Source organism: Pristis pectinata, chromosome 21 (assembly GCF_009764475.1).
Source record: "Pristis pectinata isolate sPriPec2 chromosome 21, sPriPec2.1.pri, whole genome shotgun sequence".
NCBI classification, from domain to species: Eukaryota; Metazoa; Chordata; class Chondrichthyes; order Rhinopristiformes; family Pristidae; genus Pristis; species Pristis pectinata.
In genome coordinates this window covers 18,229,736-18,301,824 of record NC_067425.1, presented here as the reverse complement: position 1 = coordinate 18,301,824, position 72,089 = coordinate 18,229,736, and positions in this window count along the sequence as shown.

Genomic DNA, 72,089 nt, shown 5'->3' with positions numbered 1-72,089 from the left:
ATTCATAAAATCAAACAAAATTGTGGGTGTATTGGCATGAGGATATTGATTATAGGGCAGCATGTCAGTGCAGCGGTTAGCACTGCGGCTTCAGAGCTCCGCAGATCTGGATTCAATCCTGACCTCAGGTGTTGTCTGTGTGCAGTTTGCATGTTCTCTCTGTGACTCTGAGAATGTGTTCCACTTACCTCCTGCATCGCAAGGACTTGCTGGTAGCTTAATTGGCTACTGTAAGCTGCCTCTCAGTGCAGTCATGTGATAGAAGAATCAGAGGGGATGTTGGTGGGTGTATGGGAAAGCATAAATTGGAGGGATAAGGGAGAAATAAAACAGGTGGGAACTGGGCTAATGGGATTTCTCTGCTGGGATTACAATAAGTATGTTAGATATCTTCTTCATTATATTCTTCAGTGCCACCCCCTCCATGGGCTTAGAACATGCATCTCCCCCTTCAATGAGCATTTTCTGTCTCTGATTGTCCCAGAAAGAAGGTAGCATGTCAGGAACTGTTACGCAATGTGCTTGAGTGAAGTGTCTGCCATGATTTAATGGCTGGGAGTGTAACCTCTGAGATGTGGATAATGTGGGTGTGGCAGAAACAATTGTGTGACTGTGAGATGACACACATGGAAGTTTAATATGGTGCTGGCCGACAGATTATTGATAGCTGACTTCAGTGGAATGAATTGAGACAGAATACAATGCACTGATACTGCTATAGTGCAATAGACCACGAATGAATTTCCAGACAGGGAATCTAACCAGCCCTCGAGTGCTAAACCTGCAGGATTTAGCACCTCCAGGCAAAAGCAGATTATGGTGCTCGGTAATTAGAAGGGAACTTGTTTGCTAAAACTAGTCTTTCAGACAGATGAGTCTTAGGAGCACAGGGCCTGTTTACTGCTCGCTATCATCCTTTCCCCAAAATAACTGCCAACTTTTTCTTTTAATTAAATTCTGAAAACATCTTCAGTGAAGTTAGGAGGAGTGTTCTCCTGAGTCCCCAGTCATCACAATCGGTCACCACTAATTCAAACTAGTAGAGGAAAGGTGTGGAATTGTAAATTAATGAAAGATTAGCTTGAGATGGAATTTCAAGGAACATGGCACATCCACCTCTGCCTAGAGACTCAGGGCTCAAGCTGATTGGATATTTAATGTACTGGATTGAAATAAATTGAAACCTGGAAATATTATATTAGGAAACATTGGTTCACTAATTAGTAAGGCAATTGCATGGCTAAATTAGATGAACATTTACTTAATTGGGTTTTGCTTACAGTAAATCAATTATGCAAATATAAATCACACTTCCACAGTGTAATTATAATTTATATTATTTGATAGTTCGGAAACCTAAATACATGCAGGACTTGGTAATGGAAGCTTATCTTATTCGTTTATGTTGGAGGCTTAGTTTCACATTTAATGTCAAATGCTCTCTACTCAACAATATTTAACCCTCTAAATCCCAATGTAAATGCAATTTTTAAATATTGTTCCAATATTCAAAAAACCTCAGTATACTCTGGATATTATACAAGGAATAACATGATTTGGTAGATGACCCAGCCCATAATTACTGAACTCCCTCTCTCAACTCATTCCATTTTTGGATATTGAAACTATGTAACTTATAACTTTCTTCTGTTACTATTTTCAGACAACTTAAATGATGTTGTATCCTGCTTATCATCACATTGTTACTCTTTCATTCGTCTCATTTATTTTATTCTGGTTTTCCCAGTAAAAAGTGCATCTCATGTTGATGGTCTGAGAAAGTTCTTGCTGATGTCCAGTCATGGTTGAATGTATTGGAAGATTACCCAATACATCACTACATCACAGGGAAATTAAATTAACAATCATAAATGACATTCATTTTATTCATTTGCGGATTGATGACCGCTGGCATGCATCTACTGGTTTTACCAGTATTACTTAGAAATTCTGTGTAAATATATAGTCATCCTGCAGGAAAAAAATGAAAAAAAAAGCCTCTGCTAATTGAAAATAATAGGTTTCTGCTGTATTTAAAAGGTAATTAATTTGAAGGGACAATAAACATTGAGATATTCAGGGTTAGTTTTGTGGCTTGAAGGCACTGAATATTTTTACAATTTTCATGGAATAAAACACAAATGTATTCACTAGAGTGATAATGAAGTATGTCATACTGAATTTTCAGTGGTTCAAAATTTTAGCAAAGCAATGAAGGTTGACCTAACTGTACTGCAGGAATGCCTTCACCATATGGACTGCAGCATTTTAGGAAGGCAGCTTGCCACCGTCTTCTCAAGGACAATTAGTGATGGGTAATAAATGCTGGCCTTGCCAGGGATGCCTACGTCCAATGAATTGATATAACAACAGAAGAGGAATGAATTTAATTAACTGACCAATCTGCTACAAACAAGTAATTTTGCCTCTAATTCTGCATCTATGGAATTCCATTGATTCTGATTACATTCCAAGCGGAAAACACAGGAATTCACAATAGGTCACTTGGGATATGAAATTTATGGTGTGACCATTCATTAAGTTGAGGACAGGGTGAAGAACTACTGTATAACAAAGAGCACTATTTTCTAAAGGAGACAACTCCACCTTTCACTATTTTTACCAATACAAGTGATGAGTAGAAATGATTTATTGAGTGGAAGTTAGCAAATGGAGATGAAACAACCCCAGAATAAGTTACAGAATAAGATGGTAAATTGAAATGAACCACAATAGAGCACTTCACAGGGAAATTAAACTAACAATCATAAGTGACATTCATTTTATTCATTCGCGGATTAATGACCAGTGGCATGTATCTACTGGTTTTACCAGTATTACTTAGAAATTCTGCATAAATATAGGAAAAAAAATGAGAAAAATCCTCTGCTAATTGAAAATAATATCAGAAAAGAATGTCAGCAAAACAAAAGAGCTGGTCATTGACTTCAGGAAGAGGGGTGTTGCACATACATCAATGGTGCTGAGGTTGAGAGGGTTGAGAACTTCACATTTCTAGGAGTGAACATCACCAATAGCCTGTCCTGGTCAAACCACATAAATGCCATGGCCAAGAGAGCTCACCAGCACATCTACTTCCTCGGAAGGCTAAAGAAATTTGGCATGTCCCCCTTGACACTCACCATCTTTTATCGTTACACCATAGAAAGCACCCTATCCGAATGCATCACAGTTTGGTATGGCAATTGCTCTGCCCAGGTCCGCAAGAAACTGCAGAGAGTCGTGGACACAGTTCAGCACATCATGGAAACCAGCTTCCCCTCCATGGACTCTATCTAAACTTCTCGCTGCCTCGGTAAAGCAGCCAGCATACCTCGGACATTCTCTCTTTTCCTCTTTCCCATCAGGCAGAGGATACAAAAGCCTGAAAGCATGTACCACCAGGCTCAAGGACAGCTTCTGTTCCACTGTTATAAGACTATTGAATGGTTCCCTAGTACAATAAGATGGACTCATGTCCTCACAATCTACCTCGTTATGACTTGCACCTTATTGTCCACCTCCACTACACTTTCTCTGTAGCTGTGACACTTTACTCTGCATTCTGTATTGTTTTACCTTGTACCACCTCAATGCACAGTGTAATGAATTGATCTGTACAAATGGTAGGCAAGACAAGTTTTTCACTGTACCATTCTCACCACATGAGAGAGTAAACTTACTTCAGAGCATGCAAGATAGAGTATGCATAAAGGCAAAAGTGACAATAATAAACCGACTCTAATAATAAACCAATTCCAATTCAGTTAACTTGTATTTTCCTATCAAGCACTGACTGCGGTCACAAACATGCAGTCCTTTCAACTTCAAGAAGAAATATTCACAATCTAATACGTAAAGTTTTTTCTATATAACACATTTTGCCTTGTATAATTCCTATGATAAATTCTAAATCGATAACAACTCTTACCAAAGTAACTAATGGCATCCTATGTGACTGAAACAAAGATAAATTACTCCTGTTTATCTTTATTAACTGGACTGCAGATTTGGCATGGATGACAGGAACAGTCTCCTCCAATGCCTCTCAAACATTGTTCAACTCAATGGACACACTTGCCTGGTTCCATTCTTATCTACGCTAACATAGGTGGAGAGTCACTTGCATTGGATTTTGCCTACACTGTAACCACATCTATCACCGGCCTCTCCAATTTCTCATCTATATGCCGCCATTTAGCAACTTCATCTAAAATCAGATCATCAGTCTGTGTACCGAGGCTAAGGGCATTCAGTAATTTGTCACCACCACATTTCTTAGCCCCTCCATTGTCTCCAAATTTTAGGCCTAGCTGTCTGACACTCAATATTTATTGAGCAGAAATTTCCTCCAACAAATGTAGCAGCACATTGGCGCAGCTGGTAGAGCTCCAGTGACCAATGCTGTTCTGCAATGCTGCCCGCGTTGAGTTCTCCTTGTGATGGTATTTTCTCCAAATGCTCCCATTTCTTCCCATAAAATTGGCTCTTAAATGCATCTGCTCTGTTTGCCACTTTTCTGCTCGCACCATTTTCCTCCCATCCAGAGCAAGGATAGGGTTCACCTTCCACCCCAGCAGCCTCTTCTTGTCTCCTCCCCTTTCAGAATTCCAAAGGGGCCATTTCTTCCACTACTCCCTGGTTTGAACTTCCATCTCCACAACCATGCCCATTCTCACAGTGCTTTCCCGTACAAACCACAGGAGTTGCAACATCTTCCCTTTTACCTCTTCCTTTCCCACCATCCAGAGACCCAGACTGTTCTTCCAGGTGAAGTACTTGTATTTCTTCTATTGCATCCAATGCTCACAATGTGGTTTCCTCTGCATTAGGGAAGTTAAAGGGCTCGACATTGGATGACCACTTTGGTGGATGAAATAGAAGGGAAAACACCCTCTATACCTGGTCTTCATGAAACCACCTTAGTCAAAAATGAGTTGTTAGTGTGGCAGGAATGAAGCTCCCAAGGGATGAATACAGTGCCAGAAAAAATTTAGTAATCTGACACATGTGATCAAGATTAGTGCAGACATCAAAAACGGAACACTGGAATAAATCAGTGGGCAAAGCAGAATCTGTGGAAGCAAAAGGTGTAAGTTTATGTTTTGGGTCAAGTTTTGCATCAGGACTGAGAGAAAAGTGGAAAGATTGCCATATGTAGCAATGGGGAGTGGAAGGGTGTGACAGAGGCTGAGAAGTGACAGGTGGGACTAGATGGGGAGGGGATGATGGGCAGATAGAACCAGGTGGGAGAGAGGGAGGGGATGAAAAAAGTGAACATTAAGTCTCATCTCCCAATAACTGCAACATTGGACTTTCACACAGTCCTTTCAATACATCTCTATTTAATGCCAATTTATTCATCACTCTACACCTGTCAGGGGATTGAAATTGATGGTGAGATACTAAAACTCTTTGAAAAGAATTGGGTGAGCCAGTTAACCTCTAGGTTTGTTGAATACTACATAAAAATTTATGATTGTACTGTTTAAGATTTGTGAGCTATTTACTATCTTTGACCATATGAGCACAGAGTAAAGTTTTAATAATTCCTGTAAAAATTTATTTTTACAGTTGTGTCCTTCTTTCACCATTTCTATAAATTAGCCCACGAGGTGTAGGATTGGTCTAAAAAAGGAATATTGCTCTATTCCTTCTGAAGGCAAAGAGAATTTGGTGGAAACATAAGGTGCAGCCTTTATCTGAAATAATTTAACAAAATGGTGCATGGAAATTATATCTATTGCCTTATACGGTTTCTTCTTTTTCATCATAGCTCTTTAGAAGAGAAGGATCCCAGGTCCTTCTCTTCTGAAGAGAAGAGTTCTCCTTGGAGATCCGATCTCTGGATATCCCTGCGAAAGACAGCTGTTTCTTCACACAGCCAATCCCCACAGATGGTTCAAAGAATTAGGTGCATTCATTTCTGTGATTCTTTAGTTGAATTGGGTTTATATTCATAACAACAGTTACCAGCTCATATGCTTAATATAGGTAATATTGGGCTTGATTAACTGATTACCAATCCAGAGGAAAATGATTTTAGAGTCATGAGTTCAATGACTGTTAGTGAAGCTAAATATTTAAATTCAATATTTCAAAAAGATATCTGGAAATTAAAAAAAGTGTCAGTAAAAGTCATCCTGAAGTTGTTGCTAATATCCTTAAGGGAAGATAAATGGCTGTTCTTACCCAGACTGACCTATACTTAACTCCTGTCTCACATGGATGTGGTTGATGCTCAACTGTCCTCCAGAGTTTCTTAGTAAGATGGTCAATGTAACTAAATCACCACAAAGAATTCAAGGCAACTGAAGATGAATAGTCAACTCCAGCTGTCAGGTGCACCTCTTGATCCTGTATTTGAATAGGAATTCTTACAGCCCTGATTGAATCAGGGATTTATCTGAAAGTTATCCCAAATAGTCATTATTTTCCATGTAATTTATTGATATGTCAAGACCAACATTAATGAAATTGTGCAATATCGTGGCTAGTTCAAAGATATCCTATTAAAATATGCATGGATATGGATTAGGAAACTGAAAAATTCAAATTGTAGAATGCAATGGAATAGGTAAGGTCAACAGTTCACAACTTTTCAAAAGGATCCTACCCAACCCCATCTTCTTCCCTCATCTCTCCTGAGAATACTGCATCAAGCTCAGCCATGATCAAAGCAGCACCACACTGACAGCAATCCTGTACACAGAACATTACACACATAATTCTAAAAAAAAAGTAGATGCTAGAAATCTGAAATAAGAACAAAATTATGGGAAACATTCAGCGGATCAGGTAGAATCAGTAGAAAGAGGGACAGAGTTAATATTTCAGGTCAACGTCTCTTTATCAGAACTCCATGCAACACAAGGTACTCAATATGAATCCAAATTGACACCATTGTGAATTAATGTCAAATGTATAAAACTAGCAGTCAAATATCCACAAACACACACTCCAAGATTAATAGTTTTTATCTTACAGATTGCCAGCTGAATATTTGATCTTCAACTATTCTATTATTAAAATTGTTCAGCAATATTAAAGCATACTAAATGTAGTTTTAGAAAGAAGCATATACAAGTACTTTGTGATCACCAGATCATTCGTTATTTAATGTCTTGAGAAAAGGCATCATGAATCCATCAGTCTTGAAAATTGCTTTACAATGTCTTAGTCAGGCATTTGGCAGGGCAAACAAAGGAGCTGAAGATCACTCCTTTCAGTCTTTGGTCAAATGTACATTCAGTCCAACATCTTCAGCTCATTGTGCAGAATGTTGACTACATATTCAACCATGAAATGATTGCCCCCTCAACATCTTCAAAGCATAAATCAGTGGCCTTCAGAGGAATAGTGTTCAGGCGGTCACATTTATTACATCCAAAAAATAGAACTGTAAAAAGAATCCATTTATATACAGCATTTGTATCATCCCAAAGCAGTGTATTGCCAACGAACCCCAGTCCCTGTTCTAATGCAGGAAAGGCAGCAGACAATTTGCACACAGCAAACTCCTACAAACAGCAATGTGACAATGACAGTATAATCTATCTTCTGGTGATGTTGATTGAGGGATGACTATCAGCAAGTAGACCAGAGATAATGCCATTGCTCTTGTTCAAAATAGTGCCACAGGGTCTTTTGCAGCTACTTTAGGGAGCAGATAGGGTCTGGATTTAATGTTTCATCTAAGAGACAGCTTCTCCAATAACTCAATATGCCCCCAGCATTGTAACAGATTGTCAGTCTAGATTTTTGTGTTCATATCTCCAGAATGGGAATTCTGATGCAGAGGCAAGAGTTGTTTAGCACAAATTTCTTGTGCCGTGCTTTGGGACACTAACCCACAACTATTCCCACTAACTACTCTCTGTTCATAGCATTCTGTCAACTGACTTGTCTTTTTAATAATACAATGCCTCAACTAAACCCTGTTGCAAAGCATTCCACATTCTAACAATTCTAAGTAACAAAATTTCTCCCCTGCCTTTTCCGTTGACTTCATAGTTACAATTTTTATTAGAAGAACACTTCACTTACTAACCAGGTGAATTAGTATTTCACCACTCACTCTGCCAACACCCTTCATTATATTAATAACTCTGATAAAACCTCTGCATAACATTCTCCTAAAGAAAGATACCCAATGCCTTATATCTGCCTTTACTACAGCATTTTTTAAAATTTCTGGTACCACATGGCTGTAGTTACACTGTTTGCTATTCTTTATTTTATTGTCAAATCAGAGCTCCAAAACCACACAATACTCTCTCTATGGTTCTTCTGTTGCGTTTTATAAATTTATTATTATTTCTGAGCTTTTGCTTTCTATGGCTGCCTATTCAAGATATGAAATACAAAAGGAAACTCTTGTAAAACAATGCCCATGACTGAGGAGGCACAAGTTAGAGGAGAGACACAATCTGCTCGCTCGAGGGTTCAGGAAAAGCTCTTTCAAATACTAAAATCCAGAAACATGCACCTTAAAAGCCCCAAGTACAAACGTTTAGTTAGTTTAGGATTAATGGCTCATGTCATCCTTTGAGAATGTGGTCTTGCAACATTCAGCCACTCATGGAGCAGTCAGCAACTTCTGTTTACACCAATATGGCTATCTGGCCAATCTGTTTACTCCCATTATACCCAAGCCATTTTAAGTCCCTTCAGCCTAGATTTCCAAGCCTTGGTATAGATTCCAGTATAAGTACTGGGCACCTTGAACATCCATTCACTCAGCAAGAATCACCATCCTGTAGGATCAGGCAGAAGCAGTCATAACCTACTCTGCCAACCCATAACCTTGTTGCTCTCACAGAATGGTTGCACTCAGATCTCTGGCCATTCTGAGGAAGAGCTCAGCAGCCAGGTAGTAACAGGATCTTGCATGGATAATAGACATAACTCTTTGATGATGGAACATTTATAACTTTCACTCATTTGACTCAAATGATTGTAAATGTTTGTCAGGATTGCAGGCAAAACTAGCAACATTTATCATCATCAAGCAAATTACATTGTACTAGTCTGTACAATGAGGGACTATCCATAAAGTCTGAAGTTAATGGTTGTATGTAATCCCCCAAAGTAAAGGTGAAATGAAATAAACCTGTAAAAAAAAGAAACAGGAACTGCCTGCTTCTGGCTTTAATTGAAGTGGGACTAATGACATCCAACCAATCTACTCACAGGAAGTGGGTTAGTTATTTAAATATTATAATAGTGCTGACTATCCTCACTTTAACAGTCATTCTATTTTTAATCACAGAGGTCACACAAAACCCTGCAGTTGAAAGCAGGCAAGAATGGCTTAAACCATACAGTTAAGAGACTTACAGCACTGCCTGCAAGCCTTGAAGTCAATGCAGTGTAGATTCACTGGAATCACAAGACTGAATATTGGGATGAGGGGTTTGTCCTGTGAGGAGAGATTAAAATTGGCTTATACTTAATTAACTTTAAAAGAATGAGATGTAATTATATGGAAATATAAAAGGGTCTGAGAAAGATTGATACAGAGTAGGTGCAGAGAGGCTTGCTCTGGCTGCAAGATTAGAACGAGGCATGAAGGACTCAGGATAACAGTTTGGCCATTTAGAATTGAGATAAGGAGAAATTTCTTTACACAGGGTTGTAAACCTTTGGAAATTTCAACCTTGGGATGTTCTGTCTTTGAATATATTTAAGGCTGACATCAATAGATTTTTTGGATGCTGAGTGAATCAGACGACATGGGTTCAATCAGTAAACAGCTATTCAACTAAAAGTCACAGTGACAGCAACTGACTATAATGAAGTAACAATAAATGACTATAATGACTATAATATAATCCCAATGAAGTGCAGTGAAGTCTAAGAGAGCCATAGTCACTCCCACTAAAAAGAAACTTTAAAATGGACAGCAAACAGAGCAGCAACTGGTCAGTCCCCCTTATGACAAAGCTCACCAATATATCAGAAGAGATTTCTGATAGAATGCCAATGCATGCAAATTCGCAGACCATTTCTGGCTCTACAAGGACAGGTAAGGGACCCTGTTAATTTAAGTCTAACCAAAGGCTTGAAAGAACCAAGCATTTGATGAGCAAGTAGAGTCTCAAAGCCACAAATATACCAACAACAACAACTTGCACCCCTGTAGCAGCACCTTAATATAGAAGAAAAAACATGCAAGACACCACGGACAGAGTACCAGATCCAAGTTTATTATTGTGCATTCTGCATCTTGAGCACGGAACAAAACTCAGCACCCTGCAATGTACGTCCTGGGTTCCATGCATTGCATCATTATCCTGTGACATATGAATAAACATCAGTGAAATGGTAATTCAGATGAGAGCAGTACGTTTTAAAATTCAGAAATGTCTGGTTGAACTGACAATTAGAGACAGACTATTGATCTATAACAGTTATGTATCAACAGTTGAACTAGCAAAGGTGATTTAGATAGTGACATCTTTACCAACATTACACAAACAATGCTGCTACCTATTAGCTCCGTAGTAGTCTTCACTCTGCACCATTGATAGAATAGGTCTTCTTTCATTTTGGAGTATTTAGTTAGAGTTCATTTCTGAGGGCTGGATTGTGAAGCCGTAATTATTTGAGGAGTGACTTTGTATGTAGTAAGTACCAAGTCTATCCTTATCAACCCAATGAATTTTTGACAACTTATATATGCATATTATCAAGATAATGAATATATACAATTCACTTCGATTAAAAACAAGACATTGTTGATCTTGTGTCTGTAAATACAGTTTATTACAGATATTCGTGAGACTTCTCAAGATGCCACACAATAAAAAGAATAATAGAATAATGTAAATTTATGATATTGAAGAAAAGGCAATGTCGACTGATAGAGTGTGATAGTTGTTACACAAAACCAGGGTAGACACAAAGTTGCTGAACTAATATTGGACACTTCAGATCAAAACAGAAGGCAATAATTGCTCAGTATATTTGTATTGCATATTACTCTGTAACACTATACTGTATATAAAAGCAGAAGTCTTTCTAGTGTACATAGGATACACAGCATATGAATAGAGAAGCTTAGTTACTTTTTCATTCTGTCAAAAGTAAGCAAGCATTTCTAATGAGATGTAGAATTCCTAAAATCCTATGGGATATAAGGTAGGATGGAGTGCTTGTTTGTGGGTTGAATGCCAAAGATAATTTAAACACACCAGTTGGGGCACCTAGCCAAAAAAGTAATTATTTTTTGACAGCAGCTGTGATATGCCTCTTCTACATAAACTCTAAATAAGAAAGCTAAACCATTAACTCCAGACGATGCTAATGCTTTAGAATAATTATCTGAGTAAAATTCTATATTCCACCTCCACAGCATCACATAAACTAATTCTACTCATTACAATGACTTCTGTGCAAATAAGATGCACTTCTGGTCTCCATCCAACTTAAAGAAATAAAGTTTTCAAGGAATTTCATGAGTTTTTATTCTAATTGGCATTTATGGAAGTTTAATAATGTAAATTACTCTGCTGCCCTTGCAAGTGACTCCTAACTTCCTGAAACTTTCCTGGGAACGAGATAGAAGCATGCCCACTAATGTTTATGTGTGCTGTGAAATGTTCACCGCATATCTGTGAATTGCTGCTTTAAATGAGAGAGACTGTAAAGTGCTGGAAAAACATACCAATACTGCTGGTTTATTTCTTGCATCCATTTCCTTAAACCCACAGCAACATTTGAGTCTTCATCTTCTGAGGGAATACTTGGTTTTATAACTTAAATTAAAAAGTTATCTGGACAGATTATCTTCCTAATTTCTTGGTCAGTTTGTTGATGTCTAACCATAAATAAGGGACATGGTAGTTGTCAAGAATAAGAATGCAGCTTGAAAGTTTCCAGTAAAATCAGTTGATCTTGTCCTTCACTTTCTGTGAGCTCTCTGGATATTAGTTCATACTGAATGAAGATAACATTTATTCGTATTCACCTTATGTCCCTCGCAGACCTCGTCAACGAATCTGCAATTGACATTTGACTGATCTTCGGAATACTGTCAAAAGTCACATACTTCCTAATATAAATTTAAAACAAAGCAATCACTTTTAATAAGTAGCCAGTATCTGGAAAACATATAGAAGATGCTCAGAAAGTAGAACTTGTATATTAAAGTCACGATTTAAATGAAGGTTATTTCTGTAACTACAATGAGAAAATTTCAAGATATCTCAGTATGCTGCTCATGATTGGCCTATATGGAATAGAATGCTCCCAGCAGCTAATGTTTTACACTCCAGGGACACATCCATAAAGTTTACCCTTAAATCCATTAATATTGCCTTTACAAAAGGTATGGCTGCTGGGGATGTATGTCAGTTAAATTGTGTTTTTAATGCGGAGGATCTTAAACTGGCCTGAAGAAAACTTATGTGTTTGATTCCCTGACCATTCCAATTACATCAATAAGGCTTTTACCCTAAACGCATTTCAATTCAGTGGAATCAAGCCTTCTTGCTTCATGTTTCTGGCAATTTATTAGAATAATTTTCACAATGACCCATATATAAAATGCCTTTTTAGTGGCTCATATGTTTGGAACTAATAGAGTTATAAATTTCAGGCAGTGCCCAATTTTATTTATCAGTCCCAGATCAATTCTTAATCAGCCTCAGATCAATGGCTGATGCAAGAGCAATGTCTTGCATCTTTATTGTGCTTTAGGAAACAGTTTGTGAGATGAAACTCACGTAGGCAGACATTTGGGCATGTGTCTAATGCTTTGGTCGAGGTTTCAAGAAACAAATTAAAAAGGATGAGCGAGAAATAGAGAATGTGGAGAGGTTTAGGGAAAGCTGGGGCTTTAGGGAAACATTGCACCAATGTTGAACCCATGAAAATCACAGATATAGTAAGATAGGTCAGAATGACACAGGGGCCTTTGCTGGTACAAGAGTTGAATCAGGAACACCATAATATAGGGTATAGAATCTCCAAATAAACTCTATAGTCCTTTCCTGAAATGTTCTAGCAGGTGGACAGCAATAAATGGATTTTAATCTTGCTCTCTACTTGGGCAAAATCTTGCTGGCTGAAGTTGGTGGTTCTGAATCGAGCTGTTGGTGTGTGCAACTTGCTAGACCTTTGCACATGCCGAGAACAGAATTCTGAGACTTGGTCGAATCCATTGGCGGATCCATGTTTCTGTGATCTCCCATTTACAAGGGATTAGGACAGATCTGGCTACGTAAACTGGAATCAGGCTAAACTGTAATAAACAATGGGGACCTCTCAGGAGGAGACACATTGGCTTGTAATCTAAGTACATTCCAATGAAGTAAGAGGGTAGGGATGTCCAACAAGAGTAAAATAAAGCAGAATAAAGAGTATATTGCAGGATGTCAGGTTCTTAACGCAAGTGAGAACCCATGTGATTAAAAAAAATCAAAAGGGAATTAAGAAGGGAACTAAGAGAAGGAAAGAGAGGGCATAAAGAACAAAACTGGCAAGCAAAATATAAAAGTAAATTCAAAAATATTCTCTAGGTATGTGAATAGGAAAGAGGGTTGTAAAAGAAGAGCTGGGGGTAATCTGTAAATGAGTACTTTACATCAAGTTTTGTCAAGGAAGAAGAAGCTACAGGAGTCTTGGCAAAGGAAGATGTAGCTGAGGTTCCAGATGGACTAAAAATTGTTTAAGAGGAGGATACTAGAAAGGCTAGTTGCAATTAAAGTGGATAAATACCCTGGTCCAGATGGAGGCAGCTTTGGTTGCTTGGTGAAAATATGGGACAAAATTGACAATAATCTTCCAAAACATCTATGAATTCAGGTGTAGTGGTGCTTTAAAAATCATCAAATTCTGCAATTCTTATTGAAAATAGATAAACTTAGTCACTATAGAACAGTTGGTTGAACATCAGTGGTGATGGAAACAATGTTCAAGTAACATAATTAGTCGCCATTTGAACATGTGTAATTGATCCAAGAGAGCCAGCATGATTTGTTTCAAGACAAACCATATCTAACTAACCTGTGTAGAGCTTTCTGATGAAATTACAGAGAGGGTTGATCAGAAGAATGTAGTTGATGTAATAAATATGGATTGCAATAGGGATGTGATAAAGTGCCACATAATATGCCTGTCTCAAAAACTTCTCAGAATAAAAGAATAATAGCAGCATGGGACAGGATCTTGGCTGAATACAGGGAAATGGAGAGTAGCAGTGAAAGGTTATTCTTTTGAAGCAGAGGAAAAGTGTACAGTGGAGAACCTTCATGGGTCAGTACTAGGACCACAGTTTTACTTTATATGTATTATTGACTTAGACCTGGGTGAACAGGATGTATGTTCCAAACTTGCAGATTAAACAAAAATTGTACGTATAGAGAACTATGAGGAGGATAGTCATGGACTTCAAACACATGGTGACAGGTCAGTAGAATGGGCAGACAGGCAGAAGTAAAGTCTAGTGTTGGGAAATGCAAAGTGTTACATTTTGGTAGGATGAATGAAAATGTAAACTGGAGGGGCAATTTTAAAGGAGGTACAACAGCAGAAAGCATAGTTTGTGAAATGTAATAGAGCAGCTTGTAAAATTGATTAAAAACGTATGTGATCCTGGAATTTATAAACAATAGAGACATAAAGCAGAAGAGCAGGGAAGTCATGGCGAATCATAAAACATTGTTTTCAGCCATAACTGTTGTGTGTGTTCAAATTCTTGGCACTAAGTCTTGGGAAAGATGTAAAGGCTTTAGAGATGATCCAGAAGAGATTTTTTAAAATGATTCCAGGGATGAGGGATTTTAGTTATGTGGATGGACTGGAGAAACTGGGATTGATTTCCTTGGAACATAAGAGGTCACAAGGGGATCTGATAGAGATATTTATAATCATGGTTATAGACAGAATAGATAAAGAAAACCTGTTCCTATTGATGAATGAGTCAAGAACAATGGGGCACAGATGAAGATGATGGGCAAAAGAACCAAAGAGGGAAAAAAAATCTTTTAATGCAGCAGGTAGTTAGGGGCTAGAATGCACTGCCAAGCGTAGTAATGGAAGCAGAACACAGAGAATTTGCAGAGCTATGGGGTGAGGGATGAGTGGATTTTGCTTATATAGAGCCAGAACAGATTTGACAGACTGAATAGCCTAGTTACATGGTGTAACCATTCTGCAATTCTATAAACCACACTGGGGGTTCACCAATCAGGTCAGAAAAATGAAATCATTGTACAGCACACAAAACTCTGCATCACTGTGTGGATTGCAATCCAATGCCAGCAGAATGCAGATGTCTGTAGACCCATTTACATCATCCTCACTTCTCTTCTCATATTTGCCATCATATTTTAACTGCAGCACCGGCACCTGTGCTTTTTTGTTAATCGGCTTAAAATAAAACAGCAGCATGCAGGATCTCCAGAGAGAAGCAATGAATGAATCAAAGGCATGGAAAGTGGCTAGGAAACTGGAACTGAGACATTTCTCAGAACCAATGGAGACAACAGAAAAGATCAGTCCAGGGAACCAACTGTGGCAAATTCAATTTTGTCTGGGTAGTCTGCATTATATTCTTGAGCATTAGATATTTCTGTGGTATGGAATTTCCTGCTCAACCACCAGAAGGCTAAACAATATTACCATGATGTTCCTCAGCTATTTAAAATGAGTATAATCACAATAGTCTAGTCAGTTATGACAGGGTGATTCCTTGTGAATTTAGAGGATCCAAAGATGGTTCCATTCTTACAGAGAGAGGCTAACATTGAGGACATAAAAGAGTGAGGTTAATCCAGGTTAGGAACTATGATTAATGCCTTCCAAGACCAGGCCCTATTTTATAGAACATAGAACAGCACAGCACAGGAAGAGACCCTTCAGTTTACGATGTTGTGCCAAACTAAATAAGCTAATGATGTCTGATTAAACTAATCCCTTGTACCTGCACGTTGTCCATATTCTTCCGTTCTCTGCATATTCATGTGCCTATCTAAGAGCCTCTATCATACTTGCCTCCAGCACCACCCCTGCAGCACATTCCAGGCACCCACCACTCTGTGTAAGAAAACTTGCCCCACACATCTCCTTTAAACTTTCCCCTTCTCATCTTAAATGCATGCCTTCTAGTATTAGATTTTGACCCTGGGAAAAAGATACCGGCTGTTTACTCTATCTATGCCCCTTATAATTTTACAAACTTCTATCAGGTCTCCCCTTATGGATGTACAATTCTCAGGCAGTGCCTTAACTCTCTCCCCATGACTCCACTGTCTGGGTTTTTACAGCAGTTGGCTAGGTTTTAATGCCTGACCTAGGTCTTAGCTTTGGGAGTTGAGCCACAGAAGCTTAGTGCATTGGTAAGTCATGCCTTTATTGCTTTTCACAATCAGGGTCTGTAGGTAAGGTGATTGTTCTCAGTAAGAAAATTGTGTACTGTTTATTGTAAATGAAGCAGGTAACACCCTCCCAGTAAACTGTTGCTTTTGTCTACCCTACAGAATGAGAAGGAGACACTAGGACCGACAGCCGCACAATTAGGAAACTTGGGTATTTAGAAACATGAACACCACATCAGAAATCTCACTGATGCACAAAATATGTTGACGGATTTCATATAATGTTGCTCACAGTTAATAAATAGCTTTTTTGTCTGGGAAATGCAGCACCAGTAGCCAAAGATTGATGGGTCCAGCGTGACAATTGGTTTTGCAAAATTGAATGACAACCACTGACATGGCGATGGCAATTCGATATGTCATAGCAACAGCAAGTCCATTGCATTCTCTGAGCCTTCAGAGAATCTTTGATCATAATTCTGTTCCTTACCTTCCCAATGAGGAGATCATCTACAATAACTTCCACTCCTTCACTGTCATTGAGCATCTGTTACATCATCTATTGGGAAATTACTGCAACTACCCAGATCTCTGTACAATTTTTTTCTCATTGTATAAAAATCTGCTGAAGATATTACTAAAATATGCACAATTTTCATGAGATGCCTTCTAGTTGTTTATGGCAGTGACCAAACATTTTTAAATATGCTAATTTATCATGAAGCGTGATTTAAAAAAAAACTAATATACAATATCATCCCTGAATAATACGGGATATCAATTTTTTGTTATCTGATTTGTTAGGCTCAATGCACATTCTTATCTGAAATGGAAACAGAAAATGCTGGAAACGCTCATCAGGTCAGGTGGTATCAGTAAAGAGAGAAACAGAATTAATGTTCTGAGACCCCTAACCGACTGAACCTTTTCTGTCTTTATTTCGGATTTCCGGCATCCGCAGTGTTTTGGATTTTGATTATATTCCTATCCAGTCAGGTTGACATGATGACTGCTGACTCAGTCTGGTTCTTTCACTTCTTTTATTGTACCAAGATTTCCCATTCTGTTCAGCTTTGTAACAGTGTGTAACAGCCACTCTGCTGGTGGACTAGCATGAGTCAGAGTTCCAGCCTTTTAGTTTATGCCCCAAGTTTCTAAATATGTCAGCATACTTCTCTGTCTTTTCTATCTACCTATTGACATTGGCAGTTGTCAGGAAGTGAAACGTTTTTGTCTGTAACTAGCAGGTCTTTGGCCATCAAATGTCACTGCTAAGTGAATTTCCTGCAGTGTGCTTTTATGCTGTTGTATGTATAGATGTAGAGGTCAGAGAGATTATGATGCTTCATTTACTAGTGGGAAATGTATCACTGAGTCATTGAAAGCCAGGCTAAAAAATGACAATAATTGATACATATTATGGATATATCATGGTACTGCTATTTTCCTTTTCTCTAAATCTCAAGCAAATTAATTGATTCTCAAAAAATGGACCAGAGGCTGCATTCAGTCAGGTGTTCAAAGACAGGCACGGTAGTGTAGCGGTTAGCGTGTCGACACTTGCAGGCACCGGAAGTGTGTCAACACTTGCGGGCTGCCCCCAGAACACTACGCAAAATGATGCATTTCACTGTGTGTTTTGATGTACACATGATGAATAAAGAAATCTTATCTTAAAGGAGAGATGGTGACTCAATATAATGAAGTGGCCTTTGGATTTTATGTAAATAATAGTTGGCTGGCATCTCCTTCCAAGTTTAACAAGACAATGTTTTAAAATAAACTGAAGTAAGGATCTCCCACCTTATCCTAAATTCCAGTTGTCCTGAAAGGATTTTACAATTATTTCTCTGAAGCCAACAGACAAATAGATGATCAGAGACACTTTGCCATGTGGGGTTAATATCCAGGAACTCTGTGTTCACTCAAGTTAACACTACAGTTTAACGTAGCAAGCACAACAGTTTGTTATTCCTCTATCCTCTGGTGAGTTTTGTTAAGCTGTAAACTACTCAAAATCTGCATTGTGCCCTTACTTGTATCTCTAATGTATTAATAGTTTAATAAATCTTTTTGGCAGCTTTTAGCCTAAGTCATGCTCCAGCGGTGTGCTTATCCTACCACTTTCCGAAGTCAAGCAACGTTGCTGGAGGGCGTATAATATAGACTGCAACCATATTGCAGCAGTGAGAATTTTCTGTTCAATCTACTGACTTGTAATAGATTACTCTTATTTCAGGCAGTTAAAGGGCATCCTGGGTCATAAGGACTGAAGACTTACACAAAAGAATTCTCTGAGATACGGAATCCAAAATAAATTGTTGTGCCACAGCCAGGGTTGGAGGGGTAGAGCAAGTTCCTAGAGAGCACATCATGGGAAATTGCAGATGAACAGGAATACAGACAGTGCCTGCGTTATGGAGGGGCTCTATTTCTGAGAACTGTCAGTTGTTATGTTTGATCTTCATCAAGAGACACACTTCGTGTGGGTTTAACATCTGAACATTTTATTTAACCAACACCAGACAGGCTTGCTTTCCCTCTCTTTTTATAGCCACTTCCTGATCCCCCCCGTGACCCCTTGCATTGCCTACTGGGAACTGTAGTTCTTTATTATAACTACATAATAACACATCTTCCCCCTTTAAAGAAAAACAAACACAATACTTTGTCCTTGTAAACCTGCCAGGAACACTCGTCCACTCAGCAGCTTTCAATCAGTCTCTGAGGTGGTTTAATGGTCCTTTTTGGTCTGTTACTTGTTTTCGCAGGTGTGTTGCTTTCATTTGCTGCATTACTATTGGTGTTTTTCTGGGAACTCTTGTCCACATGTTCATTTTCTCCATATGCTGGCCCCTTCCGTGTACTGACACGGGATGGATCACAGCCATGGGTTGGAGCTTGTGGTTGTAGATCCACGCGGTTCCTCCTCAGAGGTGTCCCTCACTCCGTCTGGATCTGGTATGAATGTGGATTTACTTCCTCTTGCACAACTCCTTGCATGGACCATGTGCCAGAATCATGATCTCAGATTCGCACTTGATCACCAGGGTTCAGGACTGGTAGGCTTTTCGTTGTCTTATTGTGATTCTGTTTCTGTTTTTCTTTCCCTTCCTCTTTAGCTTGTTTGACCTTGTGTGCTCCTTCAGGTGTCAACAGGTTTTCATGTATTGGAAGGTTAGTCCGTATGTGTCGATCCATCAGCAGTTGGGCTGGTGAAAGGCTGTTCTGCAGTGGCGCACTTCTGTAAGTCATTAGATTTCTGTGGAAATCCTCTCGTCCATCTTACGCTTTCTTCATGAGGTTCTTCACCACCTTCACTGAACTCTCTGCTAGGCCATTAGATTTTGGGTGATGTGGGCTTGAGGTTATACGTCGAAACCCCCAAACATTGACAAAGGATTCAAATTCACAGCTCGAAAATTGTGTACCATTGTCTGATATAACTTCACATGGAACTCCATGCCTCACAAACACAGCTTTCAGGAATGTGATAACTGCTTTGCTGGACGTTGATTGCAGTGCCGCAACCTCTGGGTAATTGGAAAAGTAGTCTGTTACAACAATATGGCTCTTCCCATTACATTCAAACAAATCCACTCCAACTTTGAAATACGGCCTGTCTGGTACAGGGTGTGGTGTAAGTGGTTCTGCTTGCTGCTTTGGTCTGTAGGTAAGGCATATTCCAGATGAAGCAGTGGTCCGGCTGATGTCTTGGTTCATTCTTGGCCAGTACATCACTTCACATGCTCTACGTTTACATTTTAACTCCCCAAGATACCCTTCGTGTGTCTTCTGGAGCATCTCCTTGTGTAGTGACACTGGAATCACAAATCTGTTTCCTTTGAAGACCATATCTTTCACTACTGACAGTTCAGCTCTGCACGCCCAATAATCCCGAATACACATTGGACAGTCATCCTTTGCTGTTGGCCATCCTTTCCGTATTGTATCATTGAGTACTTACATTGTTTCATCTGCCTCTGCTGCTTTCCTAATCTGCTCTGTTCTATCCGGAGATACTGGAAGAGAGCTGACAATCTTGTCAACATAGGCCTGTATATCTGCATTAACCTGTTGGTCATTTTTTTCTGTCTTGTCGACTGCTCGAGACAGCGCATCAGCAGCAAACATATATTTTCCCAGTGTGTAGATCATCTTCACATCATATTTCTGCAGCCTTATCAACATGTGCTGTATCCTCATGTCATTCAGTGGTTTGGACATAATTGAGACCAATGGCTTATGGTCTTTCTCCACTTCAATAGCTTGCCCATAGATGTACTGATGGAACCTTTCACATGCATATGTAATGGCGAGAAGCTCTTTCTCTATCGGTGCATAGTTGGCTTCCGCACTTGTTAAAGCCCTTGATGCATTGGCCACAGGTTGCCATGTGCCATCATGCTGCTGCAGTAGTACTGATCCAAGGCTGTGCCGGGACGCATCAGCTGATATCCTGATACACCTTTCTGGATCATAAAACTTCAGCACGGGCTCTTCAGTTAGGACCCTTTTCAACATCTGGAAACACTCTTCTTGCTCATGAGACCAAATCCATTCATTTTGTTGCTCAAGGAGTGACCTAAGTGGTGCTGACACTTTTGACAGTCGAGGGATGAACTTAGCCAGGTAAGTCACCATCCCTAAGAAATGTCTCACCTCCTCTTTATTTTGGGGCCTCTCCATGTTTTCAATGGCTGATGTCTTTCTTGGGTCAGGCTTCACTCCCTCTTCAGATATGACATCTCCAATGAAGATCAGTGTCTTAACACCAAACTCACATTTCCCCTTATTTAATTTCAAATTGACATTCCTTGTCATGTCAAGCACTTGTCTCAGTCGAGTATCATGTTCCTCCATGGTGGACCCCCAGATGATGATGTCATCCATCATGGTCTCGACACCAGGAATGCCCTCAAAAATCATGTAGATGGTTTTATGGTAGACTTCTGGTGCAGACAGGATCCCATAAGGCAGCTGAAGATAGCAATATCTTCCCTGTGGTATGTTAAAAGTACACAGTCTCGAAGTTGCCTCATCAAGCTTCATCTGCCAAAACCCAGATGATACATCGAGCTTGCTAAACCATTTGGCACCTGAAAACCGGGACATGATCTCCTCCCACGTTAGCAATTTAAAATGCTCTCTCTTGATGGCTTTATTGAGATCTCTTGGGTCTAGACATATCCGCAATGCTCCATTTTTCTTTTGCACAATGACCAGTGAACTCACCCAATCTGTTGGTTCTTTAATTTTCTGTATGACATTCATCCGTTCCATGCGTGCTAGTTCTTGTTTAAGTTTATCCCTAAGTTGAAACGGAACTTTCCTGCATGCATGGACAACAGGAGCCACTGCCTCATCTATGTGAATTTTGTGTACACCAGTTAAGCATCCGAGCCCCTCAAAGACATCTGCATACTCTTCCATGAGTGTTGCGTGGTCATCTTTTGTATGTGAAGCTACTATGAAAACTCTTTTCACTAGGTTGAGCTTTCCACATGCACTCAGACCTAATATTGACTGTACTCTCTTTTCTACAATCAGTAGCTGTGATTTTAAGTGCTGCCCCTTGTGCTTAAAGGTTGCCATACAGCCCCCTTTTACTGGAACTTTCTCTCCAGTGTAGCCTGTCACTTTTAACTTCACAGGGTAAATCTTACTCTTTACTGTGAGAGCCTTATAATCATCCATGAATAACAGATTCAGCTGAGCTCCGGTGTGAAGGTTGGATGGAATTACTGCCTCATTCACAGTTATTGGAACAATCCATTCTGTTTTACAAGCAGCCACAGTCTGTACAGAATCCACAAAGAATTCCTCCATTTCCTCATCAACTGTGTGCACCTTTCTCTTGTTAGCCCCAGCTTTGCAGCACCTTGCAAAGTGATTCTTCTTCCCACAGCTATTGCAGGACTTCCCATAAGCAGGACACATCTTTGGCATGTGTCTACCTCCACATCTGCTGCATTTGCTGTTTGAGCCTTCCTCTTTGCTTTGGTGAAGCTTTCAGAAATGCCTTGTGTGCTGCTTCTCTGTTTTCACAGCATGCCCTGCACAGCTCCTTAGCTTGTGCTCATGTGGTTTCTGCTGACCTACACATATTCACCGCCTTTTCCAGGGTCAAATCTTTTTCACACAACAGTCTTTCTCTGAGTCCATTATCTGGAATTCCACAAACTATTCTGTCTTTAACTAGTGAGTTTCTCAAATCTCCAAATTCACAAGATTCACTCAGTGTGTGAAGCTCAGCTAAGTGTTGGTCGAAGCTGACACCTTGTTTCTGGTCACAGGGAAAAAATATTATGTCTCTCAAATGTGATGTATTTACTTGTGATAAAATACTCTTCAAATTTTTTCATCAATTGTGCCAAACTCAAAAGCTGTCTCATCAATTTGAATGCTGTTATAGATGTCCAAAGCATCTTCGCCAATCACGTGCAGAAAAATAGACGCTTTCAATTTTTCATTGTTCCTTCCCATTCCACTAGCATCTAAATATATGATGAATTGCTGTTTGAAGCGTTTCCAATTATCAGTTAGATTGCCAGTAAACTGCATAGGCATGGGAGAACTTAGCTTATCCATAACGGGAACTCTCAGCCTCTCACCTGAATCTCTCTTTGCAAATCTGGTGACTGCTGAACTTCAGGAACAATGTGCTCCCTCGCCACACCAGCCAGCTTTTTCTCCATCTTATTACAGCTTTTCTTCCGTAGTCACTGAGTCTCTTTCTCAATTGCACACAGTGTTCATCTACTCTCCCTGTTGAGACCTCACACCAACTTCTGACACCATGTTATGTTTGTTCTTCATCAAGAGGCAAACTTCGCATCTGAACATTTTACTTAACCAACACTAGACAGGCTTGCTTTCCTTCTCTTTTTACAGCCACTTTCTGTTCCCCCATGTGACCCCCTTGCATTGCCTACTGGGAACTGTAGTTCTTTATTATAACTACATAATAACACATAATAACACATCAATAGACCAATTTTTCTGTAAGTCAGAAACAAACAATTTCAATGAGTGTCAACTAAGATAAACATTTATTTATTGTCTTCCCCTGTGTAGTTACACTGGTACAGAGCCAGAATGTCCCACATCCAATGACTTAATTCGATGGCCTTAAAGTATCAATGGATGTTATGTTGTTTGATAAAGTATTTTACACATGTCAATAGAAGCGATTTGCCTTGTCTGTTTCCAAAGCAAGCCTCTTAAGTTGTCTCCCGCTTTGAATAGGAAGTTGTGTCCTTAAAGACAATGTATCTGTTTGATTACTGTGGGGAGGTTATATGTTAACAGTTTTGTTTTGAAGACTGGTTGTCTTTTGAGTTAACTAGCTGCTACCTTGCTTCCATAACTCCTGAAGATGTTTGAATTTCTGTAACTAACTTTCCTGAGATGAAAAATGCTTTAAAAATGTATGGGAGAATTTGCACAAAATTGGATTTCTATAAGTCAGGTCTTCTGTAAACCGGGGATCCCCTGTATTTCTCCACCAATTAAAATGAAAGGATGGAAAGTCACAAACAAGCTCCTATTTCCCATGACCCTTCCCTGCAAGTGCTGCTACTTCTCATTAGTGTAGAACGGGAATTGACTCTCTAGCGTTAAAGCTCTTTATCAATCCTAATTGTTAGAGTCCTTGAAGTTGAGACAGGCTGCTTGCTCTCTTCCATAACATGAATTCCCCAACTTTGGTATTTGTCTTCATATCCAAGAATCATATTAAATTCTGAGTGACGATGCATCAGTCAGAATATATTAGGTTTGCTGGGTTTTTTTATAGTTTTTTGTAAACTGATACATTGAGTGCTCTCCAAAGCTTAACTGAACAGTTCTGCCATTTATCTTGAGATTGTCTGTCTGTTCGATATCATCTCCCTGAATTGCATTATTAAAACAAAATCCCTCCTGCTTTTAAACTCTCTGAATATTTTTTTAAATTCCTCCTTTGATTAGTGAGAATTGTTTTACTTTGACACTGTAATTTAGCAAAATGATTTAACTTCTTTCAAATAGAAAAGTAATAATTTACTGTGGTTGTAAATAATTAGCAAAATTCTCAAAACTAATTGTTGCTTCATGTGTGACTAGGTATGGGACAATTTGCCCACATTTTTCAACAATGTGAAAACTCCATGTTAGATTAATTTGATTTTTACTGCATGAATTAATTAACATCTGAATGCCACTTGCAAAACTTAGCATTGATGTGTTCGTGTATGTTCATTCCAGTCTGCTGTCCTGCTCTTAAGTACCTAATGCTCCCTATAAGCTTAATGGAGGAATACAAGCCCACTGTTTTAAATTTGTTAGAGTATCAATTATGCCCATAAGATAGGGTTCTGCCATATCTTTAGCAAAGCAACAGTGAGAGAGGATCTTGGAGAACTCTAAGGAAATTGCCATTTCTTTTCCCAGTAATTTGACTTGCGCATTCTATGAATCGGCTTGTCTTTAATGAACCTGTGTTGATGTACAAAGGGATCCAGATGTCTTTGTACACCAGTCACTGAAAAGGAACATGTAGGTGTAGTAAGCAGCTGAGAAGGCAGACAGTATGTTAGTCTTCATTGCAAGAGGTTTTGAGTATAGGAGCAAGATGTCTCACTACAATTATATAGTACCTTGGTGAGACTACATCTGGAGTATTATCTGCAATTTTGGTTTCTTTAACTAAAAAGGGATGTATTTGTCATATAGGAGATGTAATGGTTCATCAGACTGATTCCTTGGATGGTGGAACTGTTATAAGAGGAGAAATTGGGTCAGCAGGGCCTATATTCACGAGAGTTTAGAAGAATGAGAGGAAGTCTCATTGAAATGTACAAAATTCTGACAGGTCCTGAGAGGCTGGATGTAAGGAGGATGGTTCCCCTAGCTGGGGGTCTAGAACTAGGGATGTCACAGTCTCAGTATAGGGGGAGTGATGCTTAAGACTGAGATTAAAAGAAACTTCTTCCTTCAGAGACTGGTGAACCTTCAGGATTCAACTGAAGGTGGCAGAAGACCAAATGCCTAATATACTTAAGATGGAAGTGATATGTTTCTAGACAGAAAATGCATCCAGATGTGTGGGGGGAGAGCAGGAATGTATTGTTGAGGTAGAGGATCAACCAAGATCACACTGAATGGTAATGCAAGCTCAAATAGCCTTCTCCTGCTCCTATTTTTCCGTATTGCTCTGAACAAAAAATCAAGCAATTCTGGAAACTCAGCAGGTCAGGCAGTAACTGTGGAAAGAGAAACAGTTAATGTTCCAGGTCCAGAAGCTTTCACCAGAACTGGGAAAGAGAGAAAACAAGTTAATTTTTAATTCGGAGGAAGTGGGGGAGGGATGGGGGGAACCGGAGGGAATATCTCTGATATGGTGAGACTAAATGGGTTAATGGGGATAGTAAAAGGCACATTAAAGCTCTTTTTGTATTAAAAGTGAGTCCATGGGACATGCCCAGCAGGACAAACTATTCGGCCCCTGGCCTGCTCTGTGTTGCTTTCAGAGCCTTAATGTGCAGTTGGGAATTCCTAATTTTGTGACAATTATGTGGAGCAGTTTAATGTAGTAAGTCATGACCCAATATTAAACACATGCTTTACTCTGACTAGTAAACTCTTAAAACAAGTGGAATCCGTATTTCCATATTGAAATAAGGCACCTGCATCACTTCAGACTGGAACACCTAACTAATCCTTGCATTGAACAAGCCCTCAACCAGTATTTCTGGAGTAAATGAAATCCCCATTTAGCTGTCCCCGACAACTGTAGTTTGATTCTTGTCCCATTAACGTCCACTTTTGCCAAGTGCCATTGTCTCTTTTGCACATTTCTCCCTCTCACCAGCCTTCCCTTTTGTTCTTCCATCTCCTGCATGCTTTGTCTGCATCTTAAAAACTTGTTTAGACAGAAGTCTGCCCCATGCATTTGTACCCTGTGCTTTAATTTCAATGTAAAATAGAAGATAATGGAAACCCAGGACTTACACTAAATTACACTAAGCTCACAGGTCCCCCTTCCTGTTCTTCATGCGTCTGATATGCTAATACATGGAGATGCTCCGACAGATCTGGATGTCATGGCTGTGATTTGCATACATGTGTGCACATCTGCTCATACAGAAACAGGTGTTCCCAGCACTTGTGAGGGCTGCTGCAGTGCTACTTAATGGGAGATCTGCCTGAATATATCACAGTCCAGTGCTGGGATAATGCCTCAAGAAGTCCCCTTTGAGTAATGTACTTGCCCGCCTCTCATTCAGCACCCCCACCCAACAGAGCTGGAAATCTCAAGTTCCTGCCCTTTGCTTGAACTACCCATCCCCTGATACGATGACTCCATCTGTGACCAATGGCCTCCCCCCAACTACGGACCCTTCTTCCTTCCTAACCACAGATCCTTCCCCACACCAACATATACCGTCTCCTTTGCAATCTCCCACACTGTTGACGCTCAGCTCTGACCCTTTTCCAATCCCCGATCCTTTCCCCCATGTGCAGCCACTCTCCCGTGACCGCAGACCCACCCTTCCACTCCAACCGTCCCAACTTTGGACCCACACCCAACTGATCTCCTTTGAGTAAAGGAATGGCTTTGGATTACACAAATCCCTTGCAGTCATGCACAACACCTTGGGCCTCACACGCTCCTGAATTTCCCACTGTGGAGCCCTTGACCCAATGTACATTGGTTGACTACATATCAACTGTTCAATGAGCCTTACTGGTTGCCTTCAATTTCAAGGCAGTTCTTATGTCTTAGCTTTTTCCAGTTCTGATCCATCAACTCTGCTTCTATCTCCTCAAGTGGTTTGTGCCTGCAAACATTCTCAATGTTTTCAGGTTTATTTCAGGTCTCCAGCATCCAGAATTTTCTAGAGTCACATTGTCATTATTGCAGATCAAACAAATACCATGTAGGCTTGGCTTACAAAGGCATTCATGTATTGTTAGTTCTTTATTGTTCTGAATGTAAATAAACTACATTCCACATCCTTGGTAACCTTGGGCCAATTTCTTTGGCAGTAATGTTCAATTCATCTCATTTATAGGATAAGTTCATTATCTTTCTGTCGAGCCCTGTAATGTTATTAAATCTACAATCAACTTGCAGTTGGTATGAAACTGTCAGAAATAATATTGTTTTCATGGTTTTATTGTAATGGGAGTCTCAATAATGTAAAATAATTGTGCGAACATAAAACTATCAGAAAATTAATTATTTTTGAGAACAATTTGGAATGTTCATTTGACCTTGTTAAGTTTTTGTAAGTGGTCATTTCTATCCAGCCTTGTCATGGAAGGTTAGTTTCAGCAAGGTTTCTATCAACTACTTGCACTCTATTATTATAAAACCAATGGTATTAATGCATACTAGTTCATGAAATTAAACCATGCATTAGTTGGTTTTACAGGATCATTCTAGGTTTAAGGCCCAGATTTTGAGGTGGTAATGACAGCAAATCAATTGGCTTTTGCTGATATTCTGGCAACTTTAGAGTTTCCATGCAATTGTGGCTTTACAAAATTTCATTGACCTCCTTCTCCTCCTCAGACTGCACTGGCTGTAACTTCCCCACTGCAATCAAGGGAAATCGCTAAAATCGATGTGAATTTAACCTTTTTGTCACAATTAGTCCTGCCAAAAAATATCCAGATGCATATAATGAGTTACAGCACAACATCATCTCCAGCTGGCCCTGCAGTCAGAGAAACTGGAGCTCTCCTGATGGATGTTCCTGTGCACAGTTTTCCATTCAGTAGCATCAAGATGTTAACACTAACAAAGAGTTAGAACTATGTTTTAGGAAGGTTGAATATTATATTTATAAAGTTCAAATTGTACTAATCCTACCTCAATTGAAGCTGGCATGAAGTCCAACAAATATCTGAGGTTCTTCAGTAACATCACTGTCAGGCCTTAATACCAATTTTAGTTCAATGTTTAGGAATTAGTGCTCCTGGTACAGAGTTGTACATTGGGAGTTCATGTATGGAATTTGGAAAAGGTGGACAGAAAACTCAGCAATATGTTCCTTGGGGCTCCCTGACCACCTAAAATCTTTCCTCTTGTGTTGATACAAAACTCTTTTAAGATTTCTTTATTAGTCTCATGTACATCGTAACACACAGTGGAATGCATCTTTTGCGTAGCGTGTTCTGGGGGCAGCCCAGATACAAAACTCTTATCCCTTCTTGTTAACACACAAAATGCCAGACTACAGAAAACGTCCCCGATCATCTTCTGAACAGGAAAACTGTTCTTTTTTAAGTACAGGACACTCCAAAGACATGTGAGGGTTCAATTCCTTAGAACTGTTCCTAACGCTGTTTCAGTAAGTCGGAAACACTGTCAGCCGAAATTGCTAAAGTTGCACTGGTAGGTTAATTAGGTACAGAGTAGTACAGATCTTAGTTAATTTTAGATGTTAATTAGATACTAATTAGAATTAGTTAATTAGTATAAATCTGTACTACAAATCCAAATCATGCCAGACCAGGGGAGTTGCTGAACCACAGAATGGTGGTCCAGAGAGTTTCAACCTGTAGTGTACCAGGCACAGTTCCAGGCACAGTAGTGTAGCAGTTAGCATAACACTTTACTAGCACCAGCCACCCAGGTTCAATTCTGGCCACTGTCTGTAAGGAGTTTGTACGTTCTCCCTGTGTCTGTGTGGATTTCCTCTGGGTGCTCTGGTTTCCTCCCGCATTCAAGAGACGTATGGGTTAGGAAGTTGTGGGCGTGCTATGTTGGCACCGGAGGCGTGGTGACACTTGCGGGCTGCCCTCAGAACACTATGCAAAGATGCATCTCACTGTGTGTTTCGATGTACATGTGACTAATAAAAATATCTCTTATATTTGTCTCTATGACTACAATATCAGAGAGTTAGAGTAATACAGCACGGTAACAGGCCCTTCGGTCCAACTCGTTCATGCCGACCAAGTTCCCCACATTTGGCCCACATCCCTCTATCCTCATACCTCTCTGAATCTCTTTTAAACATTGTAATTGTACCCACCTCTACCACTTCCTTTGGCCGCTCATTCCACATGCTCACTGTCCTCCATGTGAAAAATTTGCCCCTCAGATCCCTTTTAAATCTTTCATCTCTCACTTTCAGCTTGTGCTATAAACTGCAAAACAATTTGCCTGCTCGATTTGATGAATATATGTAATTTTATAATATTTTCAGATGAATTCAATTCATTAGCTGCAATTTCTCCATCACTTTCCTCTGTCATGCCAGCTTGGCTCACAGGTAGCACTTCTACAGGCTAGGAGGTTGCAAGGTTCACGCCCCCTACAGGTTGACAGTCCAATGACGTCCTGAGAACTGCACTGTTGGAGTTGCTTGCTTTTGGATGATGCAAGGTCCAGTCTCTGTTCCGATGGATTGAAAGGATCTTAAAAAGAGTAAGGAATTTGTACATTCTAGCCAATATGTAGAACTATGTATAAAAACATAAAAGTGAGACTAATAGTGCCCAGCCAACTCTTTCCAAGGTTATCGTTTGCCATGAGCCAATCCAAAAAGTCAAGAGAATCTTTAAAAAAAATGGTGATAGCCTGATCCTGTTTACTGTTGCCAGCACGTTTATGCTGCTCTGTACCCCTCTGCCATTACTTACCTCACAGACTTTTCCTCCTCAGAGACACGTCTGCTTCAGTTATATTTTCCATCAGCTTTATGAAGATGAATGAACGTAGACCGTGAAAGTAATTAAAATATTTAATTTTAAGCAAATTGCAGGATTTGAAGCATAAAGCATGAAAACATCTAGTCGGACTGAAATTATTTTGGTTTTCTGATTCTATACACCCGGCTTCATCTGTTAATATATTTTCTGAATAATATTATTTACACCCATTCTAAGCCTATTAATCATTGTGTTCTCAATCATCCATTTTAAACTACAGGGCTAAGGCTGAAATAACAGATGTCAATTTGTCCAGATGGTTATAAATGATTATTCCAATTTGTTAAAAAATATATTTTAATCTTTACAAGAAAGAGGAATTTTAATTCCTATAACCTTTTATCAAGCAAATAACATGGGAACATAAGCACAGATAGGGAGGCCATTCAGCCCTCAGATCAATTCTGTCATTCAATTAGTTCATACTTAATTTGGATCTCAGATCCCATTTATCTTCTTTTGTTCCCTGTCCCTTGATACTTTTGCCCAACCAAAGTCTATCAATCTTGGTCTTGAAAATCTAAATTGATCCAGCAACCACAGTCTTCTGGGAGTGCAAGTCCTAGATTTCCACCAGGCTTTATGTGAATAATTGCTTCCTAATTTCACTCATAAGTGACTCAGATCCATCTTTAAGATAGTGACCCGCTTCAATGGATTTGTCCAGTGGAAGAAATTTCTCCATATCCACCCCATTCAGTCACCTCATCAGTTTAAATTCCTTTTCTCATTCACTCTTCAACGTACTAAACTCCAAGGAATGCATGCCATTTTTCTGTAACCAATCGGCACACATTAACCCTTTAAATCCCAGTAGCATTCTGCTGAATCTGTGCTGTTTAATTTCACAGCCAACATATCCTCTATTGAGAAGATGTTTAAAAAGCTGCAGATGCTGGAAATGAAGTGAAGGAATGAGAATGATGGAAGCACTCAGCAGGTCAGGCAACATCTGTGGAAAGAGAAACAGTCTGGGACCACTCATCAGAACTGGGGAAGAGAGAAAACAAGTCAGTTTTCAGTGGTGGAGAAGATGGGGAAGGGATGGATAGCACAAAGGGATTATCACTGATAGGGTGAGACCAAATAACTAAATGTTTCAGTTAGAAGTCCATTACATTTCTTTGAAGGCAAATCTTCCCATTATTGGAAATTGAACTCCTAGCACCTCCATCAACGAGCTACCTTCTCCCCCTCTTGTCCTCTGCACCCTTCCTTACACCACCCATTCAGCAAGTTATTCATGCTTCTATCCCCAAAACCACGCTCTGCTTTCACCGACTTTCTACTATTGTCTACTCTTTTCAAGTGAGCACCAATTATTAAACCACAACATGGTCTCTTGGGTAGGTGGCTTGCTTGCTCCTTCCACTGTACTCCTGATGAATGGGGCCATGTAGAGATGTGTAAAGTAACTGCTTAAGCACATTTGAGAACAGGTGTACAAATGGGATCAGGACAAACTACCATGTGAAGTATAAGTGCCAAACCTGATCAGATGGTCTAAACAGCCTGTTGTAATATCTTAATTTCTCTGCATATCTTTGAGTTGTTTGGCTTTTGTTGCAGTGGGGATTAAGCATAAAGTAAGGGAAGTCTTACTGTAACTTTATTAGCATGTTGGTGAGCCCACTCCTGGAGTATTGCATACAGTTTTCTCTCCTTATTTAGGGAGCCATACGTTGGTATTGAAGGCAGTTCAGAGAACTTTCATTTGGTTGATTCCTGGAATGAAGGGGCTGTTTTATGAGGAAAGATTAAGCAGACAGGGCCTATTCTCATTGGTGTTTAGAATAATGGAAGTATAAGAGCAGGTTTGACAAAAGTAGCTGCTGAAAGGATGTTTCCTCTTAAGGATGTATCCTGAACTAGTGAGCATGGCTTCAGATTAAGAGGTCATCCATTTAAGATGGAGTCAAAGGATAAGGGCATTTAAGATGAGATGAGGAGAAATCCCTGCCCTCAGAAAGTGGTGAACTATTGCAGCTAAATCATTAAGTGTATTCATGATGGGATTGGATATTTTTCTAAGGATTAGAGGGATCAATGGATATGGGGAGAATGCTGGAACAGGGTAATGAATTTGGATGAATGGTAGAGCAGGCTTGAATGGGCAAACAGCCCACTCCTGCTCCTATTTGCCTATGATTCTATATTGCTAGGACTTCCTCCAACAAGGGGTTATGAACCATTGGAATTCTCTACCCTAACCATCTGCCAGGCCTGAATTATTGAATAAATTAAAATCAAGATGGACTTTTGTTCTACAATGAAGTTAAGAATCGGAGGGAAAAGAAAAGAAATTGAAGCAGAGGTCTGGAGCTATGATCTTACTGAATTGCAGAGCAGGCTTGAGGGGCTGAATGGCCTACTCTTCCTCCTATTTATTATATTTCTTATGTTCTTAAGAAAATATGCAAAGATGTGTCCATAGTTTCCTGCAACTCTAATTCAATATGGTATCACATTACAGAGCCGGTCACTTTAAAAAGTCATCAAATTTCATTCAGCAATTTTATTAGAAAATGATTTCTCTCAAGTGCTTCTCTGAAAAGGAAAACCAAATGAGACTGAAGTGATCCCACACTGTTAGTTCTCGTTGACGTGTTTGAACAGCAATTTAATCGTGGCGAGGGAAGAAATCCTCCAAAGCACATAATTACTTTCCTCTGATAATATTTTTTATGTCATTCAATCCTTTGAGAATTAGGTAGTATATTTTATTTTAGATTCTGAGAAGTGGGTATATTTAATACAATTTATCCTTTTTAGTATGGTAAGTTTCAAATAATTTCAGAAACACTTTGGCTAGATTGAAATACAGAAATAAACATTCTGAGGACAGTTTGGTTTATGTTGCAGCCTTAGAAAAAGCCATTGGTTCTAATATAGGACTCTGTGTATGAATGACTGGCTGGTCGAATGTGCTTGAACGCTGCATTTCACCTGAATCTAACCCTGAATGATGTCCCCACTCTTTGATGCCTCTAAGAGTCCACTGTGGAATAATGTTGTACAGCATCAGCACAGAGCTTGACTGGGAATAGGTCCAAGAAAAAAATGTATGCAGGATTTGGCACAAGCTGGAAATCTTATTCTGAGAATCCATTAGGGTTACTGATGTAGAAAATGGGAATGTCACCCTGGCATAGCAACAGCTACTTCATTAAACTTGTTACACAGGTACATTGTGGAGCAGAGTGTGTGTATTCTGATTTTTTTTATGTTTTGGCAATATTCTGAGACTAGAATGTCAGCCTTGGCAGGGATTGCAGGTGACAGAGGATAGGCTGTCCTTATGCATCCTATCTAGTATTCTTACCATTAACTTCAAGATTAGGGAAGTGTTTAATGATTGGCCAATCTTCTAACAAAACTGATTTCACTCCCTATTTCATGAATACCGGTCTTGGGGGAGCCACTGTGCAGAAAACTTTGATGGTTTTAAAATGTAATTGGTATTGAATTTTTCACTTTTTATTTTGCCTCTGTTTAGAGGTGAGATTTTTTGCCTTTGGTAGTCTTCATCAAAATCCGATGCTTTCATTTAATGTAAAAATAAGTCAAGAATATACCAACACCCAATCTTTGTAAAGTGCAAGTAAATTGAAATCCATAATAATAATGACAGATGCACATTCATTGTCATATTAAGTTATTAACATCTGCTGGAGTTTACCAAATCTTCACTTACGGTTTTTGAAATGGCCCACCCTACAAACTAATGAGATGGGTCGGTAAGCCTCTCGCAGCATTCCTACAGTGAAATGAATGTAAGTATAAATTTTGCGTGGTTGACATTTGTTGCCAGGATGGACTTGTATTAGTACAGGAAGGAGAGCAGATGTAGTTAAGAGCCCTGTCGTCTATGGTGGAGGAGAAAGCTATGGTTTAAAAACAGAGAAGGTATCTCAGAAGCACTGGTATAGAAAGGATTATCAACAGAACTGATATAGTGGAATGTGTGAATGGAATGGAATGGTTTAAAGCCGGGTGGAAGGTGTTTAAAATAGCTGTGAGGAGTTTGTGGGTGTACCATTTATTTCATATCCTCGTATTTCATATGTCTTTATTCATAGAAGTAGGCCATTTGGCCCACTGAGTTTATGCTGGCTTTCAGAACAATCCCATTCCCTTGTTTATTTTCCTGTAACCTATTCACTCACAACATACGCATTAACATGCCCTGATTCTTCCACCAGCCACCTATGCTAGGGCGATCTTCAGTAGCCAACTAACCTTACAACCAGCACATCTTTGGATGTGGGAGGAAACTGGAGTACCTTGGCAAAAAAAAACACATGGGGATGGTGAGAACATGCAAACTCCACAACGTAATGGATAATCAGTTGGCTAATCTATCCACTAAGGAGATAACTAATGTCAAGAAAAGGAAGGGAAGGGAAGAGTCAGAGATGGACAATGTGAAAGTGAGAGCAGGATGGAAATTGGCAGCATTGGACCATGGTTTTTGGAGTTTTGTTTCAGTTTATATTGGTTAAAACCAATAAAAAGCCTTAAATGTAAAAAAAATGCAATTGTGCTCTGGCTTAAAATAAAATATATTCAACTGCTCTGAAAATGGCCCTCTCCCCTACAAGGTTTATGGCCATTTTTGCTGTTTCTTTTCCAATGAAGCCTAACCATAGTTTGGACTGCCAGCATGTTTCATGAGAAAAGTTGTTGGAGGACATCTAACTTGTGATGCATCTCCTTGTAAACAAGTTTTAAACACTAGGCACTAAAGGCACCCCCATATTAACACCTTTCAACACATGTTTGACCCTGAGATGGGAATGCTAACTTAATGTTTAAAAAGGTTTATGTTGTTTTCACTTCTATAAATACTGCCAGCTACTCAATGGGGAAGCCAATGGAATTCACTACCCAGATGGCTGTAGATGCTCCAGTTATTGTATTCACAATTGAGTTCATAGTTGTTTTAAACCAGGGGAATTGATGGTATGGGCATTGGCAGCAAACAGCTGGAGACCCCTCAGCGTGTTGATTGGCAGAGAAAAGCTCATCAAACTTATATAGCTCAAGTGATATTTGGCACTGACTATGTTAATGGATGCTAGAGTTGTAAAGCTGCTTGAGAGTTAAGAGCCAACAATGGTCAGCCAAGATTGGGCTGAAAATAATTGACTATATAAAGACCATGATGCAGGCAAGTTCGTGAAACAAATTCTGTGGCTGATCTTATTACATAATGATTAGTGGGGCTGTTATACTTTTATTGGCTGAAATTGCAATGTGTAGTGCTACTAGTTCCTGTATGGTAGTATTGTCTTCTCAAGTGAATGTAAGAGAATTTAAAATCCATTAATTAAATGTTGCAAAGATTTGCTTCCATCACAAGTGAATAATAAACTCTTAAAACATGAGAAACCTTTACTGGGAAATCTAGCTTAAGCAAATTTCATGTGTCTTGTGAAGATGCTGACAGCTCTGAGGCTCATGCTATAATGAAAATAAACATTTATTTGTTTTATAGGTATTCTTAATCACATGATGGGGGAATCGAGGTCTTATTTTATTCATGTTATTTTCACAATCAATAGACTTTTCCATTTATACCACTGCAACATGAATAATGACAATTGTGACATCTGCTCCGTTCACACTGATCTAATACTTGCCATTTGTTTTCAGGTAGGTAATGCGAACACTGGCTGGAATCAATGCCAGCACCATCCTCACACACAAATTTACTAGATCCTAATGTAGGGGCCAATCCTGTTGGCCTTAAGCAGCCAGGAGCCATCCAGTTAGAGAAAGGGAGGTCTTAGTATGGCATAGGTCCCAGTGATGAGAAGGAAGTATACATGGTGGGGTAATCAGGACTGGGCTCCGGCCATGCAGAGGCAACAGTAAGGTGAAGACACAACCCCAAAACCAGTCTGACCAATTGAACTATGGTTAGAAAGGGAATTGTTAAGAGTCCTCTGCACCCTCTAAAAACAGAAAAAATTTAAAATAAATACTTTTTAAATAGAGTCATAAATTTTTGCAAACATAAAACTTTAAATAACAATATAAAGTTTGTGAATTTTTTGGTGAGCTTTACTAGCTTGAATCCTTATTGAAAGTTAATTCTATGCAAAGTTTTTAAAAGTTTACCAATATCCAGGAAATGGGTTCATGGGTCAAATTAAGGTCATGTGATGGTAAGACTCAGTTGCCATTCAGGATTGGGGAATCACCTGTTATTTGCAAAGATTGCACTGGATGGACGCCAGTATCTGTAAGTAAAACTAGTGTTTTGTTTCATTTCTCCAATATGTTTTAGTCCTGTCTCTAACCTCATACATAGGTTAAACATCTGTGTCTGCCTGGAGTAAGATGCATGGAAGTATTTGAGGATAGGTGATGGTGTGGAGATATTGATTCCCTCTATTTCCTTACTAGTCAGTCTCTTAAACAATTCCCCCCAGTTGTGCTTGATGAGGTTTACTCTCTGAAATTCAGAATATTAAATGAGTGCTGACCCTTAAGTAACATCCAGAAAACACTTCAACTTCCTCCTGTTGACAATCCTACTCTTACCCACTCAAATGTTGCCAGGCTTCCAAATTTCTCCTTATTAAGCTCGGGACCATCTTGCTTGCTCTGCTTCATTCCTTTTAGCCCACCAGAGTGCATTGATGTCCAGTGATTAAAATTACTCCGATTATAATGTGAATTCCCAGGGAAATGGCCAAGTAATTTTGACTATTCTGGGATGATAGATTTGCCCATTTGTTGGGATTAACTTCTTTATATAATGGAAATCGTTTTCAATGGTAGAACTGGCATCAAACCAGTGTTATACAGTGACTTGCATCATGAGACGTGTCTACATTGTATACTTTTGGTGGATGTTAAGTGTGCAAGTGCTAACTACTGTTCCAATATTGGATCCACGAGTTTCTGTATGGCAAGATAAAATGCAATATTGTCTTCTAAGATGTGTGCATGAACATCCAGATGGGCACTTTGAAATCTGAGGAACATTGTGGGTAAAAAAGTTGGCACCATTGAGCTCAATCTCTTACTTTATACAAAAGTGTGGCACTCCCTCAAGGCCTTTATCCACTTAGGGTCCAGGGAAGAAGACTCAAGGGTGAATTTGAACCTACAGCCTGCTGATTACAGCTGGCATGCCTTTCATTGTTCTTTCTCATTTGCTTTCGTATCTAAGTCTAAAATTTGTGGCTTTAGTACTGTGACGCTGTTAGTGTTTAACATCATTAGTTTGTGAAACTGACTCCTACTTCTGTAGTTTGCATGCTCACAGTTGAAAGAACAAGTAACATTCCCTTATCACTGCTTTAAGATATTCAGGCTGGACTTTTGGCTGTGTTCTGGCCTTTCTGCAAATCACCGTGGGTAATGGCCATTCCATCATGGCCTGAATGATAGCTCCTTTTTAAAAGATGAAATCCTGAAGCTGTTGGTGATGATCTGCTCCTTCACCTGGTGCACTGTTATTGTCTTCAAGGAAGCAACTAAATGGAATCAGCAATTTGAAGCAAGCTTCAGCTTTTTACATCTAGGTTTTGCTCTGAAAACCATGCAAGTATTATATCTTATTGAATGGGGTAGAGAGAGTCTGAGGGTAGATAGTCAAGAGTCATGTTTTCCTCACGGTGGAAAATGGCAATAATAGTGGGCATAGATTTAAAGAGAGAGGGGGAAAGTTTTAAAAGGAGATTAATGAGGCACGTTTTCTTACACAGAGATGGTAATGTGCCTGGAATGTACTACCGAGGGAACTTGAAAGTAGATACAATAGCAGTGCTTAAGAGTCATTTAGACAGGCAGGGAACAGAGGGATATAGACCATGTGCAGGCAGATGAGATTAATCTAAATTGGCATCCTGGTCAGCACAGACATCGTGGGCTGAAGGACCAGTTCCTGTGCTGTACTGTTCAATGTTCTGTGAACGACGTCCTTACTAGTTAACAGCTTCTCTTGTCGTGAAGATTTTATGTGTGCAGTAACTGAAAGTCCAAAAAATCTTCCACTGCTGGGAATCAAAAATTAAAAGTGCATGAAGTACTCAGCAGGTCGGGCAGAGCCTGCGCAGGTGGAAAAAGAGTCAATGTTTCAGGTTTCAGGTCTCTTTCTCTCTCTCTCTCATAATGATGTCTGACCTGCTGAGTACTTCTAGCACTTCCTGTTTTTATTTTATACGTATCATGTCCAATTCCCTCAAGATAACTAATTTGAAAGTGCACAAACTTCAAAATAACAAGATGTATTTGAATTAATTTTATTTAAACTTGTGATATTTTAGCTTCAACCTTGGTTTGAACACCAAGCTTAATCTTTTCTCTTTACTCTGCAAAATGTTGAAAATTACGTAGAAGTTAGAACTTTTTAAGTCCCTGATTTGCCCCCTGCAGTAACGTATCAATGTGATTGGCTACTTTCCAAGCTTGCTAACATCACTGTTGTTGGAGCCACAGAACCTAAGGAAAGAGCCAGATGTCAATTGGCTTCAAGAAAGGGAATATTTTCATCACAAAAGCCTGCTGAAGCTTTGTGGACTGCCTTCTTCAAGGTTAGCTGCTGACTGGAAAATCCAGGCCTATAACTGCTAGCTACCTGTTCAAAGCAATTCAGAAAGAGTGTAAATTCTCATTGTAACTACTTTGAAGTGACGAGAGTTTGGACAATGATTTTAGTGGCACAGTGATTTGGTGCTGGAGTAGGAAAAGAATATTGGATGCATTGTCTGTTTCTTGGTTATCCTGTTCCTAATTCAGGCAGTGATTCATTCACAGTTGTCATGGTAAACACATTTCCCAGCTGGAACTTGCTGTACATGCAGAACTTTGACTGTAAATCCGCCATAGGCAACAAAACTGCCAGGCGTCAGACACAAAGATAAGGCCTTGGAACTGCTGTTGAGGATTAACTTTGAGTTTGTTTTGAGATTTTATGCGTTACAATTGCAATTTTAAGCACAACTTTGCTACTTTCTGCCTGTCACTGATAACCCCAGCTGTCAGGGAAACATCAGGAGGAAAGATCACGACTCCTCCTAATCAGCAGTGAATTCCAGTTATGAGCTGCTTGCATAACTGGGCTAGCAACAGAAGGCCAGTAACTATAGGGTAGAATTGGTGTAAATGTCACTTGCGTATCTTGGTCAGAAGGTTCTAAATTCAAGTCTCACTCCAGAGGCGTGGTCACAAAAATCTAGGCTGATGTTTTTGTGTAGTCAACAAGCAAACAAAAAATGCAGATACTGGGAAAAATAAAATAGAAAATGCTGGAAGCATTCAGCAGGTCAGTTGGCATCTGTGGAAAAAGAAACAGAATTAACATTTCGGGTCAATGACTTTTCAATAGATTTGGCTCTGATGAAAACAAGACAAAAGAGACTGCAAATTCTGAAATCTAGAACATGAAAAACAGAATGCTGGAAGAAATCTGCAAGTCAGGTAGCATCTGTGGAGGCAGAAGTTGTATATTGACGTTTCATGTCGAGACCATGAATCTCGACCTAAAACATTGACTTGCACCTTTTTGCCTCCACAGATGCTGCTTGACTGGCTGAGTTCATCCAGCTTTCTGTTTCTGGGCTTTAATGAAAAATCATTGACTTGAAGAGTTAACTCAGTTTCTCCACAGATAACGATTGATCAGCTGAGTATTTTGAGCACTTTGTTTTTATTTTTGTGCTGTAACATGGGAATGCTGCACCATCAGAGGTTTAATCTCTCAGATGAGCTATTAACCAAGGCTGTCTCAGAATTATTTACACCTGCCTGTCATGTCACTTCTGAACAAGAGTAGGGAAGCTATCCCTGATGTAACAGATGATAATGCTGGAAACACTTAGCAGATCAGGCAGTATCTTTGGAAAGAAAAACGGTTAATGTTTTGGGTTCAGGATCTTTCATCAGAAAGGGAGGAAACAGAAGTCTCAATGGCTGCTGATGGGTCTCTATCTTTGCTCAGGACTCTCCTCATTCATGCTTCTTTCTCCTAAAAGACCTCCATTCTATTTATATGATGAGATGTCAGCCAGTGCAGTTATTGCAGACAACACTTTCCTCCCAACTGGTTAATGAGTTTTATGACAATTGAACATCTATAAAGGTGTCCATTCCTTCCTGGAGTGGAGCAAACAATGTCCTCTCAACACACCACATTTACAATTCCATATTGTTTTTCTTTAAATATATGGAGATCAAAATTCTTTAGGGATATTGCTGATTGACAGTACAACTGCAGGAATTAGAAGAATCACTCAAAGAAGTCTGAGAAGCGATTCTGGCAGTTTCTAAGGTTTTTGTAAAGAGTGAAATCTTATAAGGCAAATACCAGCAAGAGTTTGGAACCGGTAATGGGGTCTCCTTAGTTAGGTGTCCCAACTCTGTAAAGCTGGGCTGATGTTCAGGAAGAAGTTGATACAGGAGTAAGACAAGAATTGCTGAGGAAATTGGCCCTTCCCACCTACAATCCAGGTCAACCGCCTAGACCCCAGAATAAGTGGTTAGCTGCACATCCCTTCTTTTGAGCTCGCTTCCCTCTTTCATGATTATATTACATTAATTTAAAGAAGAGCAAGTAATATTATCTTACTGCCAGCACCCTCATCAATATGCATCATTCAATCGACAGAGCAGTTGGTTGTTTGTTGTCACACTGGACTTTGAGAGCGTATTGTGCACAAATTAGTTGTCAAACCCCTTTAACAGCAACCGCCCTTCAAAAAGTACTTCATTCGGCATAAAACACTTTGGAAAGTTCTAAAAATGATGTGAATGATGCTAGGTAAATGCATGTCATTCTTTTAATTGACTACAGGAGCACTGAAGAAATGTTAGTTGAATAGCTGATGGTATCAATTGAATTGATGATTAATACAATATTCAGCCCTACAAGAACCTGAGATATACAAGGTGCTCAGAGTTATACACCTGAACGATACATATGAACTACTTTAAATATTTCAGCACCAATTCTAGTTCCATCAAACATGATGTTGCCGTTGTAATAAGCTAAACATATTTGTCCGTGTGCCATTAACTTTTTGAGGGATTCTTTTGCTTTTAAGAATATTTGCCACATCCCCTATCTCAAGCTCACTCATCTCCTATTAACTTAAGGCCAATGTTGTCCAATATATGTTGACCAATGACTGACAAATTATGGCCTATTTAAACTGATGGAGAAATAAAGTGATCAACTAATCAGCCTGTCACGGAGCCAGCTGGTAAGTTAAACCATGACTGGCAGGAGTTTCTCAGTTCCTACTGATTACAGGGAGGTAGCCTCCAGCTACACTAATTAACCTAACAACAAAATGAACAAATAATGACAAGCTAGAAAGGATCATACTTGGTGTGAATGGGGGAAGATATGACAAATTAAGAAAAACACTGGGCTCAGTTTTAAATCTCCAACTTCTTAAATCTCTATTTTAAATCTCCAACTATTCTCTGTGCTACTATGTAGCAGCAAGGTTGAATGTTGGCAAATGCATTAGGCAATCATGAAAAAATGGAGAATATAAACTCAATGAGAATTGGTTCAATGAATCATGGATTCTTCCAACTGAATACTGGGTGAACTTGTAATGTAAATATGTGAGAGTATAAAGTACACTTGCCTCTTTATATTTTCACATATAATCTTGAAGTAATGCTTAATACTTCAAGATTAACCTCAAGATTAACCTATCTCAACTCTATCATGATCACTCATCCATTAATTTCCTTGATGGGGTGTGCACCACTAAACATTTAACCTGTGATCTGCGGCAAATAACAGAAGAGAAATCAATGTGAAATCAGTGAAGCAAGCAGGGTGGGTGCTTTTTCCCATCTTAAGAATGAGCAAAGACCTGGCACACTGCATAGAACGAGGCTTGAAGTTAAAGGGAGAACACTACTTAAAGTGTTAGTAATACCTCACTTAAGATGACTTTCAACCAAAGCAGCTAATCGTAGGATTGACAAATTAAGATTAAAATAATCAATGAAGCAAAACTTTTTGGTGTCCTGCCAATGCAGATGGATGTCCATCATCTCGGGCCCAATCTGCTTTTCTTGGTATCCATCTGTTATTCTTCCCATTGCTCCTTCATTAAGCAGAACTTCCAAGTGGGAAAGTCATTCTGGCTGCACAGTGGCAAGAGTAGATAAAATGCAGTAATAACCATAAATAAGTTCAAATGTACTGTGACAACCATGAAAAACATAGGAAATACTTGAGTCTTAGTCCAGCAAGGATGGACTCTCAGTCATGTTTTCAGAACAACATGATTTCCATGTATTGCTCAAAAGTCTTTTAACTTGGCAAATAAAGGGAACAGCTCGAGATGGCTGAAGATTACATAATAGCGCATGCAGTATTGTTGTGCTTGTATATGTTAATTTACATTTGTCCATAAAGTGTAGTTGTTCGCTAAAGCATGACAAAACATTATTGAAGAATGGAGATGGGGCTAAAATGGGGGAAACCTGGCATTAGAGACTGCAATCCAATTTTCCATGTAAGGATATTCATTTCATGGTTCCAACTCAATGTTTATGATCAAATGGGGTTACCAGGTGAGAACTACAACAGGAGTCGAAGGGACTCTGCCTGGTGGAGATACAGAATGGATTTGCCAATTAGACCGTAGAATTTGACTAACCCCAACCCCACTAAGAAAATTCAAATGATTCCCTTTAAGGGATAAAGTCAATAGAAGGTCTGGTCCTGACTTTTCATTAGTTTCTATTTTAGGTGCTTCTCTCCCTTTTGCACTTACCAAGTTAAGTAAACATACGACTAACCCAATTGTTAAACATAAAATACGAATATGGTTTCAATTTTGTAAATTTTTTGGATTGAATAAATTTAATTTGTCAAGTCCCATTCAATCTAATTTTTTCTTTCATCCTTCTAGAGCTGACTCAGCTTTTTCCATATGGAAAAGCAAGGGAATAGTATGTTTTCAGGATCTATTCATTGATAACTGTTTTTCGTCTTTTGAACAATTGTCTAATAAATATAATTTGCCTAGATCACACTTTTTTCGATATTTGCAGATTAGAAATTTCTTAAAAACTAGTATACCCTCTTTTCCGACACCTTACAAAATTGAAACTACGGAAAAAATTTTAGGTCTTAATTCTTATCAGAAGGGCTTGATAGCGATAATTTATGATTTAATTATGAAAATATGTCTAGAATCATTAGACAAAATTAAGAATGAATGGGCAAGTGAACTCCAGACATCTATACCTATAGAGACTTGGAAGAAAATTCTTCATTTAGTCAATACATCTTCAATGTGTGCCAGACACTCGTTGATACAGTTTAAGGTAGTCCACAGGACCCATATGTCCAAAGATAAGTTAGCTCGTTTCTATAACCATATAAATCCTAGATGTGATAGATGTAAATCAAATGTGGCTTCTTTGACACATATTGGAAAGACATTTTTAACATTATTTCAAACGTATTGAAGATTGATTTACAACCTCACCCTATCACTGCAATTTTTGGCTTACCAAGGATAGAGTCTGGCCATTTATCTCCTTCCGCTAACCGTATGATTGCTTTTGTTACATTAATGGCCAAACGATCCATTTTGCTTAAATGGAGGGATCCAATACCCCCTACTACTTTTCAATGGTTTTCTCAAACTATATCATGCTTAAACTTGGAAAAAATTAGGAGTGGTACTGTTGATCCTTCGCTTAAATTTGAAGATATTTGGAGTCCATTTATTCAATATTTTCACGTGATGTAGATCTCCTTTCAATAACTTTCCAACTTGGAGGAACGGACTTGACGACATAATATTGCTCTATTTCTACTGAGAAATTTTAGCCCAGTTTTTTTTTTCTTTTTTTTTGTTGTTTGTTTTTCTTTTAAAAAGTTTTTTTTTGTTTAGTTTATATTGTTTATAATTTTTTTATTGATTGGGTTTTTTAAAAATTTATATAATAAATCTTTTTTTCCCTTTCTTTTATATTATATTCATTTACTAAGAGATCGTTGGATCTACAGATTTTTTTATATTTTATTGTTCTTTATGAGTATATATGCTATGATTGTTATCCTGATCTCTTTGTATTACATGTATAAATATTGATGCTATATATCAATCTGTATTAATTTGAAAACTAAAAAAGATTGAAAAAGACAAAGAAGGTCTGGAAGGAGGAACCCAATGAATTTAAATTCAATTTCCAAAGATTGAAAGGGTGTGCCACAGGGATTGGTGTTGGGACCTTTTGTTTGTGATCTATGTCAACAACTTGGATGTGAATGTAGGAGGTATGATTAGTGAGTTTGTGGATAACAATAAAGTTGTTGGTGGTGGTGTGGATTTCAAGGAAGGTTGTCTAAGTCTGCAGCAAGATGTAGGTCAGTGAGAAAGTTGGGTGGAGAATTGGTAGATGGCATTTAATGCCAACAAGTGCAAGCTGGTACATTTTGGGAAATCGGATAGGAGTAGGACATGTACAGTAAATGGTCGAGCGCTTGTGGTGAACAGAGGGATGTTCAAATCTGTAGTTCCCTGAAAATGGCAATACAGGGAGATATGGCAGTGAAGAAGGCATATGACATGCTTGCCTCCATGGGTTGGGGCATAGAATATAAAAGCTGGAATATTATGATGTAACCTTATAAAACACTGGCTAGACTGCACTTGAAGTACTCTGTGTGGTACAGAGAGAGATATATAAAATTATGAGAGGCCCAGATAGGGTATATAATCACAATACTTTTCCCATAGTAGGGGTATCGAAAATGAGGATGTCGAGTTAAGGTGAGAGGAAGGAGATTTGAGGGGAAGGTTTTTTTTACACAGGGAGTGGTTGATAACTGAAACTCGCTGCCAGAGGATGCAGTGGAATCAGATACAATCACTATGCTTAAGAAACGTTTAGATAGGCATTTAGATAGGTAAAGTATAGAAGGACTCAGACCTGGTACAGACAAATGGGATTAGTGTAGACGGGCAAAAAGGTTGGCAAGGACATGGTGGACCAGAGGCCTGTTTCTGTGCTGTATAACTCCAGAGAAATATAAAATACTCTGTGGTACTAATTGATTAAGAAAAGGTATTCAAGAAACTGATAAAATTGTCAAATATTGGATAAATAATTCAAGAAGCATTTGATGAGTACCCATAGTGTTCTGATCTAAAGAATGTAAGAAGTAGGAGCAGGAATAGGCCATTTGGCCCTTTGAACCTGCTCATTTAAGGTCATGGCTGATCTACGTCGGTGCCATTTTCCTATATTATCCTTGTATCCTTTGATTCCTCTGGTATGCAGAAATCTATCAACTTCTGCTTTGAATGAAATCAAGGACTGAGCCAACTGGCAAGGAGTTAAAAGAAAGATAGTGTTAGTCAAGTCTTCGCCCATCAGGTATTATTATGGTCTTTTCAAAGTGACATCAGCAACAAAAGGAAATGGACACAGATATCTGAAATAAAAAGAGAAAATGCTGGTAACACTTGGTTGAGCAATACCTACAGAAACATCTAACATTTCAAGTCAGAGACCCTTGTCAAAGTGTCCAAAACCAAAAAGAAATTGCTTCACCTTGAAGTGCTAACTCTGTTTCCCTTTCTACAGATGCTGCCTGATCCAGTAAGTGTGTCTAGCACATCTTGTTTTTCTTTTTCAGATTTCCAGCATCTGCAGTTTATTTGACATCTATTGAGACATATATCAGTCACTGAAAATAAAACTGTTATTTGAAATAAAGCAATGTGGGTTTAGTATTCAATAAAGCAATGCGGGTTTAGCATTTACAGCTGTAAATGTCCCCTGCCCTTCTGCCAATCTACACTGTAATTTAGTCTGAAGTGCCCCAGTATATAAACTTAAAACAAATCCCAGGAGGTTTCTGCTACACGATCATCAAAGTTATCAGCAAGCAAACTAAAAGGAAGTTCTCAGCCTATGGCTTGTTGATCAGATGACATTAGAAACAATTTTAACTTCTACTTTTAGAAAGAGATTGAAGAGCGATCAGGAGACCCAGTGCTATAAGTTATGAAAACGCTCCAAATTAAGCTTTTTTTAATGGGAGGAAATGAGATTAGGAGAAACGTTAGCAATTTAATGTGTTGAAGGATGTTATTTAAGTTCACTAGGGATCATAGAAATACAGTGCAAAAGTAAAATTAACAAGCCTCAAGAGAAACTAGAGATTACAAGATTTCTTTTCCCACTTAACAGTAGATAGGTGGATTTCACGTTTGTAGAAGCATTTAAGGCTATGTTAATGAATTCCCTGGACTGAAATGAACTGAATAATGAATAGAGGAATTAGACGGATGGCTAGCTGTGAGTGGGATTGAAATTTATAATAATCATTTGTAGACAGATCATAAAATATTTAGAAGCTTTGGACGTTCAATGGACAGAAATATTCCTCATAAAGATTAAGTGAATTGACTGATGTGAGAATTATTATTGGAAAAAATAAATTGTATGTCTAAAAAGTATTTTCACACTCTTCCCTCGTATCCAGGCAATGGGCATTTGAGAAGGCGTGTGTGATAATTGTATAGCTCTATAGAAAGAGGTGACATGTCCATGATTGTTAGTTGGCCTCTTTTGCTGTTGCAAATGCCTGTGGCACAGGACTTCCTTATATTTATGTCTCGACCCGCGATTTCCCACTGATGCAACGTTAGACCCTAAAGGCATCAAGGGGTGTGGGGAGATAGAGGATCAGCCATGACTGTATTGAATGTCAGAGCAGGCTTGAGGGGCTGAGTGGCCTACTCCTGGTCCTGTTTTCTATGTTTCTGAGATATCTTTCAGGAATGTGAAAACAGCAGAGAATGGCATCTCAAGGAAACCCCTTGTGTCAACTTGTGTAAACATGAACTTAATAAAATAGCAAGAAATGAGTGGTTTTAATTCTTGTAACACTTGAAGTCTCAAAAAATGTAAATAGTTTTAGTCAGGGTTACAATGTAGGGGAATCTAATAGACAGGCTATACACAGTAAGGTTACGTAAACTTCACAGATAAATTATCGGACAATTGGTTTAATGGGCAGGTTTTGTCCTGACACCAAGAGAACCTGCTCTGTTTCAAATAATGTCATGGTAGAGGGTAAATGGGCCTTGCCTTTCCAGCAATAACGCAGCACAGTAATTAGGTTAGAATCCTTGTCTTGTGGCCTTTATATCTGCCACTGTGGCTTCACAATGGATGGAACTCTTTTTCTTAGTGCAGACCCCAGCAGCCAGTGCTTCTCTATCTGCCATTACCTCTCAGTGTTCAATGCAGCTCGCTCTCTCCTTTCATCCCTCCTTTTAAGTGACCTGTGGAGCTTCTGGCCAATTCAGCCTTGCCTACACCAATCCCAGCAGCAGAAATTCAGCTTGGAGTCTGATTCTGTCAGAGGTCTTGAGAGGTAGGGGTGGCATAGTAGTACAGCTAATGGAGCCTCTGCCTCAAAGCTCCAGTGACCCGTGTTCAATCGCAACCTCGGGTGCTGTCCGTGTGAAGTTTGCAAGCTCACCCTGTGACTGCGTGGGTTTCCTCCCCTAGCCCAAAGGCATGTGAATTGGAGCATTAATTAGACACCATAAATTGCCTTTTGTTTGCAGGTGAATGGTGGAATCTAGTGGGGAGAATGGGAAAAAAAGGGACTAGTATAAATGGGCGCTTGATGGTTGGCACGGGCTCAGTGGGCTGAAGGACCTCGTTCTGTGCTGTATGATGCTATGACCCTGTCCCCAATTTTACCTTTGCCGATATTTAAGTTGGTTACAGTTGCCATTTATAAATAGGCAGGGGCCTAAAGGCAGTGTGCAAGTTATAGGGCAGTATTATCATTGTTTTTTTATATATACTGAAGCCTGAAGCAACGGTGGGAAAGCCAGCAGAGAAATTCTGTTGTATGTAGTGCAGTGACCAGATTAGAGTTCATGGTCAGTTTCTTTTCTCAAGAACGAATGCTTGGCCTTCCCTCTGCTCTGCTCTGAATCCAGCACCATTCTCCCAATCCCAGCACCAAACTTTAACCTAAGTGTCTTGCTCCTTTGATTTCCGTGAGTCAATTTCATTTTCTGGTTGCAAAAACTAGAAAATGCTTTATTCCAAGCACATGGCAACATCTGTCTCCTTGACACAGAGACTGTAGCAGAGGGAGGTGAATCCATCTGGCTTGAAACCAAACCCAAGGTCAAAAGATTAAGCTGAATCAATAGGATCTTGGGATATTTAAAGTGATCTATAATAATGGTTGCAAGGCTGCAGTTGCATTTTATTCCCAGTTGCCCTGTTCCATCACATATTAGTTTGTGAAACATCTTTAAACCATTGTTATCTTGAGGGAAATTACTTTTTTATGGCAACTGTTTTTAACCAGTAATTAAAACTATTGAGAAATAAATTGGTGAAATTACTGCACATTGACATTTTAAAAAATATTTGTTTATAATGGTAGCATCTTTAAAGGAGGTGATGGGCTAGAAATTCTAGTATGTATGGCATATCTTTCTGCACTGCAAGATAGATTATGACACCAAAATTGGTTGCTAAAAGTGATTGGCACCTCAATTCACACAGAGCACACTTTGTAAACTGTACCAAGTTCTCTATGCAAATGAATTTAAGAGCTTCCACTGTGGCAGGAGACTTCACAGTAAAGTTTGTGCAGCTAACACTCGGTCTCTGTGCACAAACAGTCAAAAGGTCCAGGATTCATGATTCCAAAAAGCATGATGTATCTCATGTTGTGCACAATCAAAATCATTCCTATGCTGCTCTGTGTGGAATCAGTGTGTGTACTGTGCACCCTCATGTTGGAGCAGGGAAATTTTTCAGCTTGCAGTTCAAAGGAATATCGTCTCATCTCGTTGGATCTTGCTTCATCTCTTCATAAATTGACAGATAAAATGTCAGTTTCCAGGCGGGCCTGTAAAATGGTTGAAAATTGTATTGGCAAACTGTGTTTATGGAAAATTGTGCCTTTTGATTGGGTACGTAGAACATAACTCTTGAAAAAATGATGTGGAGAATAATTTTATGAAGAGGTCCACTGGCATCATATTGCAAACCACAGGTACTTAACAGTCATCTGAATCCTACAATAAGATTGATTTCATGGTACATTAACTCTCTCCCATTATCAATCTACATATCTTATTCTATATGTCTTAATAAGGGGAGGTTGGATAAACATATGAGGGAGAAGGGAATAGAGAGTTATGCTACTGCAGTTAGATTAAGGAGGATGAGATGAACCTCGAATGGAGCATTAATGCAAAAGGTCTCCATGTGTTTTCATATAATTTTATCCCTTTTTTTTATTTGTGGTTGCATCCCATGCACACCTGCAATATCTTAGATATCACGTAGTGTCAAAGGAAGTTATGAGATCCTGTCATTTCCTATTGTTTTTATTTACAGCTCTTACTAACATTTCCCTAAGAGCAGGATTTACAAAGGACTATCAATCTACAGGAATGACTCCCGGAGATTAGCCAGAGCTAGTCATGAGACACATCTATTCATTCAGTTTTATGCAGCAATGCATCAAAGCCCTCTGTGCCAAAGGACCTGATTAACTTCTTGATAGTCAAACAATACCAAGTCTAGGAAAGCTCCATAGAGTGACTAAAGTTTGCAATAATTTTTTTTTAACTGCAGGGATGTGAACATCTCTAGCAAGATGTTCATGTAATACCCACCCTTAATTACCTCAAATGGCTTCTGGTGAATCCAGTATAAGTTTAAAATTACTCAAAACTATGGAAATGTATTCAAGAAAATGACATGGTGCAATTACACAACAGCAGTTCAAGCATAGTTATCAGTGATACTTTGGATTATGGCCATACATTCTCTGCAAGATACAATTATTTGACATCCTTGCATAAGATTTAAATAAGAAACATTTATTAATCTTTCATGAACACATTATTAGAAGTCATCATGATATAATTGTTTTGGTGACTTGGAAAAGTGGCAATCAGACTCAAATCCTTGCGGTGAAAATGTATAATTGAAGACATTAACAGGCTGTTAAAACCAATGTTTCTACTTAAAAGGTCGAGGATTGCTAAATCTTTTGTGAAAATATCAGTGCTTATATATAGTAACTGATTTTCTTTATATTTATATTTATATTCAGGTGGCATTCACAAGGTGTAAGTGTGGCTGACACAGCCTACATTTATTACCCATCCTTGATTGCCCTTGACAAGGTCTTCTTGAGCCACTGCACTGCACCGTTACAACTATGGGAGTACCTGCACTAGTGACAGTACTTCCACAGTGCTGAACTGTAACTGCCAACATGTCAACTAAGCAATAATACTTCTGCAATGATAATGTCCCTGCTTAATTTCTCCCCCATTGCATTAACTGTTCTATTTTTCTTAGCTAATATTGTCTTTTCAAAACTGGCCTGCATTTTTACTATATTTCAGATTGCTTGTTTCAGGACATGAGGAAAGTTAATCTAAGACCCCAGTTCTGTTCAGAAGTTTAAACCAAACCTTCTAGCTGCTGATGTATATAAAACTCCTCTAGTAAACTTGCAAATTCAAAACAATTACAGACTCTCCCATGAAATCACAGACAAAATATATTAATTTTGTTTCAAAGAGTCTGGATCAATTTTACATTAAAGATCTGAAATAAATGCATTTGAACCCATTACTGGGTTACTTTTGTAACCTTTGTAAATGACCATGGCTGACAGGTAATCTTTACATTAATTAATATCTGCAGCTTTTAGTATTGTGGAAGTTGTCTAGGCTTCCCTTGGTGAATTGCTTATCGCAGACATAATCAGTAGCATTGATTAGGGTGTTAAATCCAATTACCACAGGAAGCATTTGTTAACATGCTGATGCTTCATGATTTTGCTCCCACGCATCCGATTGCCACTGGCACAAGTCAATATGTTGTAACAAAATATTTAAAGCATGATGGTCTAAAACCAAATTGCTGCAGATACTAGAAATCTGAAGTAAAGCAGAAAAGACTAGAAATAGTCAACGAGTTGGATAGCCTCTTCCACTCGCCTCTGTACTCACAAGTCAGGTAACAAGGTCTAGAGAAGAAATCAGGCCTTGGGCAGCTTAGTGCTGAGGCCTCATGCCTGGAACACTGTGACAGACTCTGACAATTGTAACGTTGGCTTATGTCAAATCTATGCAGCTTTTCAACGATTTTTAAATTCTATGGCTTCTGATGAAAAGTCTGGAATGCTAGCTCTGACTCTCTCTTCACGTGAACTGTAGAGCTGTTGAGTATTTCCAGCACTTTGACTTTTACTGAAGCATGATTGTGGTTTCTAATAAAATGTTCAGATTACAAGAATTAGATAATGAACATGTATTATATAATAATGACAAATAATTATACCTTGGGATGATTTGCCGTAATCTAAGCAAAAAAGGTAAATGATGGCATAAACAAAGATAGCAAAGTACAAGAAATATTATGACGTGCAGTCATGATAACTGTTATGCTTGTTTTATCACAATTTAAATGTATTTTCTTCTTGTAATTAAGAACACAAGAGGAGTACAAGCAGAAAATGTGGCCCGTCGAGCCTTGACCATCATTCATCAAGGTCATACATGGTCTTCTACCTTGGTGCCATTTTCCTGTACTATTGCCATATCCCACGGTAAAAGACACTTGGACAGGTACTTGGACAGGAAAGATTTAGAGGGATAGGGGCCAAATGCGAGCAAATGGGACTAGTTTGGATGGACATCTTAGTTGGCATGGATGAGTTGAGCCGAAGGGCCTGTTTCTGTGCTGTATGACTCAATGTCTCTGTGATTGCCTTAATATCCAGAAATGTATTGATTTCTGTTTTGAATGAATTTGGTGAGTAAGCTACCTCAGCCCTATGGGGTAGACAATCCCAAAGGTTTACCACCCTATTTATGCTTATGATGTTTTTTGTGGTGGTAGGTTCACATCTTTGGGGAGTGAACATGCCTTTATATATATATATCTGAAATGATTGATGAAAAAATTAATTGAATTCTATTGCCAGTATTTGTTTCCAGCATGGCTACTAATCATTTCTCAGATGTTATGTTATGCAGCTCTGTGGGAACAATGGTTTAATTTACGAAGGCAAGGGAATCGCATTAACACAGTGCAAGTTATGAGCAAACTAGACAATGCTTCTGTTAGAACGTACTTTGGATATTGTGCCTTGTGCCAGTTGCTCAGACATAAGGATGACTTCCAAGTGTTGGAAGCAGAACCAGAGGTCGATCCTTGGTTTCAGTGATCTGTGTTGTGGTTAAACACTAGCTACAGCTGTGCATTTCAACCTAGCGAGAAAGCCTCTGAATTGTGAGCTCATAAATGTTAATGCTGCATTTGGGAGGAGGGAACTGCTTATGGGAGATTAACTAATATGGGTTGAATACTTTATAATTCTCCTGTGATTTATTTTTTGAAGTTGGGGTAACTCAAGGGTCAGGCCCTATTTGTCACTTTTAATGATTAACAAGTATCTATTCCACCTGGACTTAATTGCAGGGGTCCAAACCCCACCCATCATCCCCACTGAGCTGTCCACTGCTTCTTCTGCCTTTAGGACTTTCCAACAATGATGCATGCAGAAGGAAATCAAATTACTGTCTCAGTGATACTAAACTTAATTCACATGAGACTTATTTGTTCACAGGGTGCAGATGTTACTCGGAAGATCAGTACTTATTGGTCATCCCTAATCCACCACAGCTAAATGGCTTGTTAGACCATTTCAGAAAGCCCCTGAACTCCTAGAGACCTGATTGGATGAAGATGGAAGATTTTCTTCCCAGAAGAGAATCCAGATTTTTGTATGATTACTTATATTTAAATTCCATGGTTGCTATGGTGGGATTTGACTTCATACCTCTGGATTCCAGTCTAGTAAAATAATCAAAATGTCACAATTGATTAAGGAGTAGACATCACCAGCCTTGAGATAACTTTGTGAGATGGGGAATTTGCAGGAGGAAAGAGAATGTGCCATGTGATAAGGGGAGGCAAAAAAAGAACAAGTAACATACAATGTGAAAGGGAAGGATAACTGTACAGAGAGAATGTGGGGAACAAAAGGGAGAGCTGGGGTACATATCTATGGCTGTGATATCGAAGGAGGAATGCAGTGAATGAGAGGGGTGGATGGGGTTTGTGTGTGTGTGCGTGCACACATGTGCTTGCAATCTAGAGTGAGGAATGGGGTACGACCTGAGAGTGAAGTAGAGGGAAATGTAAGGTAGAATATAAGTGTGAGCTGGGGAGAGGAGTGATAGAGTGTGGGTGTATGTTAGAGTGGGGGGGGGGTATAGTGTGGTGTGAACTAGAGGGGGTGTTGGAGCAGAATGTTATTGCAAACATTCGGGAGAGTCACACGTGAGAGCAAACCTGAGGGCAGGATTATAGTCGTTTGTGAGTGTGATCTAAAGAGAATAAGGGAACCTGTGTCTTTCCAATCCAGTGCCCATTTCAGAATTTTGGTTTACAATCTACTGGGATCTTTAACAAAATAGATTTATTGAGATAGCATTTGCAGAAGGTATAACATGCAATCAGTCCTCTTACCACCATTACAAATCAAATAAATTACTTTCAATCACTTAAGCTATTTTGCTCAGAGATCGGCAACTCAGCTAATAGTTGCTGCAGCCATGATTGTTGAAACCTCCTGCACTTCATCCTCATTGCCCACTGATGGGGTGCACCATCTGGTAACTGGCTATCAAAGTCCTGTTGTTCTGCTTTGATTACGAGGCATTATCTGCACCTTGTTGTTGTTATCTCATCAAGGAACCAGCCAGGACTTGATGCAGTGAACAGATTTGTCTTTGATAAATCTGAGGGCCAAGTTTATCAGTGTAGACAATGCTTCACAAAATGGGAGCTGCCTCTTCATACAACAAACCCACACAACTTAAGATCTTATGCTTTGTATCTTTCCTCTGAGAATTTTCATTTCCATTTAATCATTTATATCATGGAGGATAATTCTACAGCCCCCTCTCAAATATTCATCAAATGTGTTGTCAGAGTAAACCCATCACACAACCCCTACTTGACAAGACTGGATCTGTACCATTTTACTTAATTTGTATTAAGCTACGATATAAATCAAGCTATTCGTGGATTAGTAGAAAAACCTGATTACTAACATAAATTATTTCTCAAAAATTCATGTATTCCAACACATGTAGAGGATTTGTGATTTAAATGCAGTAAAACTTGGATATTTTGCTGTTGGACTGTTTGGAAAACCCAACGGTTCAGAACCTGGCTCACCAGGTGATGTTCGTCCCTCCCTTCCAACTCATCGGGTCCTGGTTCCTGCACTCCCTCTAAACTTACCAGCTTCACAGGAATGTTACTGTGTAATATCTTTATCTTTAAAAGAAGTGAATATAAAAGTGTGTTGAAGTATTAATAAGATTCGACAGTCTAGAAAATCTGCCATTTCAGTACCACCAAGGTCATGAGTGTACCAGATTAACAGTTTTACTGTGGCATAAATAACTTATTAGTGTCATAAGAATGAAAACAACAAATGCATTGTAGTGCAGAAATCCCATCAATGACATTGACGTCCATTGATGTTGACTAATATTATTTACTATCTTATACCACTCCCTCTGCATCACAATGTAACCTAGCTGTCCCTCTTCATACTCTCTCTGTACACTCAGCCTTCCCTCTCCTAACCTATGAACTCCTTGTTCCAGTTTATTATTTTGTTGGATTATTCTCACGATGTTTTCCAGAGGATTTCAGAGGGGAGGAGCAGGGGTGAGGGAATGGGGTGGCCAAGTTGAGCAATGGCTTTGATAGTAATGAAAATTCAAATTTGTGGTGTGGTGGGTCAGGAAGGGAAGCAACATGTGGCTTCCTATCTTGATTATTTTTGTGCATTTTAGAGCAGTAAGCGACACTGTGAATGGGACAATTCTTGCTCCCGTGTTTCATTATCTAAACATTAATAGTGACAAAGTACTTGCCCTTCCATAAACAGTGTGCAATATCCCATCTGAGTATCTGTACACCTCAAGCTGGTGAATGGGAATCCAGGCAAATCCAGGATTCATAAAATCACTGCCATGTATATTCCTCCATAGCCAGAACAGCATTCCACAATTGTGCTGTCCCAAGTTTGCCCTGATTAGGATGGAAGATGTGGAGACTTCATATTCTGTGCACGCGTCCTGTTCCGTTGTTCCTATTGACTCTAACTTAAATAGAAATGACATTCTTTTCTGGAGGCAGATGATATAACCATATTACCTCCCCTTGAATTCCATTCCCTTTGATTAGGTATGATCACCTTTGTTGTCTCATTTCTCAACCCCTCTCCCATCTTGTATTCTAATACTTTACAATCCACCTCCCACTCATCCTGTCATCCTTGACAGTATGGAGATTTTGATTTAGTTCTTGAATCATTTCTCTCCCAGCTCTGTTCAGTCTTGAAAATATCCTCCCTACTGATTTCTCATCAACTCATTGTGTTCGATGTTCTTTCCACACACATTGGCTTCCAGACAACTGGCCCTGCTGCTGTTCCTACACTGATCCAATCCTTGTATTCACCTTAACTCTTCCCTAGTCATAGTCACGTTATTCCCTTCTATTGCTTTTGCTCCTCCTAACACACGATGGCTAACTTCTGGCGAGAAAATTCCTTATCATCTTCCCCACCAGCTGACCATAGTGTATTCACTTTAACACCATTCCTAAAACAATGACATGTCAACTTTAAACCCTCTCCCTACTATATCACTTCCATCTGTCTTCCATCATCAAAGATCACAGTGAACAATAGTATCACATCCACCATCAATCTTCTTGTTTAGTCTGGGGTCCTCACTGAGTATTATTGGATCCTTGCACTGAATCCTCAACTCCTCCCCTGACTGAACACACATTGAACTCTTGCTTCACAGCCACTGTTGATCGGATGAGGTTATTGAGTTCTGTCAATCCAATGATGGTTCTTGGTTGAGTTATTTCCACGTTCTGTCCTGAAACATTGCATCTTATTTACTCTTGTGTAATTTTAATTGATTAACAGAATATTCTTGTTTTCAGTTTCCCTAATTGTTGGAGGGGAGGGACTTGGTGAGTTGTAAACTGTTCCAACAGATGTATGTACTTGGGTTTAGTGTTATGCCCCTATTGTTTGTCTGTCTGTATGTACGACTCTCACTCCACCTCATTCAACTTGCAACAAACAATCCGTTGAAGGAACTCAGCCGTTCGAGCAGCAGCTGTGGGAGGAAAGGAATTGCTGGCGTTTTGGGTCGAAACCTTGTATCAGGATATTTTCTTAAATGGCCCCCCCCCCCCCACACACACACACACACACACACACACACAAAAATGCTGCTCGACCTGCTGAGTTCCTCCAGCAGATTTGTTTATTGTTCCATATTCCAGCATTTGCAGACTCTTATGTCTCTTTGAGTAGCCTCCATTGTTTTAAGAAACGATGTATCTCAAGGGCAAAGTATATTGCAAATGGAACAGGAGGCGATAGGCATTCCACAGATGACGTTACAGAGCCCCATTTGTATGTTAGTTCAAATATTCCTGTTCAAATTCTGAATTATTATCTGTTCTCCATTCTCCCCAGTCCCAAGTCCTATTGGGCTGTATAAACATGAACCCAGGTGCGATGAGGGTTCTCCTTCTCTATCCCTCCATTAATACCCTGGAATGAGGATGAACCTTCTCTTCCCCTCTTTGCAACCACCCAATAATTGCACCCCTTCCCTCTCCACACGCATCTGAATGCCAAGCCCATGGGGCCCTGAATTGGTCAATCCGAAGCCCACTGATGGTCAGAGTGGAGAGGGAAGGGAGAAATCCAAATTCCATTACATCAACAACCTCACCTAGTACAATTGTAGAAATGTAACAAAATCAACCTGCCTGTGCACTCAAGCTGCGCCACAGTGCCACCCCCACTGTCAGGTGCTTTGTTTCTGCAATTGTACTGTACTACACTTTTCCTTCTGAAAGGTTATCCCTCCATTTAACCATTTACATCCTGGAGAATAATGCTACAGGAGGGATGTGGTAGAGTGTGGGTGTGAACTCGGAGGACGAATGGATTAGAATACCTGTGTGAACTGAAGGAAGAGATGGGGTAGGACCCAGCATAAGAATGAAAAAACAGAAGCAGGGGTAGGCCATTGCATTTCTCGTGTTTTCTTTCATTCAGTATGATCATGGTCGATGCTTTACTTCAGCATCACTTTCTTGCTCTAACCCTATATCTCATGCTTCCCTTGGTGACTAACAATCTGACAGTCTCTGTCCTGCATATACCCAACTTCTATTGCCTCTTGAGTGGAGAATTGTAGAGTTTTACAAATCACTGGGTGAAGAAATTTCCCCACATCTCAGTTCTGAATGACAGACCCCTTATTTTGCACTTGTGACCCCTGGTTCTAGCCTCACCAGCCCAGAGAAACAACAACCTTGCACCTGTAGAGAGAGGAACAGAGTTAACATTCTAAGTCAATGGAAAAACGAGAACACAAGTATGTTTTAAATTGCAGAGGGGGTGGATGTGCAAAGGACAAGGGGAATGTCAGTGATAGGGTGGAGATCAAGGCTGCGCAAGCAACACAATGCTTTTGAAGATGTCTAGTTAATGGATGAACGAGAGCTAAGGGGAGGATAAAAAACAAAAACAAAATGTGCTGGAACTGTGAGATGCAGAGTGTAGTAGTGGCTGGAAATTTGAAATAGAAAAGAATGATAGAAATGCCCAATAGATCAGGCAGCATCAGTGGAGAGAGAAAACTTGAGTTAAGATGGATGACCTTGGAGAAAAGGTTGGTTATCTGAAATTAAAACTTGGTGCTCAGCAGGGCAGGCAGCATCTACAGAGAGAGAAACAGAGTTATCATTTCCAGACAATTACTCCTTAGGACTACATATTGAATTCAACATTAGTTGCTACTCCACACAGATGCTGCCTGGCCTGCTAAGTATTTCAAGCACATTTTATTTTCATCTTAGATTTCCAGCACCTACAATTTTTTTTCTCTGATTTTCAACTTGTTATCTATCCTATCAAGTCCCTTTATAATGGAGGAGAAAGATTTAAAAAAAAATAGAGTTGGGGATGGGATGGACTGTGAGAGTGAACTCGGAGGCTCGGGGATAGAACCCGGATGTGAATTACAGAGATGGTGTGAGAATGGACTGCACGGAGAGATTGGGTAGAGCTTGAATGTATATTCTGAGAGATGGATGTGGTAGAGTTAACTGAAGTGAGGCACAGGGTAGAAAGTGTGGAAGGAGGCAGGAATAGTTTAGTGTGTGGTTTTGAACTAGAGGGAGAGAAAAAGTAGAGTATGTATAAACTGGAGGCAGGGTAGATGTGAATGTAAACCAAAGGGAGAGAGATGGTCAAGTGTGAGTGTGAATTAAAGGGAGGGATGTTGACAGAGAATGTTTGTGAAATAAGGAGGTTCTGGCTAATTCCTATTGTGAAGTGAAATGAAATGGAAGAATTCAGCAATTTTGAGCTGCCAATTTATTTTCAATTTATTTTAATAGCTCTTTGGTTGGCATATGGATTTTTAAAGCTACTTGGTGTCCATTCCAACATATGATCATAGAATCACCCTTCTTGAAAACTATCTAATCAGTATTTACGTAAAGGTTTTCCATGTCGGTATCCAGTTACACAAGAAAATGCCCTTTAACAATCATGTAAGTGGCATGAATACTTTTATTCATTCTCAGTACAGTCAGAGAACCGGATATTTTTGAAAGGCAGATCAAAATGGTCTGATTGGAATCCTTACACTCGTCAATCATTTTAGCTTTTTCCTAGAAATATTGTAATAAAAACTCCAAGTTGGTAACCAGTAAATATATCTTACTACATTGACAAGCATAAATGTATGGAACAGATGTCTGAATATACCCAGAGGTATAACCAGTCACATAATTCATCATGTAGAACTGCCTTCACTGATTTCATAATCATTTTGTTCATGTAAATCCATAGAGAACCTGCAAAATGTTGCCCAATTCAGCAGATCTTATTTCAGCGATCACAGTGGGAAGGTTTAATTACCATAAAATTGGATTAACAGTCATATTGATCTATAAGTTGCAGCTCCCCTTTGGCACATCTACGTAATAAAACACTTGTGTTTAAGATGGGTTTAGGTTTACCTCTATGAACTTTACATCAATAATGAAAGCCTATTTATTTCATCAGTAATGTAATGTGTTCTATCTTTCAATTTCATTGCTCTGTGTACAGTAAAATATAAGTATGAAAATACATGCATCAACATGTATTTTGAAAAATAATAACCAAATTCTACCAAGATTAATTTTATTAAATAAACACAACAGTGTGCAAGACGTCATCTACCCTATCCTCAACTTTTTCAGCCCCTCCAAATATATCCAGAAAGTAGATTGATATAGCAGTTTTAAAGTAACTTCTTAACTAATTGTTCCACATTTTGCTCCAGCAATAACCCACTAATGTCTTGAAAATGATCTGATTTATAATGGCAAGTATACCTTAATATACATCCTGTCACTTGCTTCAGTAACCAATCTATTATATGTGGTACAGTTGATTCTGTCAATATTTTTATGAAAGCTGCCACAATTTTATTTTGCCAATGCAACATCACATCCTGACTTACAACAGCAGGCTTTTCTTCACCATAGCATGGGCAGACATTTGATTGAAATGGCCATTTTGCAAGGTCCGAGCTAATATACTTATAAAAATTTGTTCACTTGTGGTATGAGAATGTCACAGGTAATTCCCTGTCAAAGGATGAGCATACTTGTGACAGAGGATAGATGGAATTCAACAAAGGTTCATCAGATTTATTCCTGGATTGAAGGGATTATTCTGTGAGATGAAATTAAACAGGGCCTATACTCTCAAGAGGTTAGAAGAATGAGAGGTGATTTCATCGAAAGGTTCAAAATACTTAAGATGGTAGTCACACTCTTAGAATGAAGGGCTGGCCATTCAGGACAGAGATAAGAACTACCTTCTACAAGAGTGGAGTGAATCTTTGGAATTCTCTAAGCATGAGGATGGTGCAAATTCAGTCGTTGAATTTTTTCAAGACAGGAACTGACAGATTTTTGGACATTAAGGGAATTGAAGGAAAGTGCAGGAATGTGATACTGAGGTAAAGGATCATTCATCATTGAGTGGTGGAACAGGTAGAAGGAGCTGAATGACCTACCCCTGTTTTTAGTTCCCATGTTCTTGCACTAAATTATCTTCTCCCTCTTGGAACTGAAATCTCCCTCTGCATCCTAATATTCATTTTGGATGAAGATTTCCAAGAAGTATTATGCTATAAGGGAAACATTCTCAGGATGCAATTTGATTTACATTATAGATAAGAAATTCTGATTCAGTGGACTCCTTTGGAAAATATTTTTTCTCGTAGGACATTCTCTGAGATTATGTGGAGCATTCAAATGTAGTTCTCTTTGCTAAGAAAGAAATGCATGATTTAAAAAAAAATCAAGGGCTTGTAACCAAGCTGTTGCTGCTTCTGGGCCAGAGAGAAGCATCTGGCTATGCCAGATTAAGGGACAATTTGTGAATTGTGTACACAGGACAAGTTCCCACATTTGGCATGTGTAACAACAGAAAAGTGGCAGGTTGCATTTCCCGCTGTACTGTACTGCAACTAAATCTGTCAGGAGATTTGGGACTTTAAATTGGATCATGCTTGCAGTGCAGATGATTCACAGATTGTTGTTATTTTTGTTGCTAATCTCAGATTATGGAAAATATCAAGGAAATTGCTATCCAGTGCTTTGACGCATTTGGGACCTACACAGGATCTCAGTGCTATCATACTTGGTCTGGATAACTCCTTTACCAAATAGATTAAAATTACTTGTCTAACTTGTGCCAAGTCCCGTTTACCCTTCACCTCAATGCTCGCTAACTGATGTTGGCTCCCAATTAATAAATGCTTTGATTTGAAAATGTTCACCCGTTGTCCCTACATCTGCTGACTCTCCTGACCCTGTAATCTCTCTCAGATTTGCAACATTCTGTAATATTATTATTTCTCCAGTTCCATTCTGTTGAATGTTCTCTATTTTAATTGCCCCATCACTGACAACCATGCCTCCAGTTGCCAATGCCTGAAGCTAAGAAATACCTCTGCATGCCCACCTGTCTCTCTTTACTCCTTTAAGATGTTCCTTAAAACTTCCCCCTTTGACCAAGTTTTGATGACCTGCCTTGATATATCTTTGCCTGGCTTGGCACCAATTTTTGTTCGATATAATTCCTGTAAAGCACTATTCTACTGCCTTAAATTCATTCTACAAATGCAAGTTGTTGAAATCAAATCAACCACCATCATGGTCTTTCTCTAACATTGTTCGCTTCTCCATAATGCTGGAATCTCCTCCATACTCTTTGGAAGGGCTTTGCCTGGGGTCTCCACAGTGCAGGATCAGTGTATCCTGTGGTCCACATACACTTCAGCTCAGTGGTGGTCACTCTGAGACAAAGTTATGTGAGAAATCCAGGGACTCTTCTTCAAGTGAAAAGTAATATGAGAAGATTAATAGCTGCTGCGCGAAATGCAAGAGTGTCTTAAGTACAATTTAAATTGTTGGAATACACATACATTTCTCAATATAGAACCCAGCAGAAATGCCCTACTTCAGATGAGATTAAAAAAAGAAGCAAGAACCCATCCTTGAGATGATGCATGTTTCTCAGCAGCTAAATAAAGGACCGATTAATGATTCTGATAGAGGATCTCCATGGCAAAACCAAAATCTAATTGTCTTTTCTCTTTTCAACTGTGGAGAGATTTGCTACAGTAAAGCTTTGATAATCTGCTATCTGACTATTCAGAAATCCTGTTGGTTTGGCATCTGGCTCATTGCCTGATGTTTGCTACACTCCCTTAAAACTCAAATGTCCGATTTCCTCTCCTCCCTTTCAACTCACCACGACCTCATTTCCCTCGGTCCCTTTCAAATCCTAGACCCTGGTTCCTGTGCTCTCTTTCCATTGCAGAGGCCTTCGTTCCCACACTCCCTTTGAACTTACTGGTTTGATAGGAAATTTTATTTTGTCCCGTGTAGCATATTTTTAAAACAAAAAAAGTGAATTCAAAGTGTGTTTGTTATTAATAGGGAAACATTCACTAGTCCAGAAAATCAGCCAATCCGAAATCACCAAACTTCTGAGCTTGTTGGATCGTTGTGTTTTTATTGTACAGATTTTTGAATTTTATTCTGATGCTTTATTACAGTTTAGCAAAATATTGCTGTTTATCTGGATAGATAATTATCAATATTCATATGTAAAAAAAACTAATAACACATTTAAGAAAATAATAAGCCTTAATAAAAAGTATACTCCACATCAGAATCTAACAATAAAACATGATTATTTACAGCTCTGGCAGTTGTGACTTTTTACTAATTATTACAAATGCAGTAAAGAAGTTGGTGTTACCATGGTTGCAGGTTCCATTCACAAGCTATTCAGAAAGTACAGTTCCACAGTGATTCAAAGCGAGTATTTTTTTTTACAAATGTCCATGTACTCTCTCAATAGACTGAAGTACGGGTTTGTTTGTGATATCACAAACAAACATCGATAGCAGGAGTTCATAGGCAATGTTTCACTGAAACTAGGCTGTCAAACTGCAAGGAAGCTTATATGTATGCTAGTTCCATCACTTCCTCACGATTGCTGTGATGTATGTAACCCTAGCCACCCACGCAGGGCAATTTTCTGCAACACAACCATGGATACGCATTAGCCAGTGAATTAAAGCTTTAAATAATAGGCACTGCCCACTGAGAGACTGGGTCTGTACAGTAGCTGCAGAAAGTGCTTGGATTTTATCCAGGCAGTAAGTACAAAGTTTTTAGTTAGATATTCAATCTGAATTACTTAGATTCTTCTCCATTTGAATATGTCTTCTTGTGTTTATTTGTCCCGCCTTCAATGTAACCAAAGAGCTGAAGCAAACTGTTCCCATCAAACAAAATTGAAGATTAAAGAAAAAACACAGATGCAGAAAATGCTGGAAATCCTCAGCAAATCAGGCAAAATCTGTGGAGAGAGAAACAGAGTTAACTCCTCTTCCTCAACACACACAAATGCTGGAGGAACTCGGGTCAGGAAGCATCTATGGAGACAAGTAAACAGTTGACATTCAGGTCGAGTCCCTTCATCCTCATGAAGGGTCATGACACGAAAAGTCAAAACTGTTTATTTCCCCCCATAGATGCTGCCTGACCTGCTGAGTTCCTCCAGCATTTTGTGTTGTGTTGCTCCAGATTCCAGCATCTGCAGAATCTCTTGTAACTCCTCTTCCTTTTTATCCCCACCCTTCTCCTCCTCCTCATTGAGAATGACCTACTTCTGCTCCGGTCATGTGGATCCTGAGGTGGATGGTGAGGTCCAATGTGGGTAGTCTCTTCCGGTGACAGTGCTCCTTCAAGATTCAGTATTGAATTCAACAGTCTCAGATAACCAGCCTATATTGTTCACATCAGAATGGGACGGTTCTGTTGTAATGTTATCCACCTTAATATTGTGTCTCTCCTCACAGATGCTGCCTGATCTGATGGGTATTTTCAGCATTTCTCGCAACTGCTGTGTGTGCATTTCACAGTTCCTGCATATTCTTTTGTATTTATCCTCTCTCCAACTGCCCTTCTTCATCCATTAACTGAACAGCTCCAAAACATTGTTTCACACCAAATCACAGACATTCCCTTTGTTCTCTCCACCCCTCGCACCTTCTGCAACCTAAAACGAACCTTGCTTTCTCATTTCTCCAGTTCTGATGATGGGTCGTTGACCTGACATGCTAATCCTGCTTCTCTCTCTGCAGATGCTCTCTGACTGGCTGAGTATCTCCAACATTTTGTGTTTTTATTTTCCATCAAACTCAGGTCACCGCTATTTACTTAAAAACATAGAGTTACAGCACAGGAACAGGTCCTTCAGTCTACCACGTCTGCACCAACCATGGTGTCATCTATGACATTGTTGGAAGTAAAATGCGTTGAAATCTTCTGCATGTGAGGTGGGCACTTCGAAGTGATGCTGTGCGGGGACTCTACAGCAGTTTCACTCAAGGTTGTGGAGAGTGATATTCTAATATAAACAATATGCAGTGGTTTATGTGTGTTGGAATTGCCAGTTGTGTGTACTCCCTGTGTAATTAACCAGCCAGTGAGCATTACTTCCGAAGGCGCACAAGAAGGGCGGATTGAGCCATATCATTTCCTGCCTTGACATTGGCTCTTGAAGCAACCATTCCCGTTCTGGCAGTGGGGCAGATTAGTCCCTCAGTTGGTGGGTAGGGTGATGGGGACAGGTACAGTATGTCTCCAATGGCAATTAAACTTCATAGCATCAGAGGTGAGGACCCAGGGCAGGGGATTGTTGGAGATCCACATTAACTGGACTGAATTGGGAAATGAGCAACCAAGGTAGTCTTTGAAGCTTACAAAGTGCTGTTCCACTGCCCAGTTTCCTGAATATGAGCAGTTTAACATTTGCCGGTGGTGGCCTTCACCCTCTGATAAAGACCAGCTTCTGTAGTTGCAGCTCATGCTGTTTGCAAAGCCTATTCTTGTATAAGAATATCATCACAGCAACATCTTGTTGATTGATGTCATTGGTGAACCCCCTGCACCCTCTGTGCATTGGAGAAGCATACAGCAAATACTATGTAGAGTGGAAATGTATTGCCCCACGCAATGATGAGTTTTCCTGGTGCCCTAGCTAAATTATGTATCTCAACCAACAATACCACTGTATTATCAAAATAACTGTGATGGCTGGAGATCTGAAATAAAAATAAAGTGCTGGAAACGCTCAGCGGGACAGGCAGAATCTGTGGAAAGAGAAGCAGAGTTAATGTTTTGGGTTGACAAAGGATCCACGACCTGAAATCTCTATTCTACGATTTCTCTTTCCATGGATGCTGCCTGACCTGCTGAGTGTTTCCAGCTTTTACTGCTTGACCACAGTGGTTGTTCAGTGTCCTCAGCAGCTAACTTCACCACAAACAGTGCAATGTTTGTCGGGGGCTACATTTCAAAACTACTACTTTGGCTGTGAAGGACTTGTTGCATCCTGAGGGTAGGGCAGTAGCTGTATAAGTTGGGGGTTGCTGTACTACAGTATCAGACTTGGCACCTGGAGAAAAGAGGGAAACTACTTGTTCTATGGTTTGTTTTTGACAAAAGGCTGCTTGATTCCCTGGTGCTACACAAGCTGGTAATTCCAGCTGCCACTGAATGTCCTCTTGAAAATCGAGCCCTTCGCTTTCAGAAGCGAGCTGATAAAGTTTCCCCTTCCATCCTGTTCCTTCACTGATCCATAAATGCAGATCATCTACAAAAACTACGTCCTGTCTGTGATGGCAAATAAGCTGGACTTTCAGACTGTACCTTGTCTAGATTGAGAGAACAGTGGAGCTGGTGATGTGGAAAATATGAGCCAATGAGAGTGCAGTCTCTGGCAGTTTAAGTTCTGGGGAAATCTGAAATGTGAGCACAGCCTGGTGCTATCGCATCCTGCTGTCCAAAGGGATGTGGGCTGGCCATTCCATAATAAACTAGACCTGAGGTATGCCATTGGACAAACTTGCTTCAGCCGTGGAAGTTGAGGTCCACATGACCTTGACAGACACAGGCAATGTTGTCGGTACCCTGCTTTCAACCTTTCAGCGGGTGACATCGATCAGTGATGAGGTGTCCTTGGTAAAGCTCGGGGATGTGGAACGTTGCTTCTCAACCTTACTTGGCTCTGTCATGAAAATTGCTTCCCTGTAGATCCCTCTGGATATGGTCTCCTGCACAGTGTCCCCTCTACGCAACCCTAACCCTAATCATAAGCCTAACCCTCCACACAACTCCTCTCCCTCTCATCTTCCAGCCCAATAAAACTGTTGAAGCATCCAAAGAGCAGACACTTGGAGCACTATCACAAAGTTGTCTCCTGAACAAACCATGGAATGAATTTCCATGTTAGTTATGTGTGCCTCTGATGGAAAGTTTGTAGGTGTTTAAACAGTTGAAGCTTTTATTTTTTAAGGCTTCCATCATGATGGTTATCTAGTGGATTTCTTCTTGATTGTGTATGTTTTGTTGATAATATTTTCCTACAAGCTGTGAATGATTATAACCTGGTACACTAAGGGCATTGACACAGTTTATTGTATTCCCATGGCCATTAAAGATTAATTGATCCTTAACTGTGAGGTGGCCATTGCCCTTGGATGGATTCCAGCTCCAAGATTACAAGGTGTCTGGAATGGTGGGTTTCAAAATAGAAGTTAATCTATTCTGTTCATTTACAAGCATCTTGTGGGTGTGTTGACAGTGTTGGTATTATTTTGGCAGCTGTGTTTGTGTGGGCAAATGCAGTTTTTAATCCTGTGAACATTTACCTAAATACATTTCTAAATAATACCATATTTAGTTTTCTTTGTTCTAAAGTTGTTAGAAACTGCATCAGTCTTGCTCCAATTATACAGAGGCCTAGTGAGACAGCTCCTGGAATATTGTGCACTGGTCTGTTCTCTCTACCCAAGGAAGGATTTATTTGCAACAGAGTGCAACTAAAGGTTCACCAGATTGATTCTTGAGGCAGTGGGTTTGCAGTATGAGGAGAGATTTAAGCAGGAATTGCCTTTACTCTAAAGTTTAGAAGAATGAGAGGTGATCTCATTGAAACATACAAAATATGTAACAGGCTTGAGTGTAGATGTTTCCCCTTGCTGGGTTGTCTAGAACCAGGGCTCACAGCCTCAAAATAAGGGGTCAGCAATTCAAGGTAGGGTTAAGGAGAAATATTTTCACCCAGATGCTTGCAAATCTTTGGAACTTTCAGCCCTGGGAATCTGCGAAAGTTCAGTTGCTAAGTATATTCAGAAAAGAGATGTGCTTAATGTCTGAGAATCTAAGGGATATGAGGCTAGTCCAGGAAAGTGGTGCTGAGGTAAAAGATCAGGCATGGTCTTACTGAATGGCAAACAGGTGCAAGGGGCCAAAAGTCCCATCCTGCTTCTATTTCTACTTATCTTCATTGCTAGTACTCACCCAGAATGGAATCATTCTGAAGTAATCTGAGATTCTGTTTCCACAGCTTCAAAGAGACTCAATTGTTCCTTTCCAAAAAAAAAGCTGTGGGATCTTTTTCCTCCCTTGAGAGGGCAGGTGATAGCACCATAACACTGTGGCATTCCCTCAGTACTCCAGTTCCTTGAGTGCCCAAGTCTCAGGAGTGGTACTCAATGTGACAAGGATCAAACAATAAGTATATTTATTCTGTTTCTTGGAAATCTTCAGCATGATAGTTTCATACTGATTGCATCACTTTTAATTCTATTATCAGTTCCCTTTCATTTCAAGTTTTTTTTTAATAGAGGAGTTGAGTTTTGGCAAAGACTAACTGTTTGGTTTTTCTCATTGGTATTGTTAAACATCACGAAAAGAAAGCCCAAGATGAACTTATGAGATTTAACTAGCTTAACACCTCTTTTTAAAGTAATGTAAACTGGGACACTCCTTATGAAATGTTAATATACATTTTTTTCTGCCCATTGCAATTTAAAATTTGAGGAATAGAAAGCTAAAAATGTTTCAGAAAGCTCGGGTAATTTTCTGACTTGTCTGAGTTTAATTTCTGTATGTTCTTCAGTACACAAGATTCTACCAAATAGCATAAAGTCAGAAAATTAGCTCTAGTAACACATCCTTTCCTCTTCTGCTTCCACTTTTCTCATCTAGTCTTGCTGGGTTTTGACTCCCTGTTGTTCTATTGCCGATGTGGTATTCATGACTGGGCTGGCTGCCCACAGAATAACAGTGGGCAGCTGCTGCTTTCACCAACTTAACTGCTCAGATGCATAACAAGGATGTGTCACTGGCTGCCAGCCACAGGAACATTGATTGTAGCTTGGTAGTCGTGGAGATTTTGTAGGCATTTTTGACTGCTCACTGGGCACGGTATCTACCAAAGCCAAATCTTATTGGACATTTGGAAATATCAGTACCCCATCTTCCTCCTCTGTCCCTGCCAGTCAACATCCTTTTGTGCCTCCCTGCTCTTTACCTCCAGTTATTTTGTTTGTATAATTGTTTCTTCTATCTTGCAATCTACTGCCAATGAAGCAGCTGATCCAAATGCCAACCCTGCCAGTATTGATCCAAGGAACACTCTCCGGAGATCCTTGAGGCATCCTGTGTGTGAATTGTGTACCCATACTGCTTACCACATCCTCTGGATGAAAGTTAACAAGGCACTGACTGCCTGCACAGAAAAGGAGAGAGTGAGTTCCCTTTGTATCAGGATCAATATTTCTTCCTCAAAAAACCTCACACCATCATCATTACAGCATTTCGTCTGCCTCTTAATTCATTTACTTCTTGAGGGATATTGCTGAACACAATCGGGTTATGTTTGTTTATGTAACAATTGTAACTGCACTTTAAAGCAGTAAATATATTTAGGACTCCCTAAGAAAGTGGAAAGGATTTGGATGAGTCCAGGTTTCTGATCAAAATATATTTTTCATAGATATTGTAGTTTGTAGCTCCCAGTTTTTTTAACTACTATTTCAATGCCAAAAAGCTGTTTATTTCATTTCTACTTCACAACAATCCATACAAATTCTGAGCAATGCAAGTTGAAAAAGAGATCACGGTCTTGAATTTTACCTTATCATGGAAGTCTGTACTTTGATTCAGCCACTGCAAAACCAGAGAAGCATTGGAAAAAGTGGTGTGGCTCAAAAAGGTGAGCTGAGTTAAAAACATGAAAACATCTTGAAAAATTAATATCCATGTAGGAAATGTCATATTGAAATATTAAATTTTCATGGCCCTCCTATGTAAATGTTACAGCAATGGCTTAACCTACTAAAATCTTCATATGCATTCTTCCGTTGCATCATCCAAGTGTTACAATTTCTAGATTCACACCAAATATAATCATAAATGATTGCCATAATTGTTAAAAATAAAAATGTGGCTATGAAATGAATTATTTTTAAAAATAGTGCTATTGTAAATTCACATTGAATTCTGATATATTTGGGTATAACGTTTGGTTAGGAAATTATTTAAATCTGTTTATACTCACTCCCACTTTAACACCTACAACATTAAAACGTGCCTTTGATTAGCTAAATCATGTTAATGATTATTAGTATTTTCAGAATCATATTTGACAGTGAACTAACTGCATGCACCCAGCTTCTCCTATGATCACACTAATTACAAAGTACCTTTCTTCCCTAAGAGATTCTGCTAGATTTTTCACCTACTGACTAGGTTGGCATATAATTTATTGTGCTACATTCATTTCTCATGTCTAGATGAATATACATCTTGTGAATTATCCATTTCAATTGCATTTTGGAAAGTTTTAATAACTAATTATAACAAATTTGGAGGAAAGCAAAAATGGGTGGACAGTGGTACTGATCTCTCGATCCAGAGGTGACATTGGAAACGCCCTAAGGATGTTGTCCTGATTAAATGATGAAGAGATGGGGCCTTCCCTTTCTTATTTTAAGGTTTTAATTACAAGGAATATGTTGAATTTCGAGTAAAGTTCTGCAAATATATAACAAAACCTTTGTAATAAATAGCTGATCTTTATCCGGTATTTCCTCTGATTTCCTTTACTTGATGACATCTGAAAGCTCTTGCAAAAAAACAATGAAACTTAAAAGTTAAGCAAAATGCAATTTTTTTAACCTTGTTTTAAATTGTGTTAAAATGAGATTTGGTGCAATGCACATTTTGGGCTAATCGCTTTACAAAGTTTTAAACATCCTATTCAGAGAAAGAGAATGTAAAGGTTGTTCGTCTGGAGAGCAAGAATCAAATCTGAAGGGGTTTGGGAGTCTAATCTGATTCTGCATGAAGCCGGTAGTTGTACAAGTGGCTACTTTTCAGTAGCCGATAGCACCAATTCACTGCAGATAGGGAGAATTGATAGTACAGGGAAGAGAGAACTAAAATATATAAGGATTAATTCAAGTTCCTTTTAAGTGTTTGAATGAAGTAGGGAGTTACTGTAGCTGGTGTCAGTTTTTTCCTGTCAGTCAATGCACAGTTATTCTTAATACTAAGCTTAACTCATGGCTTCCTTACTCTATAAATCATGCCCACTGGGGTTTCTATAATTGTTTTGGCATGAATATCCAATTGATTGGTTCTTTTCATAATTCTAAAAGTTGGAAACATATATCCCCTTTAATCTTCTTTGTTTCCTATTGAGCATAAATTTGCTTTCTCAGCTTCTCTTCATGATTAATAATGACAGAAAGCAGAAATAATTGCTTTTATGCAGACATGTACAGCCACTTACAAGAAAGTAAATGGATGAAAATGAAATATTTGAACTGTCTATTTATCAGAGTGCACATAAGAATGGCTCAAAAACTAATTTATCCAAGAGCTGAAATGTTGTGTTGCTTATGCCAACTGAAGTTTCCAGGATATGACATGTAAGAAAATTAGCACAGGGCAGACCTTTTGCCCCAACCACACTTGAGCTTCGACTCTTACAGTGTGACCATCCTGTTCCTTCTTGCCTATATACTGTAAAATTCTTAAATGCATTCATCTCTATTCACCTCGACCACTTCCTGTGGTAACAAGTTCCACATTCTCATCACCTATATGGATAATTCAGTTTCTTCACAAATCCCAATTTGTTGCCTTTGGTGGCAATCTTGCACTGATGGCCTCTGGTTAAATGCAAGTGGTCAGGTCACTGGAGAATTGTGCTCATTTATAATCACCACAGTTTAGGAAGTAGGAGGTCCAAGAAAGGGTGTAGAAGAGAATTACCAGAGAAGGGATTTCAAGTAGTTGAAGCAGTGCACAACTTGTGATCTAGATTGAAGAAGGTGAGGTTGTTCTGCTGGAGCAAATAAAGTTGAGAGGGACATGATCCTGATATGTATACTTGGGTAACTAGGGAGAAGTATTTCCATTAGGTTGAAGACCAAGTGGCATAATTTCAAAGTGATACAGGAGGAATGTAGCGATTAAACACTTTGTGGAATGTGGCCATTATTTAGATCTCATTGCCTTAAAAAGGTGGAACAGATAGAATCTATCAGACTTTCAAAAGGTAATTGAATAGGCAATCGAGAGAAAATAAATTGCAGGACCATGAGGAAAGAGCGGGAAATGGGATTGAATAAATTGGGCTGCAAGAAGCAGGCAGGGAGTTGATAGTCTGAGTAGCCTCCTTCTACATTGTTACAATTTTAAGACTCTGATTCGCGTTTTGCTAATCTCCACAAGTAGAAATAATTGTTCCTGGAATAGACAGCCAGCCTAAACTTAGCTCTGGTTCCTAGAATGGATCATGAAGCTAATTCAGAAGAGAGAGCCACAGCTCAATGTGCACATCTGCTGGTACGTCACCAAAAGTGAGCAAACATCCAATCCCGTGGAAGTTTCAGAGACCTTATTGAGTGGGGGCTTAATCGTAATTCTGAAGCCACCAAAACTCAGAATTGAACAATCCAGAAAGCACAGCAGAAGTGCACTCATTGGGTTAAAAAGAATAAATGAAGAGGTTCTCTTATTGGATAACATTTCGGATATGTTGTTTGATGAAATTAGGGATCCAGAATTTAAGCATTCCATCATTGATAGTCTTGTATTCGGTTGTCATGGCCCTATTCTCTGAAATTCCCTTTCAATACCTTTCTGACAGTTTTCCTCTGTTTCACCCCTATTTTGCCAAACCTTTGGCCCTCTGCCTAATGGCTCAATGTGGCTGGTGTAATTTTTTCCTTCCATGAGTAAACATTCCTGTCAAGCACTTTGGAATATTTCTGTTTTATTCGAGAAGCTGTATGAATGGAAGCAATTGTCAGTATTAATGATTTTCATTTGATAATTTTATAACGAGACCATCTACAAATTAATACACATGTAATTAATATTATGGTATCTAAATATAGATTATAACTTATTGCATCTGCAGTCATAGCACTTACATCTGAGGTGTATAATTTCCCCTTTATTCTA